Source organism: Salvelinus namaycush, chromosome 13 (genome assembly GCF_016432855.1).
Source record: "Salvelinus namaycush isolate Seneca chromosome 13, SaNama_1.0, whole genome shotgun sequence".
In the NCBI taxonomy this organism is placed as follows: domain Eukaryota; kingdom Metazoa; phylum Chordata; class Actinopteri; order Salmoniformes; family Salmonidae; genus Salvelinus; species Salvelinus namaycush.
The window spans coordinates 15,942,663-16,014,751 of NC_052319.1; positions in this window are offsets into that span (position 1 = coordinate 15,942,663).

Here is a 72,089-nt window from a genome sequence, read left to right on the forward strand (position 1 = left end):
TAATTGTTATTACTCTAATGGAAATACCACTGTAAGTACATGCTGTTATTTATTTTACTTATCAGTTAGCTGTTACTGTGACTTGTGTTTTGTACTGTGGTTTGTATTACCTCATGAGGTTTCTTTTGACATAGAAAGGCAAATTACAGAAATTCTGCCATTTATTTAACACCCCACTGTAGGCTGGACTGTATGGACTATCTGCGGTGACTCTACCTTCACTGGCTATATGCACACTCACAGGTCTCTATCCACACACACAATCTATCTCCCCCCAACACAGTATCTACCTCAATTACCACATATCCCTACACATTGAAATGGGTATGGTACTCCTTGTATATACTGTAGCTTCATTCCTGTGTGTTTTATTTCTCATATGTTTTTTAAAAATATGTATTTTCTTATTAACTCTGCATTGTTGGATAATACTTTGTAAGTAAGTATATCTCTGTAAAGTCTACACCTGTTGTATTCAGCGTATGTGACAAATATAATTTGATTTGATTTAGATCTGAATCCATTATTAAACTATAAAGCTGTTAAGGCGTTTCTGTCCTCCCTCTACGAGAGCAATCTTCCTCATCTTATCATCCTTAAATGATCCCTCCCCTCTCCTGTCTGTCTACAGCCATCTGTTTGCAACCACAGAAGTTCAATTACCAGAGGCTGAGTCTTTTTCACAATTACTCACTGGCCTCGTCAGACATGGAGAGGAGTGACTTTTAACGACTTTGAAAAGCACAGAGTGTAATCAATAAGTCATTGGACACCTCCAAAAATCCCCCAGTCAGCCGGCTTGTCCACTCCTCTCTCCACAGTTCCACCAAGACAACACAGGGCACTCTGTGAGCAGCTCCACCAGGACAACACAGAGCACTCTGTGAGCAGTTCCACCAAGACAACACAGGGCACTCTGTGAGCAGCTCCACCAGGACAACACAGAGCACTCTGTGAGCAGTTCCACCAAGACAACACAGGGCACTCTGTGAGCAGCTCCACCAGGACAACACAGAGCACTCTGTGAGCAGTTCCACCAAGACAACACAGGGCACTCTGTGAGCAGCTCCACCAGGACAACACAGAGCACTCTGTGAGCAGTTCCACCAAGACAACACAGGGCACCCTGTGAGCAGCTCCACATGAGCTAGGGCTGACACATCTCATACACTCAGCCTTAGAATCATCTGTCACAGCCGCTATAGAACTGTAGGGATCAGCACAGAACCGTACCTTTTCATCCACTCTCCCATTATGTCCTTTGTAATTTGCTTTAAAGTATGTCTATGGGGAGGGGGATTCAGAAATACATGTATATCCTGTATTGTAGGTCTATTTAAAAGTGTGTGACATATTAGAGAAAACTTCTCAAGTTATGATGACACTGGTATGATATGGACCTTTTCTCAAATGGAATGATGTGAATTATATATATATTTTCCCCCTGAGCACAGAGATAGTAGGACTTATACTTATTGACAGGATTTGCAGCAACAAAAATAATATATGGTGACCTTGTGACATTAGATCTCAAATAACCATGCTTTGTTCTTCTTTCAGTAAGCTCTAATGTAAACATGGGAAGACAACAAAGCAGTAGTAAGTGTATGTTTTTGTATGTGTGATAGACGCTCAGTGGCCAGTTTATTAGGTACCCCACCCCGTTCACAAAAATGGTTTGTTCCTACAGACAGTGAGTCACGTGATCGTGGCTTGCTATATAAAACAGGCAGATGAGGCATTGAGGCATTCAGTTACTGTTAGATTGAACATTAGAAAGGGCAAAACAAGTGACCTAAGTGACTTTGAGCGAGGTATGATCTTCGGTGCCAGGCGGGCCTGTTCCAGTATCTCATAAAAGGCCTGTCTCCTGGGATTTTCACACACGACAGAGTCTAGGGTTTACCGAGAATGGTGCGACAAACAAAAAACATCCAGTCGGTGGCAGTCCTGTGGACAAAAACAGCTTGTTGATGAGAGGTCAAAGGGGAATGGCAAGAATTGTGCAAGCTAACAAGCGGGCCACAAACAGGCAAATAACGGTGCAGTACAACAATGGTCTGCAGAACGGCATCTCGGAATTCAAAACTCGTCGGTCCTTGTCACAGATGGGCTATTGCAGTAGACGACCACACCGGGTTCCACTCTTATCAGCTAAAAACAAGAAGAGGCTCCAGTGGGCACACGATCACCAACACTGGACAATTCAGAATTGGAAAAACATTGCCTGATCCGATGAATCCCGGTTCCTGTTGAGTCATGCTAATGGCAGAGTCTGGATTTGGCGTAAGCAGCATGAATCTATGGCCCCATCCTGCCTGGTGTCAACGGTACAGGCTGGTGATGGTGGTGTAATGGTGTGGGGAATGTCTTCCTGGCCCACGTTAGGTCCCTTGATACCAATTGAGCAACGTTTCCATTCCCCTGAAGAATTCAGGCTGTTCTGGAGGCAACAGGGTGTCCGAACTTACTAGATGGGTGTACCTAATAAACTAGCCACTGAGTGTAATTAGCACCGGCATGTCACAACACAGATTCTCATTACGTTGAGTGACTGACTGAGTGGTTCATATCTTTAGTGTGATCAAACTGATGTGCCGCCTCCTCTCTGCAGTACGCCAAAATGCTGAGATCTTATGGACAGGCTGTCAACCTCACGCAGAGTGTGGAGAACACCATCAGGTGTCTGAATCTGTCTATCTTTTCTCTGAGTGTAAAAGCTCACGTTATATAACATCTTCATTAAATGTATGATAGAAGAGGATAACTCTCTTTAAGTGTCAAATACAATAACAGGAAAAATAGGCTGAACTTGGAATACGAAGACTTGCAACGACATTAACCAAGTAAGGTCGTATGATATGATGGAGCAGCAAAAAACTCTGCACCCAGAGGATAACGTGCCACCTGGCATATCTGTCATCACTGGAAGTGCTGAGACTGTGGATGCTGCCAATAACTATCGGATAGTGCACCGTCCGTCCAATAGCATAGTGTCAACAAACATGTCCTCTCCCATTATGGGACAGTCAGAGGATGACAACAATACAACAGTATGAAAAACAGAGATACATTCTCTCCACAGAGAGAGTTTGTCTCTTAACCCTGCTAAAACTAAAGGGGAAAATAGACCATGTACATTCCTCTCAATGGAAATCCTAAGAAAATGTCTTTGCCTACAAATTCCATATGCAGTTCCATGTGTTACATACAAACCAAAACGTTTCCTTGAATAAATGTTAGTGTGGACTACCTTCACTGTATGTGGATAGCAAAGTCATCCTAAAGTAAGCAGTGCATTCAGTCTTGAGCAAACTTTCCCCCCTGAAAAAATCTACAAGGGAGTCCAAGGTCTCATACGAGCGCTGTCCCTAGCGTATGGGCCGCAAACATTTACACAACCCTGTTGCCATGCATTAAATATGAATCCCATTGTCACCCTAGGCAGGAGATGCCCCGAGGAATGCCCAAAGGCCTCTGTGTAAGACAGGGGATACCAGCTAGTATGTTATTGCGTACATGACATATGTGGCCATTTTATGTATGGCCTCATTGCCTCAGTCCAAACGCTGAGGTTACTGTATGGTTAAAGCAATGTGTTAAATTGAAGCTGAAATCATTCATCCCAATGTACACCTTCCACTTCAATCGAACATCCGTTTCCGTCTGCACAGGTTTCCATGTCCGAAATCGACGCCCCTCCCTTGAAAAGAGATTGGATGTATAGCATTATTTCGTTCTAGCAGACCTAGCAGATGGTGTGGAAATGGAAGGTGTAAATTAGGCTTAATTAGAAGAAATAGTCTCAACCACTACTATTAATCAAAATGTTTGACATGAATGAATTAAGAGCTTGAGTCCATAGGAGGTAATGATCAGAATACAAATTACACTTTTCAATTGTTAGTCATGTGTCTCTCTGTCATGGATGAATACAAGTAAATAAATACAATGTTTGCTATAATACTTTGTAATCATGTAATCAATAACCTGGAGGATAAAATATCTACAACACACCACAGTTCATGTATGAAGAATATCTAAGTATTATTTCACAATAAACAGTATTGTTTACATTCTGATGTATTCATCAACAATCTGACTAATTGGAAGTGAAGCACATCAATTTCACATACTAATAAACAGGATCAGTCATGGATGAATTTCTGCTAATTTGTACACCAATTCACGTCACATTTCAGTACATTACGTTCATAATGATCCGAATATCTTAGTAAGTTTTAGTTCAACCCTCACAATGTGTGTTTCCTCCCTAATAATTAAGTGGGGGACTCTACTCTAACACAATGAAAACCATGTTTAACATGTATTTGGAGTAGCCTAACATATGTATGAAAATAGCCTGAAGGATATATTTACTAAAAGATTGCATGTCAGTGTTTTGTATCAAGCAAGGGCTAAATTAGCCTCATGTAAATCCTTAACACAAGGGGTCATTAAATGGTATGGAGACAGGTCTGTTTTTCCTCTCGTGTGGTGTGAGGAATTCACCCGGCGTCCTACGCAATTAGAGGAGGTGGTTGGTGTGAATAGCAGTACAGACATAAGATGGCCCCTGGATGTCAAAGCCAATATTTCATGGTCGCTCAAGCAAAAGGTTGTGGAGGTCACCCAGAAGAGAAGCCTTTATGTCACAATATGATGCACAATATTATGAGTTTGGTCAAATGGGGTGTTTTTTGCTTTGGGTGTCTTTTATTATTTTGCATGCATGCTGTTGCCCTGACAGAATGTCCATTTAATATTTTTTGCAGCTTTCCATATCCCTAAAATACCTTCTCTGTATGAAATCATAATCATACAGAAAGTGTACTCGTGATTATTTAATATTACTATTGAGAATACAACTAGGTTTGAATTTTGAATATCGTAGCAATAATTCAGTTATGTGGACATGCATCCTTTTCACCGTAACTTCATGAAAAGGTACGCAAACTACTTCTAAGAGGTCAGACGTTGCTTTTATTGCTTTTATAATGTGTTTCAAGTAATCATCAATACGGCATTCTAGAAAAAAATCCATCTATTTCTAAAATCTTTCTTACAGTATGAATAGTTCTTTTTAATCAGAGCACATCTATTTGGCAATCCTTGAACAGAAATGTGTTAGTCTGAGGACATACAATGCACTTTGAGTCTAAAAACCAATGCCGGCAAGCAAACAAAACCAAAACAAACAGCAAATAGCCATGCTAGTGAATTGTGTAATAATTATGACATTTCCCCTTGCACAATAATCCATTAAGAAGTCAAGTTCCAAGACAGAATGTGCACAATGTGAAAGATATGTCTTTATCATCAGTTTCAATAAATAAAGGGAGAACATTATAGTATGATCTAGCTAGCCTGCAGGACAGGTAGGAACCGGGTCTGTGTTTCTACACCTGCATTCTAGCTGTTTGGGGTTTTAGGCTGGGTCTCTGTACAGCACTTCGAGATATTAGCTGATGTACGAAGGGCTATATAAAATAAACTTGATTGATTGATTGATGGTCTGTTGTGGTTTTTGAGATTGGATCTGCAGGATTTTGCCCGCTTGCAGGTCCATCCTCAGGTAGCTATTAGAACATAGTAGAGCACCACTGCTGTTGTTTACTCTGAGCCACTGAGATGGAATATCCCTGGCTGGGAAACAGCTGTGGCCATGGATATCCTCGGGAAGAGATGAATATGGGAATGTCCCCATGGTTCCTCCCACAGCTGCTAAATCCAACTTTTTGGCATATCTGTGATAGGCAATGGGATTTGGTCAAACCCAAGAGACAACTCAGCGCTTGGTTCCTTTGCTCTAATGCAAACCACAAGTGAACCCGGCAGCTGCCATAGGGAAATAGATTTGCAATATGGTATGTCAAAGGAAGGTAACACAGTTTGTTCCTGACTTTAAAAGACTCACCAAAGTTACTTGAGTTCATACTGTCTTGACGTGACTTTCATTAATCTGATGACTGTTATGTATCAAATGAACAAACTATGTTTAATTGTTACTCGATTAAATTAATCATGTAACAATTAACTCATTAGGAATTTGGGGCACCATGGAAGAAGTTGTTTAATGAGTTACCATCCCTGAATTAAACTCAAGAAGATATATATAAGTTACATATCGATAAAAGTCACTTATTAATCATTACCTCATATCAGTACTCATTCTGAACAGTCATGACCTTTTTGGAAGCACAAGAACCCGAGCCTTTGCTGATTATTCAGTACTGCACAAATTGATGTAATTATTTATTTACTAACTAAATAAATAATAACACAGAATACACATACACACTTACATGAGACAGAAGTCCCTAGTGGGCTGACAAAATATGACGGCTTGGTACACATATGGAGAGGGGGTGGGGAAAAGAGCGATAGGGAAAGGGACATTTATCGTGGATACATTTTGCAACTATTCTCACATTACTCATATATGTACCTTTGTACATGAACCACCGCCCGTTTGGGTAAGAAAATAATTAATGTATTTACATGTTGAATGCCTTCGTTCGTTGTCTATCTCGGTCAGAACCAAGCCCTCTCGGAAGGTTGTTTCGGTGGGTTCTCTCGTGGGTGTAAGTCTATGATTGTCCCCCAGAGGTCACAATGTCCTTCTTCTAAGTTGTCTGTGGCTTCATTGATTCACCAGTGATTGTCTGAGGTGAGCTTCTCCTCTTTTCCTCGGGTATATAGTCAAAGTTCCAAACTCACTTTACACGCGCAGCTGCAGATTGGCAATGCTAAGGTCTAGTCTTTATCTTCTTCATCTCGAGTGGAGATTCAAAGTTCAAACCATTTTCAGCCATGTAGCCACAGCTACACATTTTCTGGTCTGGTAGGTGAGGTTATCTTCTTCACCTCGTGTTTCAGGTTGAGAGTTTCAAAGTTCCCAACCATTTCAACGTGTGGACCACGGTCTCACATCTTTTGGTCTGGTATGTAAAATCTTAGCCAGTCCTTTTAAGCACTCTGGTTGAAAAGGGCGGGTCCATCACGCTGACAAGCTCTCTGACCTCATTCAGGGCGTGGCTACTTAATGGGCAACGTATCATCAAAACTATAATCTCGTTAGAAAACTAAAATCACATTCCTTTCTTAACAAAAATATTCTCTTCATCCTTGATATTTCCTACACAATGTAAAGGATGTAAACCTGACATACACAGTGTGAAAGCTCTTCAAGTTACAATATTTTCATTATAAAAATTATAAAAATTGTAATGACATCACAAAATAGATGTTAATGTTCCATAGACCATCTCTCATCATTCCCCACATCTGGATATTTAGAAATATTGTCCCAGTGTTTACTTCTGGACATTAGAGTTTTTGGCCGGCAAAAGTCTTTGTGAAACAAAGACATTCCAATCTTGATACTAAAGAGCAAGAGAGAGTTCTGTGCTACATAACATTTACGATTGGTGTGAGGTGTCATAAAACCAGCCCAGCCCCCCCCCCCCCCACCCTTCATCTGTGGGTGAGAGGGGTCTGGGTCTTGTCATCGTCAGGCATTTGCCAAGCTGATCTGAGGCCTTGGATTGTACTGTTTACTTACGTCACTGTAAAAAGTGGCCATCAAGTAAATATTGTCTGAGTAAAGATTATTTCAAAAGAAAGGAACTCCTGTAATTAATTTCCATTATAGGAGTGGGAACAGAACATTACAATGTAGATTAAAGACTGAAAAGACACAGGCAGACATCTTAGGCACTAGAGAGCTCCGAACAGATTAAAAAGCAACTATTTATGAGAAATTATATGATGGAAACTGGTTCAGTGAAGCCTCCAGTTAACAGAAAGAATAGCAGAGCACGGTTTAGTGTAATCGGAATAAGCTAATAATATGTTTTTATATTTGTATTTTCGAGAAGAAAATCTATGTTTGTCCATCCATTCAATATCAACCAATCTGATCGTTAACGTTACTTTTTTCCAGATTACCTGAAAGCTGAATTCATGTCCAACCTACCCCACACATCTTTAAATAGAACCCTTAACAAAACAAGCCCTGATCTGTAGACTGAAGATGTCACGACATGGATGGGCCCATTATCACAGTAAATGAAGCATTTCCACTAATGTCACCCCAAGGCTGTGGAACCAGCAACAACCCAACCCAGAGAGAGAGGGCTTATTTAGCTAACAAGCCTGCTCTCTGTCTTTTTGTGGTCATTATACAACCAGTGTATAATGGTCACATTAAAACCTAATGTATCTGATCTCTGACTGAATGTACCTAGCATCAGGACACCCTCATTACTTTCATAAGAGTACTAAGTCAATTTAAGAGATCCACACAGCTCTAACAAATAATCAAAGCATGTTATGAAAGGCCAGTTTGGGTGGCTACCACTGTGTGGTGCATGCCAAAGTGTGAATCTTTATCATCAGTAATAAATAATTGACCGTTTGTCAAAGAATGTTGCGTTCTTGATAGTCGTGAGCATTTACTGCTTTTTGAGGTCGGTTCAGTTTCGGTTTGATTATTAAAAAAATTATCATGGTTTTGATTTTGGTTTCACAATTTTTGTAGATTGATAGATGTAACACAAAATAAAACAATTAATAAAAGTCCCATAATGGTAGTGACTGCCCATTACTGCATATCACTTATTAACTATCATTTATTCACATTACTTTAATAAAATATTTGTTTCATTTGATTACTTTATTATTTAATTCCAAGTCATCATATGTCCATAGAGCTGATACCTATGCTGTCTGACAAACTCACTATTTTAGTAGTTCTTTAAAAAAAAGCCAACTATCAATCACTTAGATCAGGGGTGAAACTCATTCCATGGAGGGCGTAGGAGTTGCTGGCTTTTGGTTTTTCCTTTCAATTAAGACCTAGACAACCAAGTGAGGGGAGTTCCTTACTAATTAGTAACCTGAATTCTTCAATCAAGTACAAGGTATGAGTGAAAACCCGCAGACACTCGGCCCTATATGGAAAGATTTTGACACGTGACTTAGATAATGTATTTTCAGGCTCCCGAAGCAACTGCTTTCTATCCCTCTTAATTGCACATTCTCTCTTCTCTCAGTCTCTGTGTCTGCTCGGCACAGACCGGACAAGTTTAAGCAGGAACGATATGGATTACGGTCATTGTAGTTCATTTTTTAATTGGCTGTTTATTAGTCAAATACATATTTAAAACAACATCGTAGCCCTATCCTGTTTGGCCTATGGGTGGAATGTTTCATATATTTTTTTAATGATGCGATTATTTTTTTTAAACGACGAAAATCCGAAAAGTTTTGTTATATTTCAGTCTTCTGTGATGTTATAAAGTGTAATATTGGGATGCAAATTCAAAATTATATCTGACATGGTACAGGCATCTTTCTTTTAAGCCCATAACCATGCGTGTGAGGTGTATAATTTTGTTTCAAAGTAGATTTGTTTAACCTCACTAGGGTATGTGGGACTGCCAGTGAAACTGCAGCGCACCAAATTCAAAACAACAGAAATCCCATAACATACAAATATTTTACACCATTTTAAAGATACACTTGTTGTAAATCCAGCCACAGTATCCGATTTCAAAAAAGGCTTTACGACGAAAGTACACCAAACGATTATGTTAGGTCAGAGCCAAGTCACAGAAAAACACAACCATTTTTCCAGCCAAAGAGAGGAGTCACAAAAAGCAGAAATAGAGATAAAATGAATCACTAACCTTTGATGATCTTCATCAGATGACACTCATAGGACTTCATGTTACACAATACATGTATGTTTTGTTCGGTAAAGTTCATATTTATATCCAAAAATCTCAGTTTACATTGGCGCGTTATGTTCAGTAGTTCCAAAACATCCGGTGATTTTGCAGAGAGCCACATCAATTTACAGAAATACTCATAATAAACATTGCTAAAAGATACAACTGTTATGCATGGAATTTTAGATCCACTCATCCTTAATGCTTATCATTATCCTTATCCTTATCCACTGTGTCAGATTTCAAAAAAACTTTACGGAAAAAGCACACCATGCAATAATCTGAGTACAGCGCTCAGACACAAAACCAAGCCATACAGATAGCCGCCATGTTGTGTAGTCAACAGAAGTCAGAAATAGCATTATAAATATTCACTTACCTTTGATGATCTTCATCAAAATGCACTCCCAGGAATCCCAGTTCCACAATAAATGTTTGATTTGTTCGGTAAAGTCCATAATTTATGTCCAAATACCTCCTTTTTGTTTGCGCGTTTAGCCCAGTAATCAAAATTCATGAGGCGCGATCACTAGGTGCAGACGAAAAGTCAAAAAGTTCCGTTACAGTCCGTAGAAACATGTCAAACGATGTATAGAATCAATCTTTAGGATATTTTTAACATAAATCTTCAATAATGTTTCAACCGGAGAATTACTTTGTCTTTAGAATTGCAATGGAACGCAAGCTACCTCTCACGTGAACGCGCGTGGTCAGCTCATGGCACTATGGGAGAGACCTTACTCAATCCCCTCTCATTCGCCCCCACTTCACAGTAGAAGCCTCAAACAAGGTTCTAAAGACTGTTGACATCTAGTGGAAGCCTTAGGAAGTGCAACATGACCCCATAGACACTGTATATTCGATAGGCAATGACTTGAAAAACTACAAACCTCAGATTTCCCACTCCCTGGTTGGATTTTTTCTCAGGTTTTTGCCTGCCATATGAGTTCTGTTATACTCACAGACATCATTCAAACAGTTTTCGAAACTTCAGAGTGTTTTCTATCCAGATATACTAATTATATGCATATTCTAGCTGTTATGGCTGAGTAGCAGGCAGCTCAATTTGGGCACGCTTTTCATCCAAAATTCCGAATGCTGCCCCCTACACTAGTGAAGTTAATACTACCAATAATCACTCTATGTGCCCCTTATTTAGCCCACTGCAGCTAACTTCTTTGGGATAGGGGGCAACATCACTTTTGGATGATTTGGTGCCCATAGTGAACTCCCTCCTACTCTGTCCCAGATGATAATATATGCATATTATTATTACTATTGGATAGAAAACACTCTGAAGTTTCTAAAACTGTTTGAATTGTGTCTGTGAGTATAACAGATGGCAGGCAAACTTCCAAACAGGAAGTGAGAATTCTGAGAAGGGTCGATGTGAAAGTCATCACCTATTCAATTCCCTGTAATATATGGATCTGTTTGCACTTCCTACGCCTTCCACTAGATGTCAACAGTCAGTAGAACGTGGAATGAAGCCTCTAGTGTGATGTGGGGCCGGATGGGAGCTATTTGAGTCAGTGGTCTGGCAGAATGCTAGTCATGGAATGGCCATGTGTGCCATTACTTATACAGACATGAAGAAATTAAGAAATGCTCCGGTTGGAACGTTATTGGATATATATGATAACAACATCCTGAAGATTGATTCTCTACTAAGTTTGACCAGTTTATTCGACTTGTAATATAACTTTTTGAAGTTTTCGTCCGACGTTTGCCTGCATCAGCGCCAGCGTTTGGACACGTGTACTACACATGCTAGCTAAAGTTGCTAATTGGACATAAGTAATGGACATTATCGAACTAAACAACCATTTATTGTGGAACTAGGATTCCTGGCATTGCATTCTGATGAAGATAATCTAAGGTAAGGGAATATTTATGATGTAATTTCGTATTTCTGTTGACTCCAACATGGCGGAGAAATTTTGTTAAATCTGAGTGCCGTCTCAGATTATTGCATGGTGTGCTTTTTACAAAAGTTTTTCTGACACAGCGGTTGCATTAAGAACAAGTGTATCTTTAATTATATGTAAAACATGTATCTTTCATCAAAGTTTATGATGAGTATTTCTGTTATTTGACGTGGTTCTCTGTAATTACTCCGGATATTTTGGAGGCATTTCTGAACATGGCGCCAATGTAAACCGAGATTTGTGGATATAAATATGCACATTATCGAACAAAACATAAATGTATTGTGTAACATGATGTCCTATGAGTGTCATCTGATGAAGATTATCAAAGGTTAGTGATTAACTTCTCTGCGCTACGGATCCCTTTTACGGGATCATTTTCCTAAACAACCGCTGAATTGCAGGGCGCAAAATATTACAAAAAATATTTATAATCATGCAATCACAAGTGAAATATACCAAAACACAGTTTAGCTTGTTGTTAATCCACCTATCGTGTCAGATTTTGAAAATATGCTTTGCAACAAAAGTATTCTAAGCTTTTGTGAGTGTATCAATCAATGCTAGAACAGTTAGCCTTATATTAGCTTGGTTAGCTTGGTCACGAAAGTCAGAAAAGCAATAAAATTAATCGCTTACCTTTGATAATCTTCGGATGTTTGCACTCACGAGACTCCCAGTTACACAACAAATGTTCTTTTTGTTCGATAAATATTACTTTTATAACAAAAAAACGCCATTTGGGTTGCGCGTTATGTTCAGAAAACCAAAGCCTCGTTCCGTTCGACGAAAATTCCAAAAAGTATCCGTAATGGTCGTAGAAACATGTCAAATGTTTTTTATAATCAAACCTCAGGTGGTTTTTAACAAACATCAATCAATCAATCAAGTTTATTTTATATAGCCCTTCGTACATCAGCTAATATCTCGAAGTGCTGTACAGAAACCCAGCCTAAAACCCCAAACAGCTAGTAATGCAGGTGTAGAAGCACGGTGGCTAGGAAAAACTCCCTAGAAAGGCCAAAACCTAGGAAGAAACCTAGAGAGGAACCAGGCTATGAGGGGTGGCCAGTCCTCTTCTGGCTGTGCCGGGTGGAGATTATAACAGAACTATGCCAAGATGTTCAAAAATGTTCATAAGTGACAAGCATGGTCAAATAATAATCATGAATAATTTTCAGTTGGCTTTTCATAGCCGATCATTAAGAGTTGAAAAACAACAGGTCTGGGACAGGTGGCGGTTCCATAACCGCAGGCAGAACAGTTGAAACTGGAATAGCAGCAAGGCCAGGCGGACTGGGGACAGCAAGGAGTCACCACGCCCGGTAGTCCCGACGTATGGTCCTAGGGCTCAGGTCCTCCGAGAGAAAGAAAGAGAGAAGGAGAAAATTAGAGAGAGCCAAGATTTTCAAAATGTTCATAAATGACAAGCATGGTCAAATAATAATCAGGAATAAATCTGTTGGCTTTTCATAGCCGATCATTAAGAGTTGAAAACAGCAGGTCTGGGACAGGTAGGGGTTCCGTAACCGCAGGCAGAACAGTTGAAACTGGAATAGCAGCAAGGCCAGGCGGACTGGGGACAGCAAGGAGTCATCATGCCCGGTAGTCCTGACGTATGGTCCTAGGGCTCAGGTTCTCAGAGAGAGAGAAAGAAAGAGAGAACGAGAGAATTAGAGAGAGCATACTTAAATTCACACAGGACACTGGATAAGACAGGAGAAGTACTCCAGGTATAACCAACTGACCCTAGCCCCCCGACACATAAACTACTGCAGCATAAATACTGGAGGCTGAGACAGGAGCGGTCAGGAGACACTGTGGCCCCATCCGAAGATACCCCCGGACAGGGCCAAACAGGAAGGATATAACCCCACCCACTTTGCCAAAGCACAGCCCCCGCACCACTAGAGGGATATCTTCAACCACCAACTTACAATCCTGAGACAAGGCCGAGTATAGCCCACAAAGATCTCCACCACAGCACAAACCAAGGGGGGGCGCCAACCCAGACAGGAAGATCACGTCAGTAACTCAACCCACTCAAGTGACGCACCCCTCCTAGGGACGGCATGAAAGAGCACCAGTAAGCCAGTGACTCAGCCCCTGTAATAGGGTTAGAGGCAGAGAATCCCAGTGGAGAGAGGGGAACCGGCCAGGCAGAGACAGCAAGGGCGGTTCGTTGCTCCAGAGCCTTTCCGTTCACCTTCACACTCCTGGGCCAGACTACACTCAATCATATGACCTACTGAAGAGATAAGTCTTCAGTAAAGACTTAAAGGTTGAGACCGAGTCTGCGTCTCTCACATGGGTAGGCAGACTGTTCCATAAAAATGGAGATCTATAGGAGAAAGCCCTGCCTCCCGCTGTTTGCTTAGAAATTCTAGGGACAATTAGGAGGTCTGCGTCTTGTGACCGTAGCGTACGTATTGGTATGTACGGCAGGACCAACTCGGAAAGATAGGTAGGAGCAAGCCCATGTAACGCTTTATAGGTTAACAGTAAAACCTTGAAATCAGCCCTTGCCTTAACAGGAAGCCAGTGTAGGGAAGCTAGCACTGGAGTAATATAATCAAATTTCTTGGTTCTAGTCAGGATTCTAGCAGCCGTATTTAGCACTAACTGAAGTTTATTTAGTGCTTTATCCGGGTAGCCGGAAAGTAGAGCATTGCAGTAGTCTAACCTAGAAGTAACAAATGCATGGATTAATTTTTCTGCATCATTTTTGGACAGAAAATGTCTGATTTTTGCAATGTTACGTAGATGGAAAAAAGCTGTCCTTGAAACAGTCTTGATATGTTCGTCAAAAGAGAGATCAGGGTCAAGAGTAACGCCGAGGTCCTTCACAGTTTTATTTGAGACGACTTTACAACCATCAAGATGAATTGTCAGATTTAACAGAAGATCTCTTTGTTTCTTGGGACCTAGAACAAGCATCTCTGTTTTGTCCGAGTTTAAAAGTAGAAAGTTTTCAGCCATCCACTTCCTTATGTCTGAAACACAGGCTTCTAGCGAGGGCAATTTTGGGGCTTCACCATGTTTCATTGAAATGTACAGCTGTGTGTCATCCGCATAGCAGTGAAAGTTAACATTATGTTTTCGAATAACATCCCCAAGAGGTAAAATATATAGTGAAAACAATAGTGGTCCTAAAACGGAACCTTGAGGAACACCGAAATGTACAGTTGATTTGTCAGAGGACAAACCATTCACAGAGACAAACTGATATCTTTCCGACAGATAAGATCTAAACCAGGCCAGAACTTGTCCGTGTAGACCAATTTGTGTTTCCAGTCTCTCCAAAAGAATGTGGTGATCGATGGTGTCAAAGGCAGCACTAAGGTCTAGTAGCACGAGGACAGATGCAGAGCCTCGGTCTGACGCCATTAAAAGGTCATTTACCACCTTCACAAGTGCAGTCTCAGTGCTATGATGGGGTCTAAAACCAGACTGAAGCATTTCGTATACATTGTTTGTCTTCAGGAAGGCAGTGAGTTGCTGCGCAACAGCTTTTTCTAAAATTTTTGAGAGGAATGGAAGATTCGATATAGGCCGATAGTTTTTTATATTTTCCGGGTCAAGGTTTGGCTTTTTCAAGAGAGGCTTTATCACTGCCACTTTTAGTGAGTTTGGTACACATCCGGTGGATAGAGAGCTGTTTATTATGTTCAACATAGGAGGGCCAAGCACAGGAAGCAGCTCTTTCAGTAGTTTAGTAGGAATAGGATCCAGTATGCAGCTTGAAGGTTTAGAGGCCATGATCATTTTCATCATTGTGTCAAGAGATATAGTACTAAAACACTTAAGTGTCTCTCCCGATCCCAGGCCCTGGCAGAGCTGTGCAGATCCAGGACAGCTAAGCCCTGGAGGAATACGCAGATTCAAAGAGGAGTCCGTAATTTGCTTTCTAATGGTCATGATCCTTTCCTCAAAGAAGTTCATGAATTTATTACTGCTGAAGTGAAAGCCATCCTCTCTTGGGGAATGCTGCTTTTTAGTTAGCTTTGCAACAGTATCAAAAAGAAATTTTGGATTGTTCTTATTTTCCTCGATTAAGTTGGAAAAGTAGGATGATCGAGCAGCAGTGAGGGCTCTTCGGTACTGCACGGTACTGTCTTTCCAAGCTAGTCGGAAGACTTCCAGTTTGGTGTGGCGCCATTTCCGTTCCAATTTCCTGGAAGCTTGCTTCAAAGCTCGGGTATTTTCTGTATACCAGGGAGCTAGTTTCTTATGACAAATGTTTTTCGTTTTTAGGGGTGCAACTGCATCTAGGGTATTGCGCAAGGTTAAATTGAGTTCCTCAGTTAAGTGGTTAACTGATTTTTGTCCTCTGACGTCCTTGGGTAGGCAGAAGGAGTCTGGAAGGGCATCAAGGAATTTTTGTGTTGTCTGAGAATTTATAGCACGACTTTTGATGCTCCTTGGTTGGGGTCTGAGCAGATTATTTGTTGCGATTGCAAACGTAATAAAATGGTGGTCCGATAGTCCAGGATTATGTGGAAAAACATTAAGATCTACAACATTTATTCCATGGGACAAAACTAGGTCCAGAGTATGACTGTGGCAGTGAGTAGGTCCAGAGACATGTTGGACAAAACCCACTGAGTCGATGATGGCTCCGAAAGACTTTTGGAGTGGGTCTGTGGACTTCTCCATATGAATATTAAAATCACCAAAAATTAGAATATGATCTGCTATGACTACAAGGTCTGATAGGAATTCAGGGAACTCAGAGAGGAACGCTGTATATGGCCCAGGAGGCCTGTAAACAGTAGCTATAAAAAGTGATTGAGTAGGCTGCATAGATTTCATGACTAGAAGCTGGTGGTCCCGTGTGGCTCAGTTGGTAGAGCATGGCGCTTGCAACGCCAGGGTTGTGGGTTCAATTCCCACGGGGGGGACCAGGGTTCAATTCCCACAGGGGACCAGGGTGAATATGTATGAACTTTCCAATTTGTAAGTCGCTCTGGATAAGAGCGTCTGCTAAATGACTTAAATGTTAAATGTAAATGTAGAAGCTCAAAAGACGAAAACGTCATTTTTTTTTTTGTAAATTGAAATTTGCTATCGTAAATGTTAGCAACACCTCCGCCTTTGCGGGATGCACGGGGGATATGGTCAATAGTGTAACCAGGAGGTGAGGCCTCATTTAACACAGTAAATTCATCAGGCTTAAGCCATGTTTCAGTCAGGCCAATCACATCAAGATTATGATCAGTGATTAGTTCATTGACTATGACTGCCTTTGAAGTGAGGGATCTAACATTAAGTAACCCTATTTTGAGATGTGAGGTATCACGATCTCTTTCAATAATGGCAGGAATGGAGGAGGTCTTTATCCTAATAAGATTGCTAAGGCGAACACCGCCATGTTTGGTTTTGCCCAACCTAGGTCGAGGCACAGACACAGTCTCAATGGGTATGGCTGAGCTGACTACACTGACTGTGCTATTGGCAGACTCCACTAAGCTGGCAGGGTGGCTAACAGCCTGCTGCCTGGCCTGCACCCTATTTCATTGTGGAGCTAGAGGAGTTAGAGCCCTATCTATGTTGGTAGATAAGATGAGAGCACCCCTCCAGCTAGGATGGAGTCCGTCACTCCTCAGCAGGTCAGGCTTGGTCCTGTTTGTGGGTGAGTCCCAGAAAGAGGGCCAATTATCTACAAATTCTATCTTTTGGGAGGGGCAGAAAACAGTTTTCAACCAGCGATTGAGTGCTGAGACTCTGCTGTAGAGCTCGTCACTCCCCCTAACTGGGGGGGGGCCAGAGACAATTACTCGATGCCGACACATCTTTCTAGCTGATTTACACGCTGAAGCTATGTTGCACTTGGTGACCTCTGACTGTTTCATCCTAACATCGTTGGTGCCGACGTGGATAACAATATCTCTATACTCTCTACACTCGCCAGATTTAGCTTTAGCCAGCACCATCTTTAGATTAGCCTTAACGTCGGTAGCCCTGCCCCCTGGTAAACAGTGTATGATCGCTGGGTGATTCGTTTTAAGTCTAATACTGCGGGTAATGGAGTCGCCAATGACTAGGGTTTTCAATTTGTCAGAGCTAATGGTTGGAGCCTTCGGCGTCTCAGACCCCGTAGCGGGAGGAGTAGAGACAAGAGAAGACTCAGCCTCAGACTCCGACTCGCTACGTAATGGGGAGAACCGGTTGAAAGTTTCTGTCGGCTGAATGAGCGACACCAGTTGAGCATTCCTACAGCATTTCCCTCCAGAAGCCATGAGAAAGTTGTCCGGCTGCGGGGACTGTGCGGGGGGGTTTATACTAACGTTACTATCTGTACTTACTGGTGGCACAGACGCTGTTTCTTCCTTTCCTACACTGAAATTACCCTTGCCTAACGATTGCGTCTGAAGCTGGGCTTGCAGCACAGCTATCCTCGCCGTAAGGCGATCGTTCTCCTGTATATTATGAGTACAGCGACTGCAATTAGAAGACATCATGTTAATGTTACTACTTAGCTTCGGCTGTTGAAGGTGCTGACGAACCATGTCCAGATAAAGCGTCCGGAGTGAAAAAGTTGAATGAGGGAAAAAGTTCCACTAACGGAACGTGTGTCCTAGAAAGGTTAAAGGTTTTAATATCTGACACCAGGAAAAAAACTTTTTCTTTGGTCTGTTTATCGGAAGTGTTCTTTAGACTCAACGTCATCTATCCCGGGATGTGCCGCACAAGGTAAAGGAGGACTCTTGAATAAACTTGGCTTCAATCATGGCATCACTCACAGCACTCCCAAAGAGTTTTTCTTGGCATGTAGCGATTCAGCAACATCTGTTTTTTCTCTCCAGATGTGGAAGAAAGTTCTACATGGTGAGTAGATGTGTTCCACTTTCTTTGATGTTTCACACAAAAGGAAGGTATTTCTGATAAAACAGATTTGTCCCTGTAATAAACAACTGTAGGCAATGCATTGGAAAACTGAGTCTATAAAGAGACTATTTTCTTCTGACAGAGCATTTTTGCAATGTTAGAGTTAGATGCCGCACATTTAAGTCCTTTCCTATTGCCTCTCTTCATAGCTTGAATAAACTGTAGAAACAGCCTGCCATCGGCAAGGGCAAAGATACCACAAAGGCTACTAAGGTATTTTTGTATTAGTTCTGGTTCCAATAGTTTTCCCACTATTTTTCCCGTAGGGGATTTTAGAAACACTTAAAATAAGGGCTGTGTTTCGTGTAGGCTTACACTTGCGTGACGTTTTGATAACAACATTTTCCTATGTCAAGGTGACTTTTATCAATATATTTGCCTGTATTTACCCCCTCCCCCTTAAATGTAGCAATACATAAATTGGCTAAGTTTCTTTAAATTGACAATTCTGTGAATGGTCTTCTGCAAGTTTAAATTGACACAATACCTGTTAGCAAAGGTGTCAGCCAGAGATGACGTGCAGGAGCTTGCTGGGATTTGTCGATTTGCATGATGTCTATTTTGATGCTAATTAATCTGAGAGTAAATAAAGTTGAAATGAAGTTGAAATCGGAAGTTTACATACACTTAGTTTGGAGTCATTAAAACAAATTTTTCAACCACTCCACACATTTCTTGTTAACAAACTATAGTTTTGGCAAGTCGGTTAGGACATCTACTTTTTGCATGACACAAGTCATTTTTCCAACAATTGTTTACAGACCGATTATTTCACTCATAATTCACTGTATCACAATTCCAGTGGATCCGAAGTTTACATACACTAAGTTGACTGTGACTTTTAACAGCTTGGAAAAATCCAGAAAATGATGTCATGGCTTTAGAGGCTTATGATAGGTTAATTGACATAATTTTAGTCAAATGGAGGTGCACCTGTGGATGTATTTCAAGGTCTACCTTCAAACTCATTGCCTCTTTGCTTGACATCATGGGAAAATCAAATAATATCATAAAACAATTGTCGACCTGGTTCATCCTTGGGAGCAATTTCCAAACACCTGAATCTACCACGTTCATCTGTACAAACAATAGTACGCAAGTATAAACACTATGGGACTACACAGCCGTCATACTGCTCAGGAAGGAGACGCATTCTGTCTCTTAGAGATGAACGTACTTTGGTGCGAAAAGTGGAAATCAACCCCAGAACAACAGCAAAGGACCTTGTGAAGATGCTGGAGGAAACAGGAACAAAAGTATCTATATCCACAGTAAAACAAGTCCTATATCGACATAACCTGAAAGGCCGCTCAGCAAGGAAGAAGCCACTGCTCCAAAACCGCCATAAAAAAGTCAGACTACTGTTTGCAACTGCATATGGGGACAAAGATCGTACTTTTTTAAGAAATGTCCTCTGGTCTGATGAAGCAAAAATAGAACTGTTTGGCCATAATGACCATTGTTATGTTTGGAGGAAAAAGGGGGAGTCTTGCAAGCTGAAGAACACCATCCCAGCGATGAAGCACGGGGGTGGCAGCATCATGTTGTGGGGGTGCTTTGCTGCAGGAGGGACTGGTGCACTTCACAAAATAGATGGTATCATGTGGTAGGAAAAGTAAGTGGATATATTGAAGCAACAAAGTTGTCGCAAAATGGCCTAAGGACAACAAAGTCAAGGTATTGGAGTGGCCGTCACAAAGCCTTGACCTCAATCGTATAGAAAATGTGTGGAACTGAAAAAGCATGTGCGAGCAGAACTGAAAAAGCATGTGCGAGCAAGGAGGCCTACAAACCTGACTCAGTTACACCAGCTCTGTCAGGAGGAATGAGCCGAAATTTACCCAACTTATTGTGGGATGCTTGTGGAAGGCTACCTGAAACATTTGACCCAAGTTAAACAATTTTAAGGCAATGCTACTGTCACGCCCTGACCATAGAGAGCTGTTTATTTTCTATGTTGGTGGGGCGTGACAGTGATTAGGGTGGGTTATCTAGGTGATTAATGATCTATGTTGGCCTGGTATGGTTCCCAATCAGAGGCAGCTGTTTATCGTTGTCTCTGATTGGGGTTCATATTTAGGCAGCCATTTCCCCATTGTGCTTTGTGGGATCTTGTCTAGGTATAGTTGCCTGCGAGCACTACTTTGAGCTTCACGTTTCGTTTTTTTCGCTTTATTGTTTTTTCCTTTGAGTTTCTCTTCCAAATAAAAAGGATGGAAACATACCAAGCTGGATCTTGGTCCACTCCTTATAATGATCGTGACAGCTACCAAATACTAATTGAGTGTATGTAAACTTCTGACCGACTGGGAATGTGATGAAAGAAATAAAATCTGAAATAAATAATTCTCTCGACTATTATTCGGATATTTCACATTCTTAATATAAAGTGGTGATCCTAACTGACCTAAGACAGGGAATTCTTACTAGGATTAAATGTCAGGAATGGTGAAAAACAGAGTTTAAATGTATTTGGCTTAGGTGTATGTCAACTTACGACTTCAACTGTATATTGATAAAAGTCACGCCGACACGAAACACAGACCTTATTTTAAGTGTTTCTAAAATCCCCTATGGGAAAAATAAATTGTGGAAAATCGATTGGAACCATTTCCCTGATTGACTGCTAGGTTGTATGGGTGTTATCACAACTCCACTGTGGGACTCTATAAGGGACCTAATGCAAAAGAGGTGTACATGTGTAATAAAGTGAGAAAGCTATGCCCAAAAGTATCGCAGAGTTTGTCATAGGCAGTGTTCGTCACATTCAGAGTTGAGTTCCATATGCCCCCTTTCAACAAATTGTTACAACAGTCAGATTGCAGCTGCTATGATAGTAAACAATGCAATAGTTCTGCAGAATCATGATATGCATGATGTATATTTATATTTGTAGCGAGAACCTCTCTGACATACTCATTTGATGGCATCTGAAGAGTCACATTTCTCATCCAAGCACAGTCAAATAGAAACGTGCCCCTGGAGGAAACAGAAAACAAGTAAATGCAGTGGAATCATGAAGTTACGTTACACGAAGTTGAGCTAAGATCTTTCAAAACATGTGAGGTAGTGACTTTAGAGAAACTGATGTTTTACGCCCTTTCAAGTTCAAGGCCAATGATACTAAACAGAGCTAAAATGTTATTTGAAATAAAAAGAAAACACTGAGTTATTTGTTTAGCTTTCTGATTAACTGAATAGTAACACAGATCAAATACTTATTTCACTTCTCTCACCTCTTTGATATTACAGTCCCTGCTCGCTAATTAGCAACATACTGTATACACGGCATCAATGTCACTATTGAAATGGTAATTTACTGATAGTTGATTTTAGGGTCACTAGGAGTGACACAGCATGTCTATAATAAGCTATGACACTTTGTCTGTGACTTTGCTAAGGCTTTGATCTGGTTAAGTCAATCCCTAACATATATGACTACAGTAGGACCTGTCTAGACAAGGTCATGCACAGTACAAGAAAACATGATGATAAGTTATGTACATATGTGAAATATTTATGTACTTATAATTAGAGAATAATTGGCAGTTCTTAAAATATTACATTTGTTTAATTCAATTGCAGTATAGAGAGGGACAGCCATTTAACCCTCATACTACCGACTGGAACATTTTGACTCCAGAGACATCTTTTTGATCACAGCCCAAAGGACATTTAATGAATTCTTCAACATTTTCATAACTTTGTCAATCAACTTGTTCTTAATAGATCTAAATCATTGCTTAGTGTTTCTGTATCACTATAAACTTATACAAAATGTAAGTCCTTTGGGGTCAAAAACACCTAATTCGTCAGTTAGAGCATTGGGCCAGTAACTGAAACATTAACCCTAATTTGCTCCAGGGGCCCCATTCAACTATGGCTGACCCTGTAAAACAACACAATTCACTGCACCTATCCGGTGTATGTGACAATAAAACATAAAACAAGGATTTATGGATAGGACCTTTATTTGAATCTGCGCTCTTAGAAAAAAGGATTCCAAAATAGTTATTCAGCTGTCCCCATAGGAGAACCCTTCGAAAAACCCTTTTCAGTTCCAGGTAGAACTCTCCATTGGAACCAAAAGGGTTCTACCTGGAAACAAAAAGGTGTTTTCAAAGGGTTCTCCTATGGGGACAGACACATAACCCTTTTAGGTCCTAGATAGCACTTTTTTTTCTAAGTGTAGGTTTCTCTGGAAACATAATTACAATTTATCCATACCACCAGAGTGTGGAGGGGGACCTGTATTAGTGATTTTGACCAGATAGATAGATCATCTGCCAGAGATATAGCTCCCCATGTAATCGCCTAAGATTGTACTTTTCTATGCCACGCATTGTGTGCCTTTGTACAAAACCAAAATAACCTTTTCTTTGGGCATATGAAAATCTGCCAATGCTCTAAAAAGTATGCCAACAGTATAAACACTTGATAGAACTGCAATACAGAACTCAGATACACTCTGAATCTACACAGAGAGCTGTATTGGTGTGTATTCTCCAAAAAGCAGTTATTCTGGGGAAAATCTGAACAAGTAGTTATTCTAATCCAAATCAAAATGACCTTAGTTGCAGTCAAAACAGTGCATAAAAGCATGTCAGTGGTATGAATACTTGGTAGAACTGTAATAACCAATAACCATAACCATAACCATAACTGAAACCAGCTACCCTCTAAATGTACCCAAGTGCTATATTGGTGTGTATTCTTGTGTATATGTGTGTATATTTTAGTTGAAAGAATATGCATATTAACTGTAATTTGGCAAAAAAAAGTGTTTTTATAACATCATTTTCATGTCTTATGATGTTTTGATAAGAAGTTGAAATTAGTTGATATTTTGCTTTGTTGCTGTAAATTTCTTCTTGGGGTCAAAAGAACCCTAGTAGTTAATTCATGTATCTAAAATATGTTGGTAGTATGAGGGTTAACATCATTATGCAAAGATTAAGAAAAAGTGCTAATGCACTTACCATAATCAAGAATAAAAATAGCTTTGAAAATGTAATTTGCTATGAAATGTATTTGCATTTTACCTAATTTTGAGGATTTTATTCATTTCCTATAGTACAATATATCCCTGTAACAATCATCAACATTCCTTGGTTTCTCCTCCTACCTAACAAAGAAAAGTCCCCCGGGTGTCTTGACCTGGAATACGGGAAAATATTTTTATCTTTTCCTATATTTCAACTCCAGAACATCTGGATTTCAGCGACCCTCTTCACTTTAACAGCTGGAGACGAAGTGGTTAGTTTGGGAGAAAATAACAGTTTGAAGATAAAACAAAACCTCTGTAACCTGCAATACAGAACTGAACACTGAAGAAGTGAAACCGAGGAACATTATTTTATGGTGTACTTCTGAATGACCCCGCACAAGGTTATACGGGACAGGCTTTCATGCAGTCCTACAGACATGCAAATGGGGGTTATGGTACAAGAAAGAAGAGAGACACCATTCCACAATGGAGAGATCCGCAGGTTGAAACATCTTTCAATGAGCAAAGCAGCTGTGTTCTATTCAGATGTCAGTCATCTTTACAATTTTTTTTGTTCTATATTATGCTTTTGCCTGAATGATGGTAATACAGAATAAGTAGTTATACTGTATGAAGAGCAAGACCCAGCTGATTCAGACATCCACATGAATACAGTTTAGCTGTAGAACACAGGTGTCAAACTCATTCCACAAAGGGCCGTGTCTGCGGGTTTTCGCTCCTCCCTTGTACTTGATTGATTAATTAAGGTCACTAATTTGTAAGGAACTTCCCACACCTGGTTGTCTAGGGCTTAATTGAAAGGAAAAAACATCTGCAGACGCTAGGTCCCCCCATGTAATGAGTTTGACACTCCTGCTGTAGAAGGATTCTGAGAAGTCACAATTGAAAAGATCAAACTGAGGTCAGAAAAACATAATAACATATTCAGAAGAGTATGCCCTGCTCTATCTAAAGACGCAGATGGTTGAGCAAAACTATAAATGGACTCAGGGCTGCAGTCTGGGACAGTTGCATGTGGTTTTGTTAGATAAACTAGATTGAACCCTCTCTCTAATTCTCACAACACAGATTAAATCTTAATTCTGAGGTAACAGCTTGGTGAGAAAGCAAGCTGTTTCAGCTGACTTTGTCATCTCTGCATAAAGACTAGATGTAAAGCCTTTCTCATCTCTACTCTACGAAGATTTACCACACAAAAGCAGGACAATTATTTGACACAAAGCAATCATAAGGATTTAAAGTAATGGTCAGAAATCTATTCTAATTACTTCCCAATTTGCAAATCTAAAACTCATCCTTCATTCATTTGAAACGGGGAAAATATCTTCACTGATTTCTCTGAACTATTTGGTCCTTTCAGTTATTGATCATAATTGCTCCATTCCAATGTGTCCTAGTAGTCTACAAATCTATTTTTTGTCAACGTGGTTTCCTCTCAGAAGTGAGACATCTTCTAGGGACAAGTGGGAAAGCGTCTTACTCCACTGGGAGGGAAAGAAAGGCACTGTTTGAAAAGAAAATAGACATCAATCCTACTAGCTGCTTCCTGTTTCCTCTAAGGCTTTGCTTCAGGCTTGTACTTGTAGCTTTGTCACAAGCCCATACTCATATTCCACTTCTATTTTTGCATATTCAACTTCTATTATTTATTTATTTTGGTGAGCATTACTGTGTTACTGTAGATGAAAGGATGCTGAGAAGTTGACTGGAAAGCCTTCATACCTGAGTTTCACTGCAGAGGAAACTTTTTCCTTAAGAATGAATGGCCTTTTATGCATAAGGGGCAATAGAGAGATGTTAATGTTACAAACCAATGAGCTCTGGACCCAGATAAATAAAACCACGCACTTGCTGTACATGTATTCAATGTCAGATGTAGATTTTCAGATTTTGTAAATAATTATACCTTGGATAAATTAGTTCTAAACTTTAACAAATTGTCCAGTTGTATTTGTATTCTTCATTTTAACCCATAAGGCTGTAATCATGGTATGTGCTTTTCTGAAAATAGTCTGTTGTTTATGTTGTCTCCACAGATACTATACTACTCTTCCCATCTAATAAGCATATTTAGTTTCTCTATCTTGCTCTGAGAATGTATACATTTCATTTTCCCACAGATACACACAACGTCCAACACATGAATCCCCAATCCCACTGAACGCCCCTTAGGGGGACAGATTACAGCTGAGTTCTGAACAGAGCTAGGTTATCTCAAATACATTTCCTGAGCCCTCCTGGCTATTTTAATTCATGTGCTTTTCAAACAGTAAATAACAACTCTGGTGTAATTAAATGCAACAGAAATCAAGAGAGATTTTAGTTATTTACATCACTCCCCTGAGTGGCTTCAAGGGAATAAATCATGAAGCAGACATACTGTAGTTGAGCAATACCTAGGAGAAAAAGCAAGGCTGCTTGGGACACAATTGTCTATTCTGGGCTCAAAATCAGGTAAACTCTGTCCTAAATGCTATCAACTCTCCCTGAGATGGAATTATTTTCAGAGCAGCAAAATGCCACAGTTATTCCCAAATGGGAATTATTCAATAGAGAAGATCACATGAACTTGATGCTCCAATTCATAGTTTATCTAAACTGAAGATAACACAGGAAAATACAGGAAAGTAATTAATACTCTCTGATTTCCTATAACGATTGTAGTATCATATTGGGCTATTGGTTGATTACAGTCCATGAACAATACCAAAGCACGATGCATGTGAATCAATCCATGTGTCAAATAACTCAGCTCGTTGAAAGGAAATTATGAAAGAACAGCCAGTGGTTTCTGGAGCATTACAGAAAGAGAGCAAAACACAGGGAGGCTGAAACTTATTTCCTCTCTATTCAACCAATACGTCCTTATTGCAACCCATTGCCATGGAACAGAGACCCCCAACAGTCCTTGTTCATTGCCTCCATTTTTCTGGGCCATGCTTTCCTGTTATTCACATTCCAGGCAAGGGCTTCAGTTCTCAGTGTGAAATCCCTCTCAAAGATTCAGAATAAACACATCGAATGCAACGTCCCACTGTTCCACTAAAAGCAAGTCACAGATTTGTCATCCTGCCACATCCATCTCTCCCCATGCAATACTAATGGCTTTGCCTGAACCATCATTTGGAGACTTTAGAAGCTGTCTGGCAAAATGGAATATGATGAACTATGATCTTTCATACTGTCATATTTTGAAGGAATCTGAAACAAAACTATTTACGTTTTTACAAGGATGAACAGGTAAAATAGTGCTAAGCGTACTTACAGCATCTCTTGTCTTATTTCCTTATTTGAGGAAATGTTGCTACTGTTTGCACTTCATTTAAGTGTAAAGTGCAGTGAATACATTTGACTCGCATTATGTAATCCAAATGCATACCGGTGCATGACTAAACAGATACAAGCAAATGCATTAGGCTTTGTGTGAATAGAATTGAAGCAGCTATACTGCATCTGGAGTTTGATTAAAGACCTTGTGTGCTTCAGACATGGGGTTAGAGGGAGTGTTGCTAATGGCAAGACGAGCTAGCTGGCAGCCTGGCACCCTGCACTTCCTGGCAAGGCTCGGACTCTCCTCCCCAACCGACAACCTGAAATAGAAATACATTGAAAATAAAGGTTACAGAGCTGCACAGTGAACCAACATGTTCTCCCCATATGCTGCCTTCACCTCCAAATGTATTTAAATACACACAGAAGAATGCCATCCTCCTGGAAGAGAAATGTCATAGGGCCACAGGATGGAAAGGAAGAGCCTAGATGGAAGGAAACAACATATTCATTCCAGGAATTTGTTGATTAGTATTACATTAACTCATGGTGTAATGCCTGAGCTATACTCATATTATGCTCAGGTAATAATCAAAACAAAACAATGAAGGGAAGTTTTACTCTATGGTGTGTGGCCCTTGGCTAAAACATAGAATGCTGATTCAGGGATGTGGACACCCATCGCTACTCCATCAAATTTGAGAGATTCAGCACCCTGGTACCTAAAACATACTTATTCAGCACATCAAACTGCAGTGCCAGTGCAAACCTCCCCTCCCAGCTATACAGTGTGCAGCACTATAGAACCTTAACATCACCTTGGACAGCAACACTATAGCGCAATCCCTATTCAGGAACATGGACAGCGACACCGCTGTGTCGTAACCTATTTAGGACCATGGACAGCAACACTGCTGTATACTAATGTATTCAGGCCCGTGGATAGCAGTCACTATTGATAAGCCCTGGTGTGTAGATACGATGGCAACTAAAATGTCTCCTTTAATGTGCTTCACATCCCTGGCACCTCAGTTTCTGTTTATCACACAAGCGTAAACTTTTTTTTCACATTAGTACCATTCACAGGGTGACCCAGAGGACAGAGTTAAGAGGAAGTGATACTTGATCATGCACACATAAAGGACCCTTGACTACATTCCTGTTTCGGTCCTGATCTAAATCATACCTTAAAACCTCTCAATATACTTGAGCTCAAACACGTCAAACAGCTGAGATGATCTACACACATTTTATACTTGTGTGTTAACATAATCATAGTTTCCTTTCTGTACCATCCACAACAGCATAGCATCAATCCAACACATGCCACTACACACAATTCAACAAATCTGCTGAATTTTCGTTTCCAGGTATAGAAACAATGATGGTAGAGTACACCTTGACATGTCACATTAATGACGAACTACACTGATGAACAGACTTTTCCACAATATGGTGCCAATCTGTTATGAGGGTTCAATCAGAGTGAACCCCCTCTAATTCAGGGTCAAGAAAAGGGGGGACGATAATTGTTGATGCACACAGGACACTGCTTGACCCATACAATGGAGTGAAAACAAAGGCAGCTGTTCATGAATCATTTATCTCACTCACTCTCACTTCGACGCAAAGGCCTGCATTGCCTGGCGCCATGTCAACAATACTTAGCTAGGCAACCCTTGCCAAGGCAGCCGGGCAGGCCAAGTCATAAACGGAAGCCATTTCGAGGATCTGTGTTGATTTATGAATACTATTTTCTTAAATAATTTCGCCCATTATGATGCACACTGAGATGTTTCAACCTCAATGTTAGGTCATGGTGTAGATGAAGCAAAGCCAGCAATATGGGTTTGTCATTTAATTATATCAAAGCATGGTATGGATTCAAGTAAGACAGCTACATACATAAAAATACCCTTGAGGATAAAATGTAAACATATGAAATCACATTAAATGTATCATTTCCATGCATGTAATATTGATGTACATGAAAGCCTCTTGAGTTGCCAGTGTGTTCCACCACCATCTGGGGATAGTGACAGGATCAAGCAGATCAAGAAGTTCCATCATGTGATTCTGGTAAGGACAGAGACGTGGCAGAGGGCTCTTTGTTTTACCTCATGGGCACAACATAAAGAGATATTGTAAACACATGATATACTTCAATTGCCCATTGAAAATGGCACCTTGACCCTAGGAGTAGATACTGACTTGAAGGGCCTAAAAATTATGAATCATCAATTATCCCCCTTCTGTAGGGTTGGGGATTCAGGAACCTCTGACCGTTTGGTAATTCTGAAATTGCTTAAATCAATTTCTGTTTCAAGTCTGATAGTACTGCAACATTCATTAAAAGAGGAACACAGTTTGACATGAGGCGAGTAGAAAAGCACTGTAGATCAACACAGTGCTCTGGTTTAGGAGACAGAAAGCATACTACAAGTTTACATACGTTTGTATATTTTGGTGAAACATTAGGAATATTGTTAGTGTGCCCTCAAGCTTTTCTCAAATCTGTTACATTTTATTGTTGGAGACGTAAACAATCCCATCACAGTCAAAAGATAATCAACATGTAAATTGAAAAAACATTATGGAAATTGTCTGGTTTTACACATTGAAATAATTCTGTGGGTATTCCAAAACAATACGCCTGTGATTCCAGCTGCCTACTCTGCCTCCTCTACCACTCCATAAAACAGAGGCCAAGGGATGGAGAGGTCGCCTATGTGTCAGGGTGCAGACATGACACCATTGGTGTGAATTCTAAAGCCGACACTTTCTGGGACATCGCTGTCACTCAGGGCATCACAGGTCAAGCAGGGGACGAAGCAGGGGATGCTGTGGAATGGGTTCTCTCTCTTCATGGACTCTGATGAGTCACTTTATGCTAGACTATAGCTGCATTTAGACAGGCAGACAAGTTCTGATCTTTGACCAATCAGATCAGCACTGAAAAAGATCTGATGTGAAAAGATCTGATGTGATTGGTCTAAAGTCCAATTAGTGAACACAAATATATCAGAATGGGGCTGCCTGTGTATACACAGCCCTAGTTACCAAGCAGTCTGAAGATTGAGCAAATATAAAGCTAAATTATACAAATATTGACAATAACAATAATATCCAAAACAGGCTAACCATTCCATATCATGTTCTCCTTTTGCATGTGATCATATCAAAGGATAATGCTACAACCATAAATCATATCACATACAACATGCTATGATGGCTGGTAAACACAGCTGCAGAAGACAACAAACATGAAGGTTGGCATGACGTGTTATGCCTAACATTACTGAACATGCTTTTTCCTATCCTCCTCAAACAACAACACTCATTATGAACAAATACACAAAGCCACTAATGCACCTGGACTGAGCTGTTTCCATGTGCAACAAAATGTGTTTCAACTCGATTTCTCAGTGTTTCTGAAATGTCTGAGATTAGCTACCTGCTAGGGCTTGCTCTTGATAAAACAACAATGTTCTTCCTTGTAGTGCAAATAGATAAGGGCCCCTAGGAACCAGCACTCCTTTGTAGCTCGGCTAGATTTCACTTTGATTTCAAACCCTGTGCTTGTCTACTTATAGAGGATACACTGAAGTTATGAAGGGGTGTGAAAAGACATTCAGTCAAATTCTAGCTGTGAGATAATAAGAGGGTGGCATCCTCATACCATACCATCAATGACAGATGCAAATTTGAAAGGCATTAGAATGTCAATTTTCATTAAGTCATTACTATTAAATTGACTGGCCTCTCTCAGATGCAGTAAGAGTGAACGACAAAATAATACTGACTGCAGGCCTATGCATTAGATTAGTGTCTAATAGCACATGTTTTATTACAATCTAATCCCCTGAATGGAAAACTTGATGAAGTTGCTGAAATAACACTCCAGTCTTCAGCTTAGACATAAAATCCTCAATTACTGTCGGGTCTGAAATGTCAGCTGTGCACTCAAATAGATAGGTGGACTGTCTGAAATTATGCAATGTGTTGTAATGGCAGAACCTGTCAATCAGAAGATTCCTAGCTCTGTCTAAAGAGTGGGGTATAGGACAGTATTCTCACCTGAAATTTGTCTGAAATATCAATATCACCATCAGTATTTTTCATTATTGAATGGTCCAAGAAGTTTGGTGGGATAAGAGGACCAAAATCATACTTATTTTTGCTCCTTTGGAATAAAAATGGACACACTTCAATATGGGTTCTCATTGCACTATGGGAGTACTCTAGATATCCATGTACATTTATGGGAAATGTACCTACCTCTTAAATATTTAGTCCTACTTAGCTTGCGTTTGGAATTGCTTGGAGCTCTGGAGATGAGAGAAAATAGATTGAATCCCTATAACTACCGTATGAATATGAATGAAAATGCCTCCTAGGAATCCATGTGGCCTTAGATCATAAAATATTCTCACAGCAAAATTATTGAGTCATTTAAATGGTGACCTTGCTCTGAAAATTACATCCAGCAAGAGAAAATGAATGACTAGAGTACTATGTCATTGTTTTTTGCATATTTCTTTTGGGGAACTTGTTGTTGGATAATTGTTGGACCATGACATTCTGTAAAGTATGTTTTTACAGTATGTTTTATAATTTGTCCAGATTAATGGTCTGTTTGAAGAGTGCCCTGTTGTATTATTCTACCATGGATATATTTTATTTGGGATAAATCTTCTCAAATAATATTTTGCAGTTGTACAGTAAGCCTTGTGGCATTGCTGTATTGGACATTGTTTAAGTTTGACTTTCAATGATGGTATCAGTTTGTTGCACCAATGATGGTATCAGTACATTACACCTATTTCTTGAATAAACCTAATATAACCCCTGGGCATTTTTGGTTGTGTTACTATACGGTTGTGCATTGTTCAATCTGACCTGACCTTTCTCCCTCTTATATTTGACAGAACAGCTGGTCAGGGAAGTCAGGGGATTGGACTTCGCTATCTGTGGTCATTTTCAGTGTGATTGGAACCTTCACCTCAGCTGCCCATCTGTGACCATGGTCTGTTACCAGGCCTGTAGCCTCTAGCCCCTGTCTGTGACATTAAATAATGAATTAAACACTTTTGACAAAACACAGATATATACTGGGGGCATTCTGCTAGCTGATATGGCTTAGAGGAATGACCTCACACTGTAGTTGTGGACCACAGCTGAGGGAGCTGCCGCAGCTGTCTCCTGCCCAGGAGGAGCTTCTGACCCTGGAGTCAACCTTATCCATTTACCCCTGTAGGCAAACACTGCTGGAGCTCAGCACAGCTGTTGTTGTAGCTGGTGTAAATACATTATTTTAGAAGCTGGTGAAAAATGTGTAATGTAATGTGTTAACTACTAAGACATTATAAATGGTTGTAGATAAACTGTATTTTGACAGTGATTTATTAATTATCAGATAATGCAATAATAGGCTGGTCACAGGTTTAGTTCAGCTGTGCGACACACACACACATACACACACACACACACACACTTCCAAACACACTACGTATATTTGGGACATTATTTGGAGTGCTTAACATGAGCACTACACTCAATCATTTGTGTATAGAAGAGGCAGGAGAATCGTTTCAGGTGAATTGTAGAGGACATTTTTTGTGGCATATTAGAATGATATGTGGTTTCCATGCGCTCGGTATATTTTGGGAGACCTGATGCAAGAGGAATTCTGCCATATATTATTGAACCATTATTTCCTGACAACTTTCTACTGCAGCATGGGTAATTCTATGTTAACCCAAAAATGATATCATACCACTATTGTGGTTTTTATTTATTTTTATTTCACCTTTATTTAACCAGGTAGGCTAGTCTAGTTGAGAACAAGTTCTCATTTGCAACTGCGACCTGGCTAAGATAAAGCAAAGCAGTTCGACACATACAACAACACAGAGTCACATGGAATAAACAAACATACAATCAATAATACAGTAGAAAAATGTATATACAGCATGTGCAAATGAGGTAGGATAAGAGAGGTAAGGCAATAAATCGGCCATGGTGGCGAAGTAGTTACAATATAGCAATTAAACACTGGAATGGTAGAATATGTAGAAGATGAATGTGCAAGTAGAGATACTGGGATGCAAAGGAGCAAGATAAATAAATAAATACAGTATGGGGATGAGGTAGATTGGATGGGCTATTTACAAATGAGCTATGTACAGGTGCAGTGATCTGTGAGCTGTTCTGACAACTGGTGCTTAAAGCTAGTGAGGGAGGAGGTACGAGTCTCCAGCTTTAGTGATTTTTGCAGTTCGTTCCAGTCATTGGCAGCAGGTTCCCTATCAAGGTCTGTGCTTTACGGTATATAGTTTTCCATTATGCAAATCCTCTGGTGTATTCTGATCCATATGTAACAGTTTTCCTTCTGTCCCTCTCCTCGCCCCTACCTGGGCTCGAACCAGTGACCCTCTGCACACACCAACAACGGACACCCCCGAAGCACCGTTACCTATCACTCCACAAAAGCCGCGGCCCTTGCAGAGCAAGGGAAACAACTACTTCAAGGTCTCAGAGCAAGTGACGTCACCAATTGAAAGGCTATTAGCGCGCACCCTGCTAACTAGCTAGCCATTTCACACCGCACACTCACCCACCTTTTGATATCCTCCTTTTCCGCAGCAACCGGTGATCCGGGTTAACAGCATCAATGTAACAGTATAGCTTCCGTCCCTCTCCTCGCCGCTACCTGGGCTCCAATCAGGAACCCTCTGCACACATCAAACTCTGCCTCCCACAAAGCATCGTTACCCATCGCTCCACAAAAGCCGCAGACCTTGCAGAGCAAGGGAAACAACTGCTTCAAGGTCTCAGAGCGAGTGACATTACCGATTGAAACGCTATTAGCGCGCACCCCGCTAACTAGAGTGTAACACCGGTTACACTCATCCCTCTTTTGACCTCCTTTTCCGCAGCAACCTGTGATCTGGGTCAAGGCACCAAGAGTGTAACCGGTGTGAAATGGCTAGCTAGTTAGCGGGGTGCGCGCTAATAGTTTTTCAATCGGTGACGTCACTCGCTCTGAGACCTTGAAGTAGTTGTTTCCCTTGCTCTGCAAGGGCCCCAGCTTCTGTGGAGCGATAGGTAATAGTGCTTCGAGGGTGTCAGTTGTTGATTTGTGCAGAGGGTCCCTGGTTCGAGCCAAGATAGGCACGAGGAGAGGTACGGAAGGAAAACTGCTACACATAGTAACATAATGTGGATCCAATGAGATGAACTTACCTGCAAAAACATTTCTTTGTACATTCTTATGTGTAAATGTGACTAATCATTCATGATTCTTCACATATTCTCAATCAATCACAGGTGAAACTGTACCAAAAAAAATACAAAATAACAATAACTTTCATCCATGTTCATGCTGAAATGCTTGTTATGGTCAGATAATATGGGTTACAGTACGAAGCCTTTTTCATATCGCTAATTAGGGAGAGAAAGAGAGAGAGAGAGAGTGAGCATGTTTGCGCATGGGAAATACAAATGGCATGAACACAATCATAGAAACCATCTATGCCTCTTCAATCTCTTTCATGTGTGAAATGATGGTGTCGTCATGGAGACTGCCTATAATTGAATTACAGTCATAAAGATATCTTAACCCTTCCATGGTACATCATGATTCAATCACGGAGTATGAGGAATGGAGATCAATAACGCATTACTGTGAATTCAATCACACAAACATCTATAATGTTAGTGTTCTTGAATGATATCAGTCTAACAGTCTACCATTACATATCAGTGTTTTGATGTTCTCATTTGGGTTTGACAGATAAATGATCTGCCTTGACTAGTTACTGTTGATGAAGGAAACAGCATACAGACCTGACCTTTGAGTGGACTATGCTAGCTACTAATGAAATCCATGGTCTCACAGGGTCACATGCGCTAGGGGCATCATCAATAATGATTCCACCAGTCACAAACTGGCAGGCCATTTAGTAAGAAATACTGACATTTAGTACAAGATTTACTTAAACTGACATGTGAATGGATTGAGGCTGGTATGAACAATTTCTACATTATGAGTCAAAGCCTTGAGCCTAACCTTACAGTGTTCAATTCATCAGACCATTACTTGGTTAAGGCTAAATAAAAAACCTGCGTAAAAAGAAAAAAAACAGAAAGACAAAATTCAATAAATCCCATAAGTGGTATATATAAAAATAAGGGATCAAGCCTTGGAGCTCGATGTTGGAACTATAACCAAGTAAGGGGATTCCTATGGTTCATAGACCATAATCAGTATGTCATTGATGTCCGCTGTAGCAGACGGCAGGGAGCAGTGAGGGGAGTGAGTTATTGAAGGGAGATATCTTGCAGCCTGCTGGCTCCATCCCCGAGCCTTATATGTACTTACTGCCCCAACGAGGTGAGACTGTCTGACCACCCCCACTGTGTACCGAACCGGATTGGCTGAGGACCCGAGTTCTAGGATTACCCCTTGAAAATGAAACGGACAACGAGAATGGATTGTGGACTGTGAAATGGTTGGTGAATTCCCCCCTTTTCACCAGTTTGCAAAACTCCCTAATAAACTCCCCATTTGCATTCTAGTTGTGCTCCTTGTGCGTGTTTGGTTATTGAACTTGGTGACGTGGAAACCCCACACCCTTGAACTTGCTACACCGCATTAAAGAGAAGAGGCAGTGTTTTTCCACTGAGACCCTATCTGGGGAGGCTGGGAGGAAAACCAATTAGACCATAGGCTCTATTCTTAAGGCCCTGTTGGAAAGGCACAATGATCAAAGAAGGAGGCAACACATCAGAAGTCGGATCGACATGTCTGTGAAGTAATGTTTTCGGTTGTAGGGTCACGGGGGCAGAGGCAGAATTGTAGAGCAGATTGTGCAGGGCGTCTGCTCATTGCAGTGCTTCTGCTGAACCAGGGATCATTACTTTTTTTTCACTCTGAGAACTTCTGCTGTGAGCCCTTTGACGTATCTCTCCTCTGCAGTCAATTTCTGCCACTAGCCCTAAAAGACAGACTGTTCACATATGAGAACCCTTTTGGTTCCAGGTAAAACCCTATTTTTACCATTTTGGGTTTCATGTAGAACCCTCTGTGGAAAGGGTTCTATATGGGCCTCAAAACCCTGCAAACAATAATGAGTCGTTAGGACGTCATCGGGACGTCACGAAATGGTCGCTTAAAGTCGTTAGGATGTCATGTCATGGTCCACTGGAGGTTTTGTCTAGTTCTCGGTTGGTCCCGGGGATGTCCCCGAGGACGTTTTTAGGACATTCTTGGGACGTTGTGTCATGGTCCCCTGAAGGTCCCCTGAACATTCTTGAGAGGTTGTGTCATGGTCCCCTGGAGGTTTTGAGATAAATGTGATTCATCATTTAAGTTGACAGTGATAACATACTTCATAAAGATCTCTAGCTACATTGACTAACCTAAAAATGCTATTCAAGTGGTTGTTCTCTCCAAAGAATGTGAGCATGTTCTCTAATAGTTTGTTTGTTAAGTCAGAAGTTCGATTAAATAAACAGAACAGCAAGATGGACTTAGATTGAGCTGCACAGATCTAGGTAACTCTGGGGAACCAGGAGAGAGAACAGCCATACATCATCATTATCTGACTGAAACAGAGCAGCTCAGCAACAAGAGCATGACAAACAATATCAGTTCACAATTGACAGGACAACCTGACGGTACAAGCTGGCAATAACTTGAAACTTTATGATGGTATACCTCAGTGTACCTAATCTAGGATCTGATAAAGTCAGACTAATACTAAAAGAGTAATGTGCCTGTCCATCTGACTTACATTATCTGGGAGCACAATTAACTAGATGGAATGGTTGGCCTGCTCTTAAAATGGCAATGTTTTATCCTCTATAGATATTTAAAAACACAAGAGTAAAAATATTACTTAATCACTGCTACCGTTGTGTCTTCTAAAAAATATATATTTTATTTTCTTTAGCTCAGGTCATATATCCCATGTATCACACCAAGGCTAAAATATGAAAGTGAGAATTATTTTATTTTATAGTTCAACCTTGTTCAGTCAAACAGATCTGATATCATTGTTGCTGTAATTAGATAGTACGGCTGATGAATCCTGTGTCTATACGGCTGGTATATTTCATACCTGAAAATTTCACCACCTGGTGAAACTGAGGGTACATATGGACAGGACCATAGAGATATTATAATGTAATTCTGTGGACAGGAGAGCCTATGGACAGGACAGATAAACAACAACTCAGGCTATTGAATGTCTCTCGGCTAACCTGTAAGCCAATGGACACTCTCTAGACTCCCAGTAAAGGAAATCACCACAGACAAAGCTGTCTACAGCTGACAAATTGACATTGGAGTAGAGCTAGCTCTGTGCCGAAGCGTTGATGTCATTTTGCCGAGCCACTTTCATGTCAGGGATTCTGCTCTGGTTTTAGTAGAAACCAGGGCCCGGATACGTCAGGTGCTTCTATTATATAATGTCTGAATTATGCCGGCATGACTATCTTCCTCACTTTCGAGTTATAGGTGTAATTCTGCATTGAGAGTATCTCATGCATCTGTTGATGTAAGATGTACTGATATTCTGAACACCAATAAACAAAACAACAAATTCAGTGTTTGAACGATGCTATTCTCCAAAAGCAAGGCAAAAAAAAGTATCATCAATCTACACGTAATACCCCATAATGACGAATCGAAAACAGTTTTTAAAAAATGTTTGCAAATGTATTACAAATAAAAAAACAGAAATACCTTATTTACATAAGTTTTCTCTGCAGCACTCCACCAATCAGGGCTTTATGGTAGAGTGGCCAGACGGAAGCCACTCCTCAGGTAAAGGTACATGACAGCCCGTTTGGAGTATGCCAAAAGGCACCTAAAGACTCTCAGACCATGAGAAACAAGATTCTCTGGTCTGGTGAAACTGAGATGAACTCTTTGGCCTGAACGCCAAGCGTCATGTCTGGAGGAAAACTGTCACCATCCCTACGGTGAAGCATGGTGGTGGCAAAATCCTGCTGTGGGGATGTTTTTCAGCGGCAGTGACTGAGAGACGAGTCAGGATTGAGGGAAATTTGAAAGGAGCAATGTACAGATAAATGCTTTGTGAAAACCTACTCTAGAGCGCTTAGGACCTCAGACTGGGGCGAAGGTTCACCTTCCAACTGGACAACGACTCTAAGCACACAGCCAAGACAACGCAGGAGTAGTTTCGGGACAAGTCTCTTAATGTCCTTGAGAGGCCCAGCCAGAGCCCAGACTTGAACCCGATCTAACATCTCTAGAAAGACTTGAAAATAGTTGTGCAGCGACGCTCCCCATCCAACCTGACAGAGCTTGAGAGGATCTGCAGAGAAGAATGGGTTAGGGTTAACCCGAGTTATAAACTCCACAAATACAGGTGTGCCAATCTTGTAGCATCTTACCCAAGAAGACTCGAGGCTATAATCGCTGCCAAAGATGCTTCAAGAAAGTACTGACTAAAGGGTCTGAATACTTATGTAAATTTAGAATAAGGCTGTAACGTAACAAAATGTGGAAAAAGTCAATGGGTCTGAATACTTTCTATATTCCCTGTACATTGATATGATTACTCATTGACAGTTCTTTGATAGCCTAAACCAGGGCTGCTTTTGAATGCTAGAGCACGTAATTGGGCAAGTGTGGAGCGGGGTGTTATTTGAGCAGGTTTAAAAAATGTTGGCCTTCTCTCCCGCTCCAATTTCACTCTGGTACTGCTCAACCACAAGCTCTGGGTATGCTCTGCCTAGCATTGTTTGTTTCCTACTATTATTTTAATTAGGCCTAATCGGTTGTAATTATTTAGCCTACCCCACCCACAGTAGCCTATGTCTAGTTTATATTATACTATATATAATATTAGGATATGTAGTTTATATTTTGAAGAACTTCAAATGTATTAATAGATGTTTTAGGTTGGCAATACATAGGCTACTGTAAAATGTATTAACATTTTTCCTTGGAATAGAAACATCATAATATAAATCAATCTAATTGAGCTAAAATATTTGAAATAAATTGTAAATAATAAAGGCCAGTGTTAGCTTCTTTTCATGAATAAAAGGAAATTAATCATCTCAAAGAGCATCAGTCAAATGATTTGCTCAAAGAAGCAAGCACCAACAAGCTTCACATGTGTATTGAGCGTGGGAAATGTACTCTACCAATTAAATATTATTATTACTATAAAGACTGAAAAATACACATGTAAAAGCTTAATTGCATAAATGAATATTAGTGGGAATATAGCCGTCTTTATAAACAAGACAAGGGAGAAAACAATATATTTTAAAAGCCTAGACTTAGATTTGATTGGAGAAAGAAAATAAGTAGGCCCTCAGGTCATGACTCAATACTGCCATCAGGAAGATAATGAGAGTCCATCATACCATAATACTCTATTTAAATTAAACAGGGACTGGCACAGAGTCCAGTAGGACAGTGTCACAAGGCTATATAGTCATAGGCCTACACTTCACACTGCTGGAGGGAATACACAGCTGTCCTTGATTGTGAGCTAGAATTAAATGTTGAATGAAATGCTCTTACATTCAAAGCAGCCCTGCTTATTGCTATCAAAGAACTGGCAATTAAAAATCACATCAACGGATGGAATCATTGAAAGAAGGGCTTCAGCAACCATTATACAGTCTTTCAAATAGCATAACAAATTAGGCCTAATTAGACAAAATAACAATTAAGCCATTCAAATGAGATGTCATTAAAACGACTTAGTATCTTGTTTGAATCAATCAATCAATCAAATGTATTTATAAAGCCCTTCTTACATCAGCTGCTGTCACAAAGTGCTATACAGAAACCCAGCCTTAAACCCCAAACAGCAAGCAATGCAGGTGTAGAAGCATGACTTATGACTTATAACTATTGACTTAGTATCTTGTTTGAATGACTTAAAGATATGTATATATTTTTAAAGTCGTTCAAACGAGATGTGTGAGGCTGTTTTTATGACCTGGATCTGTAGTTAGCCTGTCGGGAGAGTGTGGTGCAGGTACCTTGGGTGGGATAATGACAGATGTACATGAATAATGCTAGCACCTGGTCCTCTGAACAATGTCAAAGATGCCACTTTAAATACATGTGCCTTTAATATCCTCTTTAGTAGAGTCAGCGTACACCTCCAGCATTCATTTTCGCCCACAAATTGAGGTCATTCTTTTCAAAATCAGAATGTGTGAGGACACCACAGGGGATAAAGGAGGGTGAATTGTAGGCTTTTCAACACTCATAAACAACATTGAATATGTCTATTGGTGTTTTGCTTTCAGGTATTCTATGAGAATGGCCCTAATGTATAAATTAATAAGGAGAGCTCTATTATAATCTATGTAGCTAAACCTATGTAAATCTGTGTTACTAATGAGAAGATCTCATTAGCATACTATGCATTGCTTGTCCGCCGAGTCAGACTATTACATTCCGATCAACTATGCCAGTCATTATTCCGTGAGTATATCAATATGACAGCGACGAGGCAGCATGATGGCGAGTTGCTGGACAGTGCATCCACACAATTGTCTTACAAAATGGAAGGGCAAGGTCATTTCCTTCCTACTGTCACTGTTCATTTGTCTGGCCTTGCATCGAGACATCACGAAACCCAGGCCTCCCATATGGATGAATATATAAATAGCTCTATCACATACTATCAACAGTTCAATCACACACTGTATCCTTTAAGAAAAAAGCATTACATAACAATATTTCTCCAAGCCCTAGATTCAATTGAATGTGCCTCAATTTTTTTCGTATCATGGTTGTTTGGTTCCAAGAATCCCACACAGATTAAGTAGATAGAATGCTACTCTAGAACTGTTAAGTGCTCTGTCTGCGACTAACCCCGGTATTTCGATGCACATCCATAACCTTCACCACACAGCAAGGGATAGAGCCAGTGAATGTATTCAGAGAGGCCTGCAAGCGGCATCCATCTTCCTGGTCCTTGAATGCCAGATGTTGCCTCAGGACAGGCAGAGGTGTGATTGAGCATTGGTTATGACTTTACTGGGAGGTGTTGCAGGGTGAGAGACAGGCTGTGACAAGAGTGGCTTTCCAAGTAAACAAAACATCAACCCCTTTCAAATTGTAAGGTGATGGTAGAATAACTTACTGGAATGAGGTATATCACGATTATGGCCCTAACATTATTCTGATAAATTATTTGCAAAACATGATTGGACATAATTGGAATTTGTCTCTGCATGGATATGCATGGCATGTCCCCCAATAAACCACCAAGCACCAGAATTTAACATCAACATCTAGAAGATGGATGCATGAATAACAATCTAAGGCTCCAACCTTTCAGTCCCTGAGGCCATGTTTTATAATGGGTTATAGCTTACAAATGAAACAGGGACAATCCTTTGGAAATTAGTTCAGAGGACTATATAACTGTCTTTTCCTTCTTCTTCCTTTTGTGAATAAGGGTTACCATGGTTGGTCTCCAGCTGATAAGAAAAAAAAATGTTTTAAAGGAGGGCCTCAATTGCGGGCATCTTCTGGTCGTTTATTTGAAGGTCACGTATCAGGTTAAATTGATAAAAGAGGGAAGTGAATGGTTACTGTTTTACTTCCACACCCACACCAACCAGTTTGACATGTGCTTCCCTTGAAGTTCAATCACTGTGCTGTTAAAATTCTTAAAAGTCTAAGCCTTAAAAGTCTAAGCCTACCTTCATACTTCCATTCATTTTTTTAGTCCCGTGACTACCATCGTGTTCATGAGAGTCTCATAAGTTTTGTAGGTCAAACCTTATCGACGCTACAGACGTTTTCTTGAGAAGACCGATTTTTGTAATGTGTCATGGTCTGACAAATACCACTCTAGCTTTGCCACCTTTCACCGCAGATGCGGAAGTGCGACATCGGCGGATGCGGTGGATCGAGACCCAGATACTGTGTCTCTAGCTTAAACTGACGAATTTTGATGGGGATTTTTTTAATGATGTTACTTAGATTGACACACCGGTGGATCAATCAACTCTAGGAGGATTTATTAACTTGCTGTGCTGCTTTTTCCTCCCTAGTTGTCAGGCGAAGGGATCCTCCAGCCCAGCTTGCCTCTGTATCCAGGTTGGCAGGACGTGATGAATGTGAACAATTACATCTGACCATCAATTGGGCCACTCCCACGGCAACAGCACAAAGAACATGATTACCAGAGGGGCTAGGTGAAAGATTGTTTATGATGTTTTTATATATTTACAATCCCCCATGCTCCATCCACCATCATCCATATATATGGGTCATTCCACAGAAGTGGGTCAAATTCGGTGTTGAAAAGAAATACACATTTGTATCCTAATTGTCCCCAACTTTCAGCACACGTCTTCCATATGTCAGGTAATAGACAAACCGTATATACTACTGACACACTTTGTTTGCATTGCATATTTGAAATTGTTATCTGAATTCTTTACCACCCCACAAAATCTGTCACTATCGAAAAACATAGTGAAAAAGTTGCAGTAAAGGGAGAACCATGCACAGTAGTGATCATTTTGATTCACCTTCTGTTACAGATTAATATCAGAACATGTATTTGCACACCAAATTAACAAAATATTTAAAAAATGATTTTCAAAACCTTTCAATTCAATTTAGAGAAATATCTCTATTGTTCTCTGTAAAATATTGAATGTTGATTGGATGAATCTGAAACCTGTTGATTGATTAAATGACTTATACATCTAATTAATTACGTTGTAAGATGTTTAAATCATCACTTTACCTACAGGTGTCTCAGTGTTAAGTGTCAATCAAAGAGATAAATGTAGGACTCTCAATGGATATAACTCATTTTAGTCTAGACATTGCCTTTGAGGGCTTCTACCATTTTAAAGTAGTCAACTGGGTGGGGATTCCTATGGGCTGGGAGTGATCAGCCAATGATCAGAGATCATTGTCTTTTTCAAACTGGGTTGCCTATGGTTTGTAAACCAAAGACCATGAAAACTGTTAAAGGTCCAGTCCAGCCAAAAAACGTGATTTCCAGTTTTTTTTAAATCTATATATTTCCACACTATGAGGTCGAAATAACACTCTGAAATGGTGAAAATTATGATAATACTCTTTTTGTTTCAAAAAACACCTGGAATTTCAGCCTGTTCAAGTGTGTTGGTGTTTTGGCCCGCCGCATAACGTCACCCAGCGGTCTGATTGTAATAGACCAATGATAGTTCACCCTTGATTTGTACATATCCTGCTACCCTGCTGCTGGCCCTGCCCAGTCATATTGACATTCCATTGCTCATTGTTAGCAGTGTGCATTTAGGCTCCCAAATACCTAAATATTTCTGACGTTTGGCCTACTTCCTACTTTAAAGCAAAGAGCAAAAGCAAGAGAAACTGTGCGGTAGCGAACAATAATTTTGTTGGATTTGGATTCCATTTATATGTAATAATCCAGTACCATAGAAGTTCAGAACATTTGCATCCACAGTACACTTCGCATCGGACTGCATTGCAAATCAGGCTAGGTACACACATGGATTTCACAGCAGCTCCATCAAGGTTGTGAATCTTGAAACCGGTAGCAGCAGAAACCATTCATGAAGTAAGTTTCTAGATAGCCATTTTTCTATTATCAAAAGTAAAGGACATGCTAGATTTCACACCTCGCACAATATTGTTTTGAACGTTCTCTTGAGGACCGATGCCCGAATTAACATTCTAGTACAATGCAATGATTTCGTCTAAAGTGCATTTTGCTTCGTCCTAATCTGTCTGTAAACAATGGCTCATTGAGGGACGAAACAAAAGTACATTATGCAACACAATTACATTTCTAAAGGAGGTAAATCATTAGTAGGAAAGCCTTTTGTCATCATTATGATGTCGCCAGATTGACTTTAGATTCAGTAAAACTTTAGCTAGCTAAGACTGAGGGGACAGGAGGACTGTATTTTGGCATTTGTGGGTTCGATCACAGGCTCAAAATGGCCAGAAACAAAGAATTTTCTTCTGAAACACATCAGTCTATTCTTGTTCTGAGAAGGCTATTCCATGTGAGAAATTGCCAAGAAACTGAAGATCTCGTACAACGCTATGTACTGCTCCCTTCACAGAACAGCGGAAACTGTCTCTAACCAGAATAGAAAGAGGAGTGGGAGGCTCCGGTGCACAACTGAGCATGAGGACAAGTACATCAGTGTGTCTAGTTTGAGAAACAGACGCCTCACAAGTCCTCAACTTCATTAAATAGTACCCGCAAAACACCAGTCCCAACATCAACAGTAAAGAGGCGACTCCGGGACGCTGGCCTTCTAGTTCCTCTGTCCAGTGTTTGTCCATCTTAATCTTTTATTTTTTATTGGCCAGTCTAAGATATGGCTTTTTCTTTGCAACTCTGCCTAGAATGCCAGCATCCCGGAGTCGCCTGTTCCTTATTTTGTAAGGATCTGTATAGAAATACCCTTTACTGGGTTCAGATCTTGAGCTGTAAAACAATAACTTGAAAAAATCCTTCCATGCCATGATTTGGACTTTCATTATGACCTTGTTTACGTTCTGTTTATTATGTTATGTAGATAACTAACCATTTATGAAGAATGACAACAAGCTTTCATTGCAGTCTGCTTTCTTTATGTACTTTCAACAATGAAAAACAAGGAGGCTCAGGGAAATAAATTATATATATATTTTTTTGTGGTATTTGAAAACAATAAACACACACAGTGATTTATTAGACAAAGTGATGATTTTTTTTAAAAACATTAAAAAGTACTGCATAGGCTCCCTGAAGGCTCCCTGGACTGATGAGGAATTAAAACACTGTATAGTTGAGAGAAATTAATCAAAAGGAGCGACAATTAAGTCTATCTGCACATCTGATTGGCAGACATATTGTAAATTGATAAATTATATGACTAAAGTGAACAAAAAGAAGAAATTGTAATATGAAACCAAGATAAATGATATGAAGTATGATGGAAAAAAACTTTGGTGTACTTTAAATTAAGTTATGGGCAGAAGGACTAATTCAACTCCATCTCTCAGATGGATTATTCATCACTGTCACGACTTCCGGCTCCTCTCCCTGTTCGGGTGGCGCTCGGCGGTCGTCGTCACCGGTCTACTAGCTGCCACCGATTCCTTTTCCCTTTTCTGTTGGTTTTGTCTTGATTCACAAAACCTGTTTACATTGCCAATTATTTTATTGGAAAAGTGGGCCAACTTAGGCAGGAAATGCGAGCCATCATATTAATGCATAAAATACTTAATAATGATAGAAAATCATTGAACTTTTAGTTAAGTGTGGGAGAAGTGGAAAAAGTATTGTAGTCCATCAATAATGAGAAACCACCTGGTATTGACAACCTAGATGGAAAGCTACTGAGGATGGTAGCAGGCTATATTGCCAGTCCTCTGAGCCTGGAGAAAAGTGTTTTTCCATAGACCTGGGGGGAAGCTAAAGTTATTCTGCCTCCCAAAGATGGTAAATCTCCCTTTGCTGGCTCTAACAGCTGATCAATCAGCTTGCTGACAGTTTTCAGCAAACTTATGAAAAAGATTGTTTGACCAGATACAATGCTATTTCTATTAACAACTTACTTTCGGCACTCTTATAGGGACGGACACTCAACATTTATTGCACAAATGACTAGTGATTGGCTGAAAGAAAATTATAATAAGAAGATTGTGGAAGCTGTGTTGTAAAATTTCAGTGCAGCCTTTGATTTTTTTGATAAAAAATGTATGTGTTATGGCTTCACATAATCTGCCATATCATGGATAGAGCGCTATCTATCTAATACAGTGATCACCAACCGGTTGATTGCGATCGACTGGTCGATCTTCAAGTCATACCTAGTCGATCACCAAACATTTCTATAGAAAAGTCAACAATAAAGGCTTGCGCTTCTATTTTTGTTTTGTTTTTTCCTTGCGCTGTTGGTGATAGGTGCACATGATTCAGAAGTCCTGCGTGCCGGGTAGGATAAGTGTTCCCATTTTAAACCATTTCATTTGTCTGAAGGGACAAACTCCACCTACCCGGCGGACCAGGAGAGCTCTGGCTAAATCAAGTGTGCCTACTGCGCTCGCCAATCAGAGAGCTCAAATCAGCTTCCACGACCCCACAGCAAAGTTTGATACTAGCCTACATGAGATTTCATAACTTTTAAAACCATGACCAGAGAGAGACTGTCAAAGAATTCAGCAAGGAGCTACCGTTTTTATGAGTGAGTTCATGTTTAAGTTTTTATTCAGCACTGTCAACACTGTTTTTATTCAACATTTTCCAAAATATAAAATGTGCTTCTCCCTGCCTCCACTCGTGCTGCAGCTGTGTTTATATTATTATCAGTTCCTCGTGTCTATTTTAATATTAAGGAATAGTTCACTTTCCTAGGTCATAGGAACACCATTAATTTGTGCTTGAGGTGAATGCGGTGCGACTCAAATTTCATCATCAGGTCCCCTCTCTCTTGTCAGTCTCACCGGAGGAAAGGAGAGAGCAGGGACCGTGAGCGGTGGACCCTCTGCTGCTCTCTCCCTCCCTCTCCTGAGACTGACCATCAAATGCAGGTACCATCAGGACAAGTATACCGTATAGCCAATATGCAGTGTTAATGTATTAGGCCTACTACACAAACCTCATTCCTACATAACTATTTTTATTAGGTTACTGTTGTATAGGCTTACATTTTTTAAGACATGTTTAAAAATAAATATGAGTGGTAGATCTTGGCTTGCTTTTTGACTGTGAAGGTGATCTTGACTCAGAAAAGGTTTGTGACCTCTGATCTAATAGAACATACAGTGTGGTATTCCACAAGGGAGTTGTCTTGGCCCTTTACTGTTCTCTATTTTTACTAATAGTCTACCGCTAACATTAAACACAGCCTGTGTATCTAGGTACGTAGATGATTCAACACTATACATGTCAGCACCCACAGGTAGTGAAATCACTGCAACCGTTAACAAAGAGTTGCATTCAGATTTGGAAGGGGTGGCTAGGAATAAACCAGTACTGAACATACACTATCTAAAACCAACAGTAAAGGGCTAAGACATCTCCCTTGTGGAATTCCACACTTTACATGTTCTACATACCCCAACCAGAAGCCACGGATTACAGGCAATATCCGCACTGAGCTAAAGGGTAGAGCTGCCGCTTTCAAGGAGCGGGACTCTAACCAGGATGCTTATAAGAAACCCGCTATGCCCTCCGATGAACCATCAAAGCGTCAATACATGACTAAGATTGAATCGTACAACACCGGCTCTGACGCTCGTCAGATGTGGCAGAGCTTGCAAACTATTACGGACTACAAAGGGAAAGCTGCGAGCTGCCCAGTGACACGAGCTTACCAGCTAAATAACTTCTATACTCGCTTCGAGGCAAGCAACACTGAAGCATGCATGAGCGCATCAGCTGTTCCGGATGACTGTGTGATCATGCTCTCCGTAGCCAATGTGAGTAAGACCTTTACCAGGATGTGTACTCTGAGCATGCGCTGACCAACTGTAATTCCAACATATTTCAAGCAGATCACCATAGTCCCTGTGCCCAAGAACACCAAGGTAACCTGCCTAAAGGACTACCGACCCATAGCACTCATGTCTGTATCCCTGAAGTGCTTTGAAAGGCTGGTCATGGCTCACATCAACATCATTATCCCAGAAACCCTAGACCCACTCCAATTTGCATACCGCCCCAACAGATTCACAGATGATGCAATCTCCATTGCACTCCACACTGCCCTTTCCCACATGGACAAAAGGAACACATACATGAGAATGCTAGTCATTGACTACAGCTCATCGTTCAACACCATAGTGCCCTCAAAGCTCATCACTAAGATAAGGACCCTGGGACTCAACACCTCCTTCTGCAACTGAATCCTGGACTTCCTGACGGGCCACTCCCATGTGGTAAGGGTAGGTAACAACACATCTGCCACGCTGATCCTCAACACGGGGGCCCCTCAGGTGTGCATGCTCAGTCTGCTCCTGTACTCCCTGTTCACCCATGACTGCATGTCCAAGCAAGACTCCAGCACCATCATTAAGTTTACCGACGACACAACAGTGGTAGGCCTGATCATCGGCTATGATGAGACAGCCTATAGGGAGGATGTCAGAGACCTGGCCGTGTGGTGCCAGGAAAACAACCCCGCCCTCAACATGATCAAGACAAAAGAGATGATTGTGGGCTACAGGAAAAGGAGGACCGAGTACGCCCCCATTCTCATCGATGTGGCTGTAGTGGAGCAGGTTAAGAGCTTCAACTTTCTTCGTGTCCACATAACCAACAAACTATCATGGTCCAAACATGCCAAGACAGTCGTGAAGAGGGCAAGACAAAACCTACTCCCCATCAGGAAACTGAAAAGATTTGGCATGGGTCCTCAGATCAACAAAAGGTCTACAGCTGCTCCATCGAGCATCCTGACTGGTTGCATCACCGTCTGGTATGGCAACTGCTCAGCCTCCGAACGCAAGGCACTACAGAGGGTAGTGCGTACGGCCCAGTACATCACTGGGGCCAAGCTTCCTGCCATCCAGGACCTCTATACCAGGTGGTGTCAGAGGAAGGCCCTAAAAATTCCCAAAGACTCCAGCCACCATAGTCATAGTCTGTTCTCTCTGCTACCACACGGCAAGCGGTACCGGAGAGCGAAGTCTAGGTCCAAGAGGCTTCTAAACAGCTTCTACCCCCAAGCCAGTAAGACTCCCGAACAGCTAATCAAATGGCTACTGGACTATTTGCATTGTCCAACCCCCCAGCCCCATTTTTACACTGCTGCTAGTCTCTGTTTATTATCCATATGCATAGTCACTTTACCTCTACCTACATGTAGATATTACCTCAATTATCTCGACTAACCGGTGTCCCCGCACATTGACTCTGTATCGGTACCCCCTGTATATAGCCTCGCTACTGTTATTTTATTGTTGCTCCGAAATTATTTGTTATTTTTGTATTCTTATTTTATTTTTTTGTATTTGTATTTTTTGTAACTTTAGTTTATTTTTGTAAATACTTTCTTAACACTGTTTTCTTAAAGCTGCATTGTTGGTTAAGGGCTTGTAAGTCAGCATTTCACTGTAAGGTCTACACCCGTTGTATTCGGCGCATGTGACAAATACAATTTGATTTGATTTGATTTTTATTTGGTACAAATCACCCCCTAAGTACTGGACCTCAGCTGAATCCGGTAATGAACACTAACTGTTGAGGTAGTAGAAGAGACTAAACTTCTTGGTGTTGCATTCGATTGTAAACTGTCATGGTCAAAGGATATTGGTTATATTGTTGTAAAGATGGGGAGAGGTATGTCTGTGAGAAAGAGACACCGTAGTCAACCAAACAAGTCCTGCAAGCTCTGGTTTTGTCGCATCTTGACTATTGTCCAGTTGTATGGTCAGGTGTGGCAAAGATGAACTAGAAAAGCTGCAGCTGGCCTAGAACAGAGCAGCATGTCTGGCCCTCAAATGTACATGGAGGGCCAGTGTCAGTAACATGCATGTCCGTTTCTCCTGATTCATTTGAGGAGAGATTAACTGCATCACTGCTGGTCTTTGTAAGAAATATTGACATGCTTAAAGTACCAAATTGTCTGTTCAGCCAGTTAACACACAGCTCAAAAACCCACACATACCCCACAAATCAAGCAATCAGGGGTGTCTTCACAGTCCCAAGTCCATAACAGAGGCCGGGAGACACATAGTACTGTACAGAGCAATGACTACATGGAATTCTGTTCCACCTCAGGTAACTCAGGCAAGCAATGAATTCAGTTTTAAAAACAGATAAAACAACACCGCAAGGAGCAACACAGACTGTGGACACGCACACACACACACACACACACACACACACACACACACACACACACACACACACACACACACACACACACACACACACACACACACACACACACACACACACACACACACGATTGTTTTAGTTGTATATTTTGTTGCAACAGCCTAAAAGTGTCTACATGACAAAGCACTTGAATGTTTGAGATTAGTAATAATAATGTATTTATTTTTCGTAACTTTTTCTTTCTCATTATTTTTTTTAAATCACAGATTTTTGTGTCACTTCTCTGGAAACCTGCCTCAATGGGAATGTTTACTATGAAACCTAAGATACTTAGTCGTATTGTTCTTTAGTCGTAGTGTTCTTAGTTTATATGTGTGTTGCTGTTCTTGTCTATTAGTGTTGTGTATTTTGTCATGTTCAGTGTTTTGAGTGGGCCCCAGGAAGAATTGCTGCTGCTTCTTCAACAGCTAATGGGAATCCGAATAAAATCATAAATCGTACTCACCATGTGGTCATGCTTGAAAGCGCTGCAATCCCATCACCTGGTGATATTTGTAGGAGTGTGGCTTAATTCTTATGGCTGCAGGGGGCGTATTGAAAAAACTGGAAAATATGTGCACATTTTCAAACGGCCTCTTAATCAATTTTTGCTCTTACAATATGCATATTATTACTACTATTGGATAGAAAACAGTCTCTAGTTTCTAAAAACGTTTGAATTATTTCTCTAAGTGGAACAGAACTATTTTTACAGCCCATTTCCTATCCGGAAGTGAGATTTCCAAAATCGATGTCTCTCTTCAAGACCTTGTCTATAAAAGGGCATGTCACTTAGGACTGTAGAAACACGTCATACGCCTTCCCCTGGGTGTCATGCGGAAGTGAGAGCAGAAAGGACTTGAATATCTCGTCCAGGGATTGAACACAACCTCTTGGAGTGAGACTTGCGCACTTTATTTTTTTTTCTGGGCACGAAGTAGGACCTGGACTCGGCTCCTGGAAAACGCTCGTTAAAGGTGAATATGATCTCCGGCTTCGATTTTATTTGATACATGTCACAATATCATCCTAAAGTATGTTTTTTCAATATAGTTTAATTATATTATTGAAATTTATTCTGGACTTTAGACGTGATGCGACGCAAGAATTTTGTCAAGATGGAGAGGTTAGCGTCGCACTGCCAGTGTGCTTGCTAATTCAAGAGGGAAATCGTTCGTTCTGGATCGAAATAAAGACGTTTCTGAACAAAGGACCCCTTGGAGAACATTCTGATGGAAGATCAACAAAGATAAGGACCCAATTTGGGATGCTTTTTCATATATCTGTCGAACTGTGCTATGCTACCGTTTGACTAGAATCAATGCTGCTGTGTGCTAGCTAATGTAGTAAGCTAATATAACGATATATTGTGTTTTCGCTGTAAAACACTTCAAAAATCGGAAATATTGGCTCTATTCACAAGATCTTTGTCTTTCATTAGCTATCCACCATATATTTTTCTGAAATGTTTTATGATGTGTAATTAGTAGTTGACGTTGGTGTCTGTATTTTCTCTGGCTACTCCCGTGCGATTTCTGACTGTAGCTATGATGGTAGCAGTAATGTAAAACTGATTTATAGCTAAAATATGCACATTTTTTGAACAAAACATAGATTTATTGTGTAACATGTTATAGGACTGTCATCTGAGGTAGTTTTTTCTAGGTTATTTAGGTTGGTTCTAGGTTAGTTAGGTTGGCTTGTGCATGCTACTTGCATCCTACTTGTGCTGTGAAAAATGTCTGTCCTCTTTTTTATTTTGTGGTGAGCTAACATAAATATATGTGGTGTTTTCTCTGTAAAACATTTAAAAAATCGGACATGTTGGCTGGATTGACAAGATGTTTATCTTTCAAATGCTGTATTGGACTTGTTAATGTGTGAAAGTTAAATATTTAAAAAAAATAGATTTTGAATTTCGCGCCCTGCACTTGAGCTGGATGTTGTCATAAGTGTACCGATGTCGGGACAGCCCGCCTAACAGGTTTTAAGGCGCATTCATTCTACAATCTTTTAATATGTGTGTTTCAGTAGTGACATCAAAAGGTGGTACAGCATTTCTTTTTTTAAATATGTTTAAAAAATTAACAAATCGACTAATTAGATCAGTATCTTTCAATGTAATAATAGGACAACTCAAGATTTTCTTTTGAAAAAATAGCGAGAAAAAAAATGCTTATTTTCAAACAAAGTTCATGAGTCAGGGTTTGGGACAGCCACCTCTCAATAGAAATAGGTATATAAACCATGACCTTGAACTGTGTTAATTTAACAATATGATTTTTATTGCCTTGGAACTGCATTTGGCACCACTTCTGTAGAATCACCCATATAATTAAAGCTTTTTCAGGGTCACAAAGAGTTTTTGGGGTTAGTGGGATGATATGTCATACTTAGCGTGTGAGAACGATATTACGTTCCTGGCGTAACCTTATTGCGAACTCCGTAAATTTCCAAGCAATTAAGAGTGATGCTAAACCAGTGCAAAACACTTAGCTGGATCAGTGTTCATGACTACTGTAGAACTGCTTGTGGGATATTAATGTGATATTAAAATGTTACTTACTTTTTAACATTTCTGAAAAAATAACAGGCCCAGTGAGCTTAAAGAAGTGTATCCCTGAGCAATACATGTCCAAAGAATGATTCAGAAACTCTCTTTCTCTTCTTATTTTCTCTCTAACCATATCCTTACCTCTCATACTGTACAGATTCACAAGTATTTATTAACATACATTTCTCAAGTATTGGATTACTCAAGTTCAGGCCTTGAGTTATATTCATGGTGGGGTTCAGTTGGAGGTTAATCAGAAAGCATTGCATTGTTAAGAAAATAATCTCTCAGTGTGTTAGTTGGACATAAATATCAATAAAAAAATGTTTTCCCATGACCATAATATTGAACAGTAAGGGGTATTTACAATGAAGAAAATACAGATGTATAAGTATTTGGCTTTTCAGTGTTCAATAATACATGCAATAGAACCATTTATTAAGGCTACATAAGAATTGTTCAATTGTGACTGTGTGAATCCTTGAATACATTAAAGTTGTAGTCCTTATAGCGGCATAATAACAGTATGCTCTGAATTGCATTTTTTCAGTAGAGCGATACAGGTCTCCCTGGAACATTTAACCATCAGGAGTCTACCATAATTGATGTATGGGCACTCTCTCTCCATCTGGTTTATTGAGGAACAATGCACATGACTAGATATTGCACCACCGCATGTATGCACAGCTTGCTCAACAATCTACGGATTGGCACTGTCACGTTTCCTCTCCAGCTGTTTTGGGACCTCTAGTTTCTCTCAGAAGACCCACCTCAGTGAAATAAATTGCAATTCAGCTGGTGCATTTTCATTGTCTGTGCATGCTATTGTAGTACATATTGGTTCTAATTAGGGCTGTCAGAGTTAATCAGTTAACTCAAGCGAACTTTTTGTCATTTTAGTGCAAAACATAAAAATACAAAAATACAATGAAAACATAAAAAATACATAATCTATACAGCTAAAATCTACAACGCAAAGTAAAAACAAGTTGACATTAAGGTTTAGGAAAGTGTGCTTTCTCAATTTACCTAATTTTGCTAACCGTTACTTTAGACAAAATCAAGACGTCAATAAAACATATTCTGATTGGCTGGACCTGGCTCCCACCCATGGCTAAACCCCTGACCAGTCATGTGAAATTCATAGATTAGGGCCTAATGAATTTATTTAAATTGACTGATTTCCTTTGAAATTGTTGCATGTTGCATTTGTATTTTTGTTCAGTATAGATTTTCAAAACATGAAGATAAGTTATCCAATAAATTGCTGAAAACAATAATGTTTTCCCAGAATGTTATTTAAAAAACATAACAACGAAACCCTCAAAAATATCATTTTTACAGTTTTGAAGCTATACCCATCAACATTGAATTTTTTCCCCCACTGGATAACAGTCCATTTGAGGCATACTGTACATAGATTAATAATGAGCTCCCATTGCTTTGTAGCTTCTTATTAGATTTTACTTCAGGTAATTCTTAAAATCCAAAATGAAGCCTTTGTGATTTATGAGCTCATCCGTAGTTCATTTTGAAAAGATCACTGCAGATTGTTGAAGTTTCTACATCCAAAACTTTGAATTATTGTAACAAATTAGTATGGATCTTTAGTTTCTTTGTAGGAGTGAGGCCTAAATGCTATTAGTTTAAGACAAACCAGCACCACAGCTTTAATCTACAACAATGTGTTATACTTCATGATATATTGCCTAGTGTTGTATTCATTTTTTATTATAAGACAATGATTAAAACCTGGCGCCAAGTGCAGATAGCATTAGCAAGCAACCAATATGATAAATAACCTTTTCATACCTTCATTTTCAAAATGTAATCAGTGAAAATACTGTCTGATGATGTCATCCTAAGGATGCCTCTTTTCCAACAAGGGAACCCACAAAATGATGAAATGGGAGAGATTCAAGTGATTCAACGAAAAGAAGGCTATACATATCAATTGTATGTCCGAGTCTACCATCTGATATTGAAAAACTTCTCCCTTAATACAGTTGAAGTCGGAAGTTTACATACAGCTAAGCCAAATACATTTAAACTCAGTTTTTCACAATTCCTGACATTTAATCCTGGTAAAAATTCCCTGTTTTAGGTCAGTTAGGATTACCGCTTGATTTTAAGAATGTGAAATGTCAAAATAATAGTAGAGAGAATGATTTATTTCAGCTTTTATTTCTTTCATCACATTCCCAGTGGGTCAGAAGTTTACATAAAATTAATTAGTGTTTGGCACCATTGCATTTAAATTGTTTATTTTGGGTCAAACGTTTCGGGTAGCCTTCCACAAGCTTCCCACAATAAGTTGGGTGAATTTTGGCCCGTTCCTCCTGACAGATCTGGTGTAACTGAGTCAGGTTTTTAGGCCTCCTTGCTCGCACATGCTTTTTCAGTTCTATATGATTGAGGTCAGAGCTTTGTGATGGCCACTCCAATACTTTGACATTGATATCCTTAAGCCATTTTGCCACAACTTTCGAATTATGCTTGGGGTCATTGTCCATTTGGAAGACCCATTTGTGACAAAACTTTAACTTCCTGACTGATGTCTTGAGATGTTGCTTCAATATATCCACATCATTTTCCTCCTCATGATGCCCTCTATTTTGTGAAGTGCACCAGTCCCTCCTGCAGCAAAGCACCCCCACAACATGATGCTGCCACCCCCGTGCTTCACGGTTGGGATGGTGTTCTTCGGCTAGCAAGCCTCCCCCTTTCTCCTCCAAACATAACAATGGTCATTATGGCCAAACAGTTCTATTTTTGTTTCATCAGACCAGACCAGAGGACATTTCTCAAAAAATGACGATCTTTGTTCCCATGTTCAGTTGCAAACCGTAGTCTGGCTTTTTTATGGCGGTTTTGGAGCAGTGGCTTGTTCCTTGCTGAGCGGCCTTTCAGGTTATGTTGATATAGGACTCGTTTTACTGTGGATATAGATACTTTTCTACCTGTTTCCTGCAGCATCTTCACAAGGTCCTTTGCTGTTCTGGGATTGATTTGCATTTTTCACACCAAAGTACGTTCATCTCTAGGAGACAGAACGCGTCTCCTTCCTGAGCAGTATGACGGCTGAGTGGTCCCATGGTGTTTATACTTGCATACTATTGTTTGTACAGATGAATGTGGTACCTTCAGGCATTTGGAAATTGCTCCCAAGGATGAACCAGACCTGTGGAGGTCTACAATTGTTTTTCTGAAGTCTTGGCTGATTTCTTTTGATTTTCCCATAATGTCAATTAAAGAGGCACTGAGTTTGAAGGTAGGCCTTGAAATACATCCACAGGTACACCTCCAATTGACTCAAATTATGTCAATTAGACTATCAGATGCTTCTAAAGCCATGACATCATTTTCTGGAATCTTCCTTGCTGTTTAAATGCACAGTCAACTTAGTGTATGTAAACTTCTGAACCACTGGAATTATGATACAGTGAATTTTAAGTGAAATAATCTGTCTGTAAACAATTGTTGGAAAAATGACTTGTGCCATGCACAAAGTAGATGTCCTAACCGACTTGCCCAAACTATAGTTTGTTAACAAGAAATTTGTGGAGTGGTTGAAAAACGAGTTTTAATGACTCCAACCTTAGTGTATGTAAACTTCCGACTTCAACTGTATATCTTTGGGGAGAACATATACAGTATATTTGGGGAGGTGGAATAAAATGGTCCTAAAAAGGCACTTGGTTCTCTTATAACTCGAGGCATGCTGATGTTTGGATATTTAGGAGCAGCCATTTCACAAACAAATTCATATCAATTGAACTTTGTTTTTTCTCGTGCCACTGTGCATTGTTAACATGAACCAGATTCGTATGCATTAATAGGACAAAATTGTATCTATCTTACACAAATATGGCATCTCTGGGCCAAAAACCACTTAGGAAACCCATGATGATGCAGGAAAGGTAATTTAAGCATTTTTGCCCCTCAAAGTCATCCCAAACAGAATATGTCAAGCATTGTTACAGTCCAGTAAGCAAAGCAGCATTTGATTAAAAACAAATCTCTATGGATAATTATTTTTAACATTTGGATACATTAAGGACAGCAAGGGTTGGGCTGTAATTTATTAAATGTAGGCCTAATCAGTAAATGTAGGCCTAATCAAATTTTCAATAGGATTGACTGTAATCTGATTACAAGAAAAACTGTAACTGTTATCAGTTACATTACCAGCAAAAATATTGTAATCCAATATACTTTTGAAAAACTAGTCGTTTACTTACTGGATTTGTTAGGTTCTGAACAAACAGAGTAAAAACTCACAGACAACTAGAAAAAGATCAAACCAAGTCTATTCAAGCACTGGGTCACACAGCTGCAATGACAAAGTTTACAACTCCTTGCACATCTAGACAGCCAATACATCTCTGTTGCTCAGTCAGGAACTTAATTGGTTCCTCTCACTGGTGTAGTCATAGCCCTGCCTGATGCTAGAACCTTCGTGGAAGTGTATGTGTGTGTAATAGGCCTGTTCCATCTCACTTTATCTGACCTGACCTCGGGCCAAATTCCTCACTCCTCCCTAATCCACGGCTGTCCAACCTTATCAGTGACTGAAACCAGACTGTTGATATTTGCCTCCCTCCATAGGAGCCATGAGATTTAACAATAACATGTTTGACAGAATGTATATTTTCTGCACTCCCCCTTGTCTCATTCAGTAACTTTCATACACCTAGTACTTATCCACCCACCCTTGACCCCAACATTCCTTATGAATGTAAAGTAATCAATACGTTCTAGTATGGTAGCATGAATAAGTATACTTCAAGCTAGAACCCAACAGTCCCTCCTTTTTGAATAGAATAACTCGGTACTGTTCAACATTATATAAACTTTGAAATTACTCATAAATGAACAGAAAAGAAAACATGATTACCATTCTCAGTTGATTTGTATGTTTACACCTCCGAGACGTATGGCCTCTGAATTATAATCCCGCTATGCACACTCTTATTCCCCCTCCTTTTATACAACTGATAATGACATTTCAGCTGGAGTTTTTGACTTTCTTTTCCTCCTTCGGGTTTCTAAGAGAGTGATGGCAAAAGACTTGAAAAGCAAAAGAAAACACAAAATATTAGTAATGCGTTAAGCTATGCATAAACATTTATGGCAAAAACCAAAGTTTGATAACATGACGGTTCCCATTCTCCCTTATCCTGGCTCTATACTTTTGGGATACTGTTTTGCTTGGATCCACAAAAATGAAGGCTCTAAACTCCTCATGCTTATACCCAGACTTCCTCCTCAGGATGCAGATTTACAAAAGTTGTTCCCACGCCATATCATACTCACTCCACCACCCGTCTCCTCCTTCTCCCTCCAAGGCCACCCGACACACACGTGTGATGGCCTTAATCAACTGTACCTCATCTTGAGGTAAGTCAGCACTGCATACACGTTTCAACACCTTCAGAAGGTGATATCCCAGCAATGCTAACAAGGTAACCCCTGCTACCGCTAACACTGCACATGATGCACACTTGAAAATACCCCTCATTGGCCTCGTTGTCCAGTTCCATGCTGTTACTATAGCATCCTTCACCACTACTACCGCTCCCTCAGCTGCTGTCCCTACAACGACTGCCATGAGAATAGCTAATGCATTGAATCTGTCTCCTACTCCTGATCTCCCATTGCCCTTGTGGTTCATCGATATTTCAGATACTCCAGACCGGTCTTCTAATCAGTTGGGAGAATACATTCTTGCACCTTGCCTCAGTCTGTTGTTAATTATCCGGACTCATACACAAAGAGCTATTTGAGAATAAGCGATCAATTCATACTCAAGTGAATATCATGATGAAAAACATAGAGCGAATATAATGATACAAAACAGTGAAGCTATAAGACAGTGTTATAGGGCAATAGTTCACAATCTATAGTAGCAGCTCTATCATATGCCTCCTATAAGTCTCAGAGACAGGCCCCCTTTGTACGGCTACAAATATATTTGCACATAGATCATTCCATCGAACTCATAACACATTAATCACTACTGCTAGGCCACTTATATATAGTTAATAACATACTAAAACGTACTCAAGTCAATTAGTCCGTTTCCAACAGTTCCTCATCTGGAACCATGATAACTCACATGTTCCACGCCACCTAGAAAACGTATTGACTTGAACAGGGAAGAGAGATAATACGTGTTTAAAAACCTCTTACGGATCGGACCCTGTTTTTCAAATGCCTAAAATGACATACCCAAATCTAACTTCCTGTAGCTCAGGACCTGAAGCAAGGATATGCATATTATTGATACCAAAAAAGGAAACACTTTGAAGTTTGTGGAAATGTGAAATTAATGTAAGAGAATATAACACATTAAAAGATCACACAAACAAAAAAGCATACATTTTCTATTTTTGTTTTTGTTCCATCATCTTTGAAATGGAAGAGAAAGGCCATACAGTCAGATAGGAGTCTAGGTGTAATTTAGATTTTGGCCAAAAGATGGCAGCAGTGTGTATGCAAAGTTTCAGACTGATCCATTGAATAATTATGTCACTACACAATATTTTGTATCAAGTCTGCCAGGAGTTTGCCCAAATGTGCCTAATTGGTCAATTGATACATTTTCAAATACATAACTATAGAGAACATACAAAAATGCTAAGGTAATAAAACATTTAAGTTTACACACTCTCAGTAATGTCACACATGATGTATAATTAGCTTCCCTACAGAAAATACATTAACCTTCACATATCTAAATGGCCGGGCCAGAGACAGCAGGGGCTCAAACTGTAGAACACAGATCCTACATTTGATTATAAATATTGACTTTATAAAAAAAACGATGCTACATTTTCTCCCTGGGACCCTCAGGATGACAAATTAGAGCAAGACTACTGAATGTAAGGACATTATTTACCTTCAGAGGTGAATGTATCAAACCAGTTGCCGTGATAAAAGCTTTTTGTTGTTGTGCTGTAATAACTACTGTAAATTGGACAACGCAGTTAGATTAAGAAGAATTTAAGCTTTCTGCCCATATAAGACATGTCTATGTCCCGGAAAGTTGGCCGTTGTTTACAAAGTCATTCTAGTCACATTAGCGTACGTTAGCAACAACCGTCCCGGTTTAGGAACACCGATCCCGTAGAGGTTAACTTCTTATGGCTACGGGGCAGCATTTTCACATTTGGATGAAAAGCGTGCCCAGAGTAAACTGCCTGCTACTCAGTCCCAGTTGCTAATATATGCATATTATTTGTGGATTGGATAGAAAACACTCTGAAGTTTCTAAAACTGTTTGAATGATGTCTGAGTATAACAGAACTCATATGGCAGGCGAAAACCTGAGAAAAATCCAACCAGGAAGTGGGAAATCTGAGGTTTGTAGTTTTTCAACTCTTGGCCTATCGAAAACACAGTGTCTATGGGGTCATTTTGCACTTCCTAAGGCTTCCACTAGATGTCAACAGTCTTTGGAACCTTGTTTGATGCATCTACTATAAAGGAGGGTGGAATGAGAGGGGATTGAGTCAGAGGTCTGGCAGAGTACCACGAGCTGGTCACGCGCATTCACAGGAGAGGTAGCTTGCGTTCCATTGCATTTCTGAAGACAAAGGAATTCTCCGGTTGGAACATTATTGAAGATTTATGTTAAAAACATCCTAAAGATTGATTCTATACTTCGTTTGACATGTTTCTACGGACTGTAATATGACTTTGCGTCTGAACTTTTGAACTTTTGCCTGGACCTGCCCGCGCGTCGTGAGTTTAGATTGTGTACTGAACGCGTGAACCAAAAGGAGTTATTTGGACATAAATGATTGACTTTATGGAACAAATCCTGCACCGCTGCGCTCAAGAGGGTCTGCCGCTGTTTTTTTGTTAATGCGGAAAACACCTGCACAGCAGTATTCCCTCAGAAAGTGTTCACACCCCTTGACTCGTGTTACAGCCTAAATTTTAAATCGATTACATTTAGATTTTTTGTATTTGTATTTGTTGTGGAATTACGTTTAGACAATTTTACAGATTAATGAAAAATGAAAAGCCCTAATGTCTTAAGTCAAAAGGTTTTCAAACCCTTTGCTATGGCAATCCTAAATAAGTTAAGGTGTAAAAATGTGCTTAACAAGTTACATCATAAGTTGCATGGACACACTCTGTGTTTAATAATAGTGTTTAAAATTATTTTTGAATGACTACCTCATCTCTGTATCCCACACAATTATCTGTAAGGTCCCTGAGTTGAGTTGAGCAGTGAATTTCAAACACAGATTCAACCACAAAGACAAAGAAGGTTTACCAATGCCTCGCAAAGACGTGCATCTATTGGTAGATAGGAAAAAAATAACAGACCTTGAATATCCCTTTGAGCATGGTGAAGTTATTAGACTTTAGATTGTGGTGTATCAATACACCCTGTCACTACAACGATAATGTTACGGCTTTCTTCCTGGGATGAAGGAGAGGACCAAAATGCAGCGCAGTTAGTGTTCAACATGTTTAATTACACAATAAACGATGAACATTAACAAATAACAAAATAACAAACGTGAAAGCCGAGACAGTCCTATCTGGTGCAGAACACAAACACAGAGACAGGAAACAACCACCCACAATCCCCAACACAAAACAAGCCACCTATATATGATTCTCAATCAGGGACAACGATTGACAGCTGTCTCTGATTGAGAACCATATCAGGCTGAACATAGAAACAGACGAACTAGACACACAACATAGAATTCCCACCCAGCTCACGTCCTGACCAACACTAAACAAGCAAAACACATAAGAACTCTGGTCAGGACGTTACAGTACCCCCCCCCCCCTGAGGTGCGGACTCCGAACGCACCCCTAAAACTCAAGGGGAGGGTCTGGGTGGGCATCTGTCCGCGGTGGCGGCTCCGGCGGTGGATGAGGACACCACTCCACCACTGTCTTTGTCCCCCTCCTTAGCGTCCTTTGAGTGGCGACCCTCGCCCACGACCTTGGCCTAAGAATCCTCCCCAAGGCCCCCACATGATTTAGGAGGTAGCTCAGGACAGAGAGGTAGCTCAGGACAGAGAGGTAGCTCAGGACAGAGAGGTAGCTCAGGACAAAGGGGCAACTCCGGACAGAGGGGCAACTCCGGACAGAGGGGCAGCTCCGGACCGAGTGGCAGCTCCGGACCGGGTGGCAGCTCCGGACCGGGTGGCAGCTCCGGACCGGGTGGCAGCTCATGACTGGAGGGCAGCTCATGACTGGAGGGCAGCTCATGACTGGAGGGCAGCTCATGACTGGAGGGCAGCTCATGACTGTAGGGCAGCTCATGACTGTAGGGCAGCTCATGACTGTAGGGCAGCTCTGGCAGCTCCTGACTGGCTGGCGGCTCTGGCAGCTCATGACTGTAGGGCAGCTCTGGCAGCTCCTGACTGGCTGGCGGCTCTGGCAGCTCCTGACTGTCTGGCGGCTCTGGCAGCTCCGGACTGGCTGGCGGCTCTGGCAGCTCCTGACTGACGGACGGCTCTAGCGGCTCCTGACTGACGGACGGCTCTAATGGCTCGGGACAGACGGGCGGCTCTAATGGCTCGTGGCAGACGGATGGCTCAGATGGCGCTGGGCAGACAGATGGCTCAGATGGCGCTAGGCAGACAGATGGCTCAGACGGCGCTGGGCAGACGGATGGCTCAGATGGTGCTGGGCAGGCAGGCAGTGCAGGCAGCTCAGACGGCGCTGGGCAGACGAGCAGTGCAGGCGGCGTTGAGCAGACGAGCAGTGCAGGCAGTTCAGACGGCGCTGGGCAGGCAGGCAGCTCAGACGGCGCTGGGCAGACGAGCAGTGCAGGCAGTTCAGACGGCGCTGAACAGACGAGCAGGGCAGGCGGCGTTGGGCAGACGGCCGACTCTGACCTGCTGAGGTGCACAGTAGGCCTGGTGCGTGGTGCCGGAACTGGTGGTACCGGACTGGAGACACGCACCTCAAGGCTAGTGCGGGGAGCAGGAACAGGGCACACTGGACTCTCGATGCGCACTATAGGCCTGGTGCGTGGTACCGGAACTGGAGGTACTGGGCTGGGGCGGGAAAGTGGCGCCGGATATACCGGACCGTGCAGGCGTACTGGCTCCCTTGAGCACTGAGCCTGCCCAACCTTACCTGGTTGAATGCTCCCCGTAGCCCGACCAATGCGGGGAGGTGGAATAACCCGCACTGGGCTGTGTAGGCGAACCGGGGACACCATGCGTAAGGCTGGTGCCATGTACACCGGCCCAAGGAGACGTACTGGAGGCCAGAAATGTAGAGCCGGCTTCATGGCACTTGGCTCAATGCTCACTCTAGCCCGTTAGTGCGGGGAGGTGGAATAACCCGCACCGGGCTATGAACACGTACAGGAGACACCATGCGCTCTACTGCGTAACACGGTGTCTGCCCTTACTCTCGCTCTCCACGGTAAGCCCGGGAAGTTGGCGCAGGTCTCCTACCTGACTTCGCCACACTCCCCTTTAGCCCCCCCCCCCCCCCCAAGACATTTTTGGGTGAGCCTCTCGGGCTTCCAGCCGCTCTGCCTTGCTAGCGCCTCATAATGCCGCCTCTCCGCTTTAGATGCCTCCAGCTCTGCTTTTGGGCGGCGACACTCCTCTGGCTCTGCCCAGGGTCCTTCTCCGTCCAGAATCTCCTCCCATGTCCATTCCTCCTTGAACCACTGCTGCTGTCGCTGCTGCCCGTTAACCCGCTGCTTGATCCGGGTTTGGTGGGTGGTTCTGTTACGGCTTTCTTCCTGGGATGAAGGAGAGGACCAAAATGCAGCGCAGTTAGTGTTCAACATGTTTAATTACACAATAAACGATGAACATTAACAAATAACAAAATAACAAACGTGAAAGCCGAGACAGTCCTATCTGGTGCAGAACACAAACACAGAGACAGGAAACAACCACCCACAATCCCCAACACAAAACAAGCCACCTATATATGATTCTCAATCAGGGACAACGATTGACAGCTGTCTCTGATTGAGAACCATATCAGGCTGAACATAGAAACAGACGAACTAGACACACAACATAGAATTCCCACCCAGCTCACGTCCTGACCAACACTAAACAAGCAAAACACATAAGAACTCTGGTCAAGACGTTACAGATAAGGGCGGCAGGGTAGCCTAGTGGTTAGCGCGTTGGACTAGTAACCGAAAGGTTGCAATTTCAAATCCCCGAGCTGACAAGTTACAAATATGTTGTTCTACCGCTGAACAGGCAGTTAAACCACTGTTCTTAGGCCGTCATTGAAAATAAGAATTTGTTCTTAACTGACTTGCCTGGTAAAATTAAAAAAATTGAGAGATCCTTCCTAACTCAGCCAGAGTGGAAGGCCACTGTTGACTTTAAAAGAGTTATAGAGTTTAATGGCTGTGATAGAAGAAATCAAAAGCATTGTAGTTACTCCACAATACTAATCTATTTGACAGAGTGAAAATAATGAGGCTTGCACAGAATACAAATATTCCAAAAGATGCATCCTGTTTGCAACAAGACACTAAATAATACTTAAAAAATGTGGCAAAGCAATTAACTTTTTTCCTGAATACAAAGTGTTATGTTTTGGGCAAATACAATACAACACATTACTGAGTACCACTCAGTAATAGTACATATTTTCAATCATTATGTTATGGGCATGCTAGTAATCGTTAAGGTTTGGGGAGTTTTTCAGGATAAAAAATAAATGGAATGGAGCTAAGCACAGGTAAAATCTTAGAGGAAAACCTGGTACAGTCTGCGTTCCACCAGACACTGGGATATGAAGTCACCTTTCAGCAGGACAATAACCTAAAATACAAGGCCAAATCTATACTGGAGTTGCTTACCGAAAAGGCAGTGTATTTTCTTGAGTGGCCAAGTTACAGTTTTGATTTAAATCTTCTTGAAAGTCTAAGGCAAGACTTAAAAATGGTTGTCTCGCAATGATCAACAACCAATTTGACAGAGCTTGAAGAATTTTGAAAGTAATAATGGGCAAATGTTGCACAATCCAGGTGTGGAAATCACCCAGAAACTTACCCAGAAATACCCACAGCTGTAATTGCTGCCAAAGTTGATTCTAACATGTAGGCTATTGACTTATGTCAAGTTTATATTTCTGTATTTAATTTTCAAAACATTTGCAAACATCTCAAAAAATATGTTTTCACTTTGTAATTCCGGGTTATTGTGTGTAGATGGGTGAGAGACATTTTTTTTATTTAATACTTTTTAAATTCAGGAAATTTGGAATAAATCAAGGCCTATGAATACTTTCTGAAGGCACTGTATTTCTTCTTCTATCCAAATGCTGACATTTGCTTTGTTGACAAAAGCTGCCCAGATCACAAAGAAAATCAGAGATCAATAGTAATTTAAAATCGATTGTCAACATCATGTGAAATACAATACCAGCCCAGCAATACAGCAATTTGAAGAGAACCACAACAATAGTTTGTCTAAACTGCTGGTTGACAGCATTTCTTGCTCTCTTGTAATTATTTATGTTCATTAATTACTGTTGCCTTCATTTAGGTTCCTTGATGCAGTGCCGTCTGCTGTGTTAGTCTTGTTTACGGGCAGGGTAAAGGCCATGTTTCTAATTAACACACAGGAGTCTCTATTAACACAACGAGTAGGGAGGAAGGTCTGAGATGAGTTGACGACACCCATGACCCCTCTCTAGTTTATGTAATATGCATAGTTCAACTTTGAGATAAACGTTAATTAGAATACAAAGACCATTCATTTTATGAAGACTGTTATGGAAACCTTTTTTAACCATTACACTTTGCACTAGAGAGAGAGAGAGAGAGAGAGAGATGAAGTGTTTCAGGTTATTAGGACTTAGAGTCAGGATTGGTTCCAATAGCTCTCCTGTCTAATGCTGCGGGGAGTCAGACATCGCCAGGCAGCACACTCTCAGTGATGTTAGACACAAGCTATAATGAGAGACTTAGGGAAAGAGAAGCAGAAAATATAGTCCCTACTCAGGAAACCAGCTCTTAGGCCAATACTGTTGGCATGGTGACAAATGGTTAGTTGGCAGAGCAGGCAGTAATATTGGTTAAAATATTATTACATTTGCCTTACGTCATAAACCCATGAATAGAGTTGATATATTTATTTACATTTATCACAATGTTAGGATTTTTATAAACTGTAGACATTTAATCAATGTCATAGATCTTTTTAAAGAGGTATAGAGGAATAGAGGAAGTTGGGGCATGTTAAACCGTCTCACCACGGACTAGAATAATGGTGAAAAGGACATCTCAGTAAATTAACTTGTATGATAATGACACTGTAGGGGAAAATGCAAGAGGCTATGGATATTATTAATAGATACAGTATAGAAATGCTTAGATGACTGTTTTCAGTAATCTCCCATGCATTAAGAATGAATGTATGACTCAATGAAATACAACAACACACTGAATGCAATTTGACTTGGCTGTATTATCTAGTTATGAAAAATGATCAGTTACACAATACAATCAATTATAGTGTATATAAATAAAAGTACAACAACCCAGGGTGTTAGAGTGCACTTTTATAAAACTCAGTCACTCACACTGTCATACCTATCATTCTTGCAAGCTAAAGTTGGCACACGTTGGAGCTCAGTGAATGTATGACGAATGATACAGCAATTGAGCACTGTCCCAAACTCCCTGAAAAAAGAATTCCAAGGCCGATACCTATTTGTAATCCCTGGTGGAATATGGCTTGCATGCAACAGAAAAGATGTCCAGGTCACTAAAGTCTTCACTCGTCTCGGAACAAAGCAGCTCCGGATCCGATGGAGCCAGATTAACGCCTGTTGCAACGATGGCTAGCTATATATACGTAGATCTTTCACCAGACTTTCTCTAGACTTGTAACAGGTCAGTAAGATTACATCTCTTTGCTAAATGCAATTCGTAATCTCTTCAGATGTAATAGTTTGAAGCTCAAAAAACACCTCAAGTCTTGAGCAAGAATCCTCCAGTTCAATTTAAAAGTCGTTTGCAAGAGCAAACCCAGAGTTTACACGATTGGCCCAAAAACTTAACAAGGCTTCTTCTAAACCCAATTAGTCCATTCTAGTTATATAAAACGTAAAAGATCAAAATAATCAAGTGGACAGCGCATCAAAGGACTTAAACCAATGATGCCTCTTAAATGATTAACAGGTCGTTTCTTTGAAGTTTGCATTTGAAAGTAACACGTGTGATGCAACGCAATAAAAACAGACTCAACCACAAAGCTGTAGTAAATGTAGTGTTTCTCATGCATGGTTTTAACAGGGTTTAACACCCTTCCCTACCAAAATGGACATGTCCTCATGACAAGTAAACCAGTGTAAAAATCATGTCATCTTTCGGATGGGATGTTAACCATTTTGTGGTGTACGGGTCTGTGGGACCCATTTTCAATGTTTACTGAATGACAAATGATAGAATTAATAATTTTTTCAACCTGAGACTCTTCTGTGAGGAACATGTAAAATAACACATTCTCATTGACTGCACACTGTTCACCCCCCTACACATTTATATTACTTATGTTGTGTTTGGGTCCACTGGACCCGAGGGTAATAAAAGTGTGGAAAAGTATGTGTGTAGGTAAAATTAAATAAAAAGGTTTGCTGTGTGCCTTCACTCTGTCTTCCTCCTCCCTGGGCCTTCTGTTTCAACATAGCACCAAGAACCTGTCTGTCACCCTGCCCGAATTTTCTTGCACTCTTTACCCTTTGTAGTGTGTGAAACTACACAATGTTATTACAATACATTATTATATACATTATTTGAATACATTGTAAAAATTCCATATTTTCCCACACTATCCCAGCCAGGTGCAAATTGGTGGAGGGAGACAACAAAAAAATAGCTTTGCATGTGTGGCTCCTTACCACAATCAATCAGTATGGCAAAAAACGAAGCCCGCAACGAGGGTCCCCAGTCCGGAGTCTCCAGCGACGGTCTACAGTCCGGAGTCTCCAGCGACGGTCTCCAGTCCGGAGCCTCCAGCGACGGTCTCCAGTCCGGAGCCTCCAGCGACGGTCTCCAGTCCGGAGCCTCCAGCGACGGTCTCCAGTCCGGAGCCTCCAGCGACGGTCCCCAGTCCGGGGCCCGCAACGAGGGTCCCCAATTCGGAGCCTCCAGCGACAGTCTCCAGTCCGGAGCCTCCAGCGACGGTCCCCAGTCCGGGGCCCGCAACGACGGTCTCCAGTCGGGAGCTTCCAGCGATGGTCTCCAGTCCGGAGCCTCCAGCGACGGTCTCCAGTCCGGAGCCTCCAGCGACGGTCCCCAGTCCGGGGCCCGCAACGAGGGTCCCCAGTTCGGAGCCTCCAGCGACAGTCTCCAGTCCGGAGCCTCCAGCGACGGTCCCCAGTCCGGGGCCCGCAACGAGGGTCCCCAGTTCGGAGCCTCCAGCGACAGTCTCCAGTCCGGAGCCTGCAGCGACGGTCTCCAGTCCGGAGCCTCCAGCGACGGTCTCCAGTCCGGAGCCTCCAGCGACGGTCCCCAGTCCAGAGTGGGCATCCAGCCAGGTCGGAGGGAGTGATGAGTGATGATCCATGGCACGAAGCCTCCAGTGATGATCCATGACACGAAGCCTCCAGTGATGATCCATGGCAAGAAGCCTCCAGTGATGATCCATGGCACGAAGCCTCCAGTGATGATCCATGGCAAGAAGCCTCCAGTGATGATCCATGGCACGAAGCCTCCAGTGATGATCCATGGCACGAAGCCTCCAGTGATGATCCATGGCACGAAGCCTCCAGTGATGATCCATGGCAAGAAGCCTCCAGTGATGATCCATGGCACGAAGCCTCCAGTGATGATCCATGGCACGAAGCCTCCAGTGAGGATTCATGGCACGAAGCCCGCAACGAGGGTCCCCAGTCCAGAGTCTCCAGCGACGGTCTACAGTCCGGAGTCTCCAGCGACGGTCTACAGTCCGGAGTCTCCAGCGACGGTCTCCAGTCCGGAGCCTCCAGCGACGGTCTCCAGTCCGGAGCCTCCAGCGACGGTCCCCAATCCGGGGCCCGCAACGAGGGTCCCCAGTTCGGAGCCTCCAGCGACAGTCTCCAGTCCGGAGCCTCCAGCGACGGTCCCCAGTCCGGGGCCCGCAACGAGGGTCCCCAGTTCGGAGCCTCCAGCGACAGTCTCCAGTCCGGAGCCTGCAGCGACGGTCTCCAGTCCGGAGCCTCCAGCGACGGTCTCCAGTCCGGAGCCTCCAGCGATGGTCCCCAGTCCAGAGTGGGCATCCAGCCAGGTCGGAGTGAGTGATGAGTGATGATCCATGGCACGAAGCCTCCAGTGATGATCCATGGCACGAAGCCTCCAGTGATGATCCATGGCACGAAGCCTCCAGTGATGATCCATGGCACGAAGCCTCCAGTGATGATCCATGGCAAGAAGCCTCCAGTGATGATCCATGGCACGAAGCCTCCAGTGATGATCCATGGCACGAAGCCTCCAGTGAGGAGTCATGGCACGAAGCCTCCAGTGAGGATTCATGGCACGAAGCCCGCAACGAGGGTCCCCAGTCCGGAGTCTCCAGCGACGGTCCCCAGTACGGAGCCTCCAGCGACGGTCTCCAGTCCGGAGCCTCCAGCGACGTTCTCCAGTCCGGAGCCTCCAGCGACGGTCTCCAGTCCGGAGCCTCCAGCGACGGTCTCCAGTCCGGAGCCTCCAACCACGGTCCCCAGTCCGGGGCCCGCAACGAGGGTCTCCAGTCCAGAGCCTCTAGCGACCGTCTCCAGTCCGGAGCCTCCAGCGACGGTCCCCAGCCCGGGGCCCGCAACGAGGGTGCCCAGTCCGGGGCCCGCAACGAGGGTCCCCAGTCCGGGGTCGGCGACGAGGGTCTCCGCACCAGAGGTGCCACCAAAGTGGGGTGAGCCAGAGGTGGAGCGGGGTCTGCGTCCTGCACCTGAGCCGCCACCGCGGATAGATGCCCACCCAGACCCTCCCCTATACGTTCAGGTTTTGCAGCCGGAGTCCGCACCTTTGGGGGGGGGGGGGGGGGGGGGTACTGTCACGCCCTGACCTTAGAGAGCCTTTTTATGTCTCTATTTGGTTTGGTCAGGGTGTGATTTGGGGTGGGCATTCTATGTTTTGTTTTCTATGTTTCTTTATTTCTATGTTTTGGCCGGGTATGGTTCTCAATCAGGGGCAGCTGTCTATCATTGTCTCTGATTGGGAACCATACTTAGGTAGCCCTTTTTCCCTCCTTTCGGTGTGGGTAGTTAACTTTGTATGTGGCACTAATGCCTTGTAAGCTTCACGGTTGTTTCTTTCGTTTGTTGTTTTGTTGGCAACATTTCTAAAATAAAAGGAAAATTTACGCTCACCACGCTGCACCTTGGTCTTCTTCCAGCATCGGCCGTGACAACACCAGACCAGCTCGGCGGAGGAAAGACAAGCTAGCTGCAATCAGGTCAGTGTGGGACAAGTGGGTGAACAGCCTTCCCTTGTTTTACAACCCTGGGCCCAACGCTACTGTTGGTGAGCAGCGTATGCCATTTAGGGGCCGCTGCCCCTAAACAGTACAGACAGTACATATTGTCTAAACCCACAAAATATGGAATAAAGATCTGGGCTGCCTGTGATGCTGCTTCATCATATGCGTGGAACTTGCAAGTGTATTTGGGGAAGCCAGATGGAGGAGCCCCTGAGAAGAACGAAGAGATGAGGATTGTCCTGGACGTAACACAGGGACTCCGTGGCCATAACATCTCATGCAATATTTTTTTTTACTTCGCACTACCTCGGACAGGAGTTCCTCAAGAGGAAGCTGACGATGGTAAGAACAGTACGAAAAAACAAGCCATGTATTGAATACATGGACAGGCCTATCAATTCCTCTAAGTTTGTGTTCATGGCCGACAAGTCCATAGTGTCCTACGTGCCAAAGAAAGGCAAAAATGTGGTACTCACGAGTACGCTGCATAGTGATGGGAGAATCTGTGGCCAGGAACATCAAAAAACAGAAATCATAATGGATTACAATGCCACAAAAGGAGGGGTGGACAATTTAGATGAGCTGGTGACTGGCTACAGCTGTAAAAGAAGAACCCTACGCTGGGCACTTGTGATATTCTTCAACATCTTGGGCATCTCGGCGTACAACGTGTTTGTCATCTGGATGTCATTAAACCCAGAATGGAACAGAGGGAAGCTCCAGAGGAGATGGCTCTTTCTTGATGAGCAGGGCAAGGCATTGGTAAGACCTCAAATACAAAGGAGGCAACATATCGCAAGAACCCCAGCTTCTGCAGCCATCGTGTGGAGGATTTAGGAGGAGGATGCTAGTGCTCCATCTGCCCGACCCACACAACCAGCAACTCCAATACCGGAAGTAAGTGTGAGTGATGTTGCATGTGTGTGTTTCTGACACTCCTACCTTGGCCTGCTGTAACTATATATGTGAGTGAGTGAGATGTTAAAGTAAAATTCCTAAACTAAGTGTTTATCATTCTAGATTGCAACCAGTCGCAACAAGAAAAAGCGCTGCGATGTGGGTGGACCCAAGAAGGACAGGAAGACACAGTACACATGCATCAAGTGCACGAAATACATTTGCAACACACACACAGTAAAACTCTCTCCCTCAAGCGGTGTGTAGACCGGCCTTCATTTTTGTTCAATGGGGCTCATTTGTCATTCCCATAAAATACTGTATGTAAAATGTTTTATTCCAATGTGTTAAGTTCAAAGCAATAAACATCAACATCAATAAAAACATGAAAACCACACAAGGGTTGAATGGGTGTCCTGACTCTCCATGGTCACTAAAGATCCCATGGCGCTTCTCGTAAGAGTAGGGGTGTTAACTCCGGTGTCCTGGCTAATTTCCCAATCTGGCCCTCATACCATCATGCCCACCTAATCATCCCCAGTTATCAATTGGCTAATTCATCCCCCCTCCTATCCCCTGTTGTCATGAACACAAGGGGAGACAGAGAGCTGGTTTCAAGAGCAGGGCAAAACAGGTGTTTATTGCAAAGGACCACAGGAGGAGGCAGGTAGCTGAGTCCAGGAACAGGCAGATGGTCATACACAGGGGGTCCAAAAGGGCAACAGTACTGGCAGGGAAAAGGCTAGTAACGTAGTTCCTAAAGATAATAATGTACTTTTTACTCCATACATTTCACCTGACACCAAAAAGTACTAGTTACATTTTGAATGCTTAGCAGGACAGGAAAATGGTCCAATTCACGCACTTATCAAGAGAGCATCCCTACTGCCTCTGATCTGATGGACTCACTTGACACGAATGCTTAGTTTGTAAATTATGCCTAACTGATGGCGTGTGCCCCTGGCTATCCGTAAATAAATGGTTTGCTTAATTTAAGGAATTTGAAATGATTTATACTTTTACTTGTACTTTTGATACTTAAGTATATTTCAGCAATTACATTTACTTTTGATACTTAAGTATATTTAAAACCAAATACTTTTAGACTTTCTCAAGTAGCATTTTACTGGGTGACTCACATTTACTTGAGTCATTTTCTATGAAGGTATCTTTATTTTTACTCAAGTGTGAGGATCGACGCTGGAGACGAGAAGCAGGTACAGGGAGTGAAAACATTTAATAAACAACGAACATGAAACAGAACAGGAACAGTGTCTGGACACGGGAAAAAGAATGACATCAATGCTCACACAGGGAACAAACGGGGGAGCAGACAGATATAGAGGGGGTAATCAACAAAGTAATGTAGTCCAGGTGAGTTCAATATAGCGCAGCTGCATGTAATGATGGTGAGAGGTGTGCGTAACAAAGGGCAGACCGGTGCCCTCAAGCGCCAGAGAGGGAGAGTGGGAGCAGGCGTGACAGTACCTGATGGTCCGGCTGAAGCATGACGTGG